The 72,089-nt window shown below is 35.5% G+C and overlaps 1 long non-coding RNA gene across 1 annotated transcript; it reads left to right on the top strand.

The window, feature by feature from the left end:
- The first annotated feature begins 21,068 nt into the window (after positions 1–21,068).
- On the top strand, positions 21,069–63,034 carry LOC132326922 (uncharacterized). Its single transcript, XR_009486369.1, has 3 exons — positions 21,069–21,184; positions 62,450–62,528; positions 62,874–63,034. It is a non-coding gene; the product is annotated as an uncharacterized LOC132326922 (long non-coding RNA).
- Positions 63,035–72,089: the final 9,055 nt, after the last annotated feature.

The following is a 72,089-nucleotide window of genomic DNA, read 5'->3' as shown; positions in this document are numbered from 1 at the left end:
GGCAGGGGAGCAGAAAAAATCTCTTTTAAATTTGAATTTTTCTGCTGCTCCGACCAAAGGGTTAAATCCACTAGAGGGAGTTAGGATTAAAAAGAGACAGGCAAGCTATTCACACTCCCTAAAATTCAGTAATAATCGAGGTCCATCAACTATACTATATATCTAAGGTAATGGAAACTGTGAACTGTCTAAGTAATCAGTGGCAATAGGTAGGCACCTCACCAGACAGTGATTTAGAGGGCTTCATTAGTTCTCTCTCTCCGTTAGCCACACAGGGAACAATAGCAGTTCCTTCTATTGGATACCCTGCTGTGAACCTTCAGGCAGTCACCTATTTCCCTTGTGCAGTGTAAGGGGAGAGGTATGTCAGAGAATATGACTCAGTTGTATGCTGAGCCAGGAAGTGCCAATGGAGTTTCCGAGATGCCTCTGCCATCTGGATTCATAGCAGTAAAACAGCTCCTTTGGTTAGAAATCCAAGCAAAGCAATTTTTTTTTTTTTTTAAATGAGAATGTGGCAGCTTCTTTAAGCTGCTGGAGCAATCCAATCAGTGGTGCCTTCTTCCCCTGGGAAGTGGAGAAAATTGATCCTAGAGCTTTCCAGAGAAAATATGCAGTAGACTAGAAAAGACACCGTTCTAAGCTGTTCCTCTTATCAGAATGCTTTTTCTTTGTGTAACATCCTTTCTTTTTCACTAGAGCTATAACTATCACCAAGGTGATAGATTTAATAATTTACATTAGCCTGGAATTACCAAATATGATTTTCAACATATGACTTCTGAACATAACCACCTCAAACGTTACGTTTTGTAATAGAATTACCTCTGGAAGGATATTCTGATCTAAGGCTGTGATCTTGCCATTATTTGTGACAGGGGCTTTTGAGATTGTGAATTTAATTTTGGCTCGTTGGAAGTGAATCTGTGTCTTAATTGTGCTATTAATAAGTTATATTCTTAAGTATTCCTTATCCATCAGCTTTTTTTGATTATTTTTATTGCAATGTTTTACTAAAAGATTCCTCTTCTTTTCTCCATCAGTGTACCTAGTAATCCAGTGAAAATGACAGTTCCTTTGTTGACACCAGATCAACAGTCCATATGCTGCTTCAAATCATATGGAGTACTTTGAAGCTAGTCATAGTCTAGCTATAGACTTGTTGTGTGACTGTTTTAAGCCAGCAGGAGGGAGACTTGCAGAGACTGCTCCAAGTGAGACTACACTCCTCACCATTTGCTGACAAATGCTGACCATGTGACCATTACAAGAAACCACATCTCTTGGAGCACTCTCCAAGATATAAACAAGACATGTAGAGGTAGTTAAACAATTCCACCTGTGTATGAGGTATAGAGAAAATGGTATCAACTCTTGATTTGTGAGCACATTCTAGAGATAATTGGCTACAGCACAAAGTTAGCTTCCTAGGAAAAGACTTGGCAAAAGAATTAGAATGTCTCCTCAGCAAGTTCACTGATGATATGAAGCTGCGAGTTTAGTTAAGTGAGGGTTTTTTGTGTTAGTAAGCAAAACTGGAGAAAGATCCAATAATATATGAATTTGTTCCGAGATGCTGACTGTAGTACACAAATGATGCATTTAAAATTTCTTTCCTAAATGTTTCTTCTATAGATCAGTATTGGAGTAGAATTGACTTAGACCCTACTTAAATTCAGAAATAAAATGTTTTGGAAAAAATTGAGGAGAAAAAAGTAACTTCATAAGTTTGTACTGAAAGCTATAAATCCTTAAAGGTTTTTATTCCCTTCCCTACTCTTGCTGCTTTTAGATGCTCAAACCTGTCAGCATAGATGCCTCTACTCATTCAGAACTGCATAATCTAATTTACAGTCATAGTTTAACTTCATTTGAAGAAACAATATGACAGCAATATGCAACTGCCTCGGGGTGGGGACAGCAGATCTTACTGATCTTACTGAAGCTGGGTATTCATGGGATAAGTACAGACAACCTTCTTGGCAATTTATGAACACTGCTCATAACTTTACTGCATTTTGAGACACAGTTCAGGGCCAGTAGTCTCCCTTGTTTTGTTGATGGATATTGGCTCTTCCCAAATTCAATAAAAGTTACTTCACTTGTCTGGAGGAGAAAAGAAAACATTTAGACCTTGCAGTAGTTTATTCAGATGGTTACGTCTTTAAGCTCTTTACGATAAAGTGTCCAGCAGTGCCTCTAGGCTATCTACATGCTAAAACAGATGAAAGGAGAAAATGGTATCTGGAGAGAGGCAGAAAAATTTTTTGTAGCCTTCTCACCTCTATTGCATTTATAAGTGCACTGCTCTGAGGTGTATTCACTTATGCAGTATGTTTTACATTAAAGATTAACAGCTCAAGGAAAAATAAAAGTTAGGAGAATATGATTCTGATGAAAAATTTACTGTATTTTCTTAGATGTTAAATGTTATACTTTAATGCCATATTAGAAAATATTTGGATAATATTCTTTCAAAAGCATAGGCAGTATTAGTGAAGCATGGACAGAAGACTCTTCAACTAATTAAAGTTGAAAAGTGGTATGTTTATTACAGCACTGGACACAAGCAGATTTATTTCCAAAAGCATGTGCAAGAAAGTCACAAACTCCTGCTCTCTATTTATCCTAAAAGGTTTTACATATTCAGATGGTTTCCAGTACAGTTTCTACAATGCTTATTACATAAACATTAGCTCTTGCCTGGTATTATAATTAGTTGAATATCCATTACAGCTGTACAATTGTTCTCTTTTGGTGGGCTTCTGGGGAGGAAGTAAGATGCCTTCTTCATGGTAAACTCTTCATCTGTGTCAAGTTGGCTGGGCTGCTTGGCTTGCAGGTCACAGTCCAAACCCCCTCCCATTCTTAGAAGTCAGTGGTATTTATGGCTCCTGTACTCTACAATACTTCATGTATCACCTGTCATTCCAAGCCTTGTTTCAGTTGTCCCTACCTGGTATCAACTGATTTCCTAGTTAGGCTCTAATTACAGTATATGGTCTTTGCTAACAACATTTCTAACTCAACTCCTTGACTCATTAGAAGTGGTTGGGGTGACATGGCTTCCGTCCGTTGAGCACCATTGTGAGCATTTTTGCATGTGAATCATTTTCTCTCTTGTAAGCTTTTGCTTTTAATATTGTTGTTTTTTGGGTTTGTTTTTTTTTTTCCTGATCTCTTTGCTGTTTCCAGTAAATTGTTATCTCAATCCATGAATGATCTTTGCCTTTTGTGCCTCCAGTTTGCCTCTCCAGCCCTCTGCAAAGTGGGAGGGGAGGGCAGGGGGAAGCAAAGGAGTAGCACATCATTTGGAATGTCTCGGTGAGAGTCCTAGATTGGAGGATACTATTCTTAAACCACAAAAGAGGACCATGGAAAAATGTTGCTCTCTCCTAGCAGATGCAATGAGCTTTTACTTATTTTTCTGACACAAATAGTGTGATTCCTAGTACCTTGCTATAAGCCTTTATCAGCTGCATGTGCCTATGCAGCACTCCATTTTAATTAGTCTGAAGATTCAAGGCTTAGAAGGAATAGCAGGGGTCTCTAATTATCTTCACAAACTAGTGATCTGCCCAGAAAATGAGGAATGAATAAGCATTAAGCAGTCAGAGGCCAGTACTTAATCACAGAGAGAAGCAGGAAGAGTGGAAGATAAAGAAATGCAATTTTTACTGATTTGGCAGGGCCCTGAAAATTACTAAAAATAATCCTTCTTTAGTAAAACACACCAATTCTAGATATAGAGATTTAGGATTTATTCTTATCAGTAATGTTTGACTAGATATTTTAGAATATTTATTTTTCTCCTTATATCTGTGCCATACTTCTGATCCTTTATTTTACATGTGTCTGTTTAGGCATCAGGAGCATTTCTTGAAGGACTCTTATGAGAATAATGTTTTCCAAGCATTGTTTGTAATTTTTCAGTCCAAGTTCCAAGGAAATAAAGACCATTCTTTCCTTCCTTTGAAAAAAAAAAAAAAGATGACATTGGGATTTAAATCATTGCTATTCACAAACTGGCCCTGACAAAAAAGGCTGAGGATTATCTCTTTAGCAACTTTCGAATCAAAGCTGCATTATTGATATGAAGCTAAAAAGGCTTTGCAATTCTTTATATAATTAAAAGCAACTGTTATTATGGAAATTTTTCAGAACAGCTGTTGTATTGGAAGAAAGGTTACACTCTTCTCTATCAGTAATCCCTTTAAATCTCTGACATGATTCATTGCTCCTCAGACAATGCCAGTGAATTAAACAAAACTGGATGTCTTCCATACATATATTTATTACTTGCAACCCTATCAGCAAGAAAGAATGGAAAACAGAACTCAAATTGGCTAATGCAAGTAATGTGAATGTCCCATTTGATGAACTTTATTTCTATTTTTGTCTTCCAAAATACTCATTTTACCCAAAAGTGATGTCCAGCTTTCTGCCTGTACCAAAGAGCTTGCAATCACTACTTTATTCTTGAGCCTTAGTCAAGGGTAACAATCTGGAAGGAAAGGATAGATCTTGCTGACTTTGGTAAAGGCTAGAGACAGTTTTGATGTAGGATAAAAAGCTTTAGCTCTTTATGAATTTCTGCCTGTCCTTGTGGAGATTCAAAAAAGATTTTTCCTCCTGGCTGGAAGGAGGCAGCATATCATTACTGAAGCTGAGGTTTTCATTTTGTTCCTGGCTTTCAAGCTGGGAAAGCAGAGAAGGGCCAGCCAAGATTTATTTTTTTTTTTTTTCCTCAAGGGGCTAGAAGGAAGCAAAAAAATAAAACAAATGTGGAGGAGAGTTGGTAAATGGCTTGCTGAGTTTCAGAGTGAATAGATGTAGTGTATTTTCTAGAGGTGGGGAAAGTCATAAGCAAAGAAGCCTGGACTTGTACAGAAGCGAGAGGATGCCTCTTTTTCCAAGTCCAGCTCCTGGAGTGGAACAACCCCACGCAACCAGTTCTGGCCGGGGCTTTGTGCGGCGGCGAAGCGGCGCGGCAGGACGGGGCTGCCGGCGGCCCGCGGGCACGGGGAAGCGCGGGACAAGGGCTCCCGCAGCGCTCCGGGAGCCGCGGGTGCTGCTGTGTCGTGTCACGGGGAACCATGGGTTCTGCTAGGTTACATCACGGGGATCGATGGGTTCTGTTTGGTTATATCACAGGGAGCCACACCTGAGCTCCAGTGCGTAGCTTTGGATTTCTCAGCACAGGAAGACTTTGACAAACTAAAGGAAATCCAGCCGAGCTCCACCAATATGTTTAGGAGCTGGCTGGCAAGAAGCTGAGAGAGCAGTGTTTGCTTAGCAGAAGAGAGCAGCAAGGCTTTCTGCACTTCTCTGATCCCTGTCTTCACCTGCTTAAGAAAAAGTCAAGTTGTTAAGGATGCAGAGGCTTTTCTCAGAGGCTCACAGCAAAAGGACAAGAGGCAATGCAACACATTCAGGAACAGAAATATTTTTCTATCTAAAGAAAAAAGAGAAATTGATGAAAAGAGTTAAAGAACTGGAGTGGGTTGTCCAGAGTGCATGTGAAATTTCCATATTAAGAGAGTACTCTTGGGTAAAACCCAATGGAAGCTGATATTACTTAGAATATTGCCTTGCTTTGAGTGGGCCTAGCTGAGCAGAGGTTTCCTCCAATCTGCTTGTTTCCTGTGGGTCTAAGATCTACATTCTTCATCAGTCAGATTGCTCTTGCTGTGGTTTTGAATTCTGTGTGAAATTCTTTGTTACTCAAACAAATTCCAAATCATATTGTGCACATACTGCCAACTCAGACTTTATTTATTTTTTCCCTTCCTGATAATGAAATATTGTATCTAAGAGCTGTTGGAAGAGGACTGTCAAAAGCAGTTGCTGATTAAACTGCTACAGCAGTAAGAGATGGGCTTCTGTGCAAAAAACTTTCTGATGTTTAGTGAAGTGGGGAGAAGGTTGCTTTGGCAACAAAGTTATTTGGATGAGTATAATGTGACAGAACTTGAGGAGGAAGAGGTTTGACAGGAGTACCAGAAAGTTCAAAAAGTGCAAAACCTTTCTTTAGGATGCACTTTTTCAGTGTGAGGGTTGGCAAAGTTGCAATACTATGAATGATTTATTCCTTTTGCTTTCTGGTATTTTGAACTCTCTCTGTATTTCAGCCTTTGGCTTTAGTTCCCTCATGCAGATTTATGGTGATAATGGTGAGATTTTTATTTAATGTGGCCCATCACAGATAAGAGGGTCGTTGATAAGTAGTTGTGGACTGTACCTGTTCTATTGCCCATTTTTAAGTCAGATCTAATGAAAAATTAAAAAAGGAGGCTGCATAAATCAGTGAATAAAAGTGCCATCACTGTAAAAGGTTTTAGACAATGGAGTAGCTAAGGGAAAAATGATGTTGGCTAATACTAAATAGAATCTGATGAAGAAAATGGAAAGAACTGCATAAAATAAAACAAAGCCTTTAACTGGACTACAGAAACACATGAATAGGATTTATATCCACAAATAACATAAATAATATCTGAATCATGAAATTACACAGTAAGAATACCAGCTGCAGTAATCTTGGGTTTAAGCAGACTGTTGTTTTAAAATGTAGAGCCCCTGGACTCTTTTGGTAATAGTGGGAAGTTTCCACAATGGCTTCCGCTGTAGAGATTATATAGCACTAACTATAGAGATTATTTATACAAATGGAATAAAAGCTGTTGAAACTCACAATGACCACTAAATGTCTTATTTTTTTTTTTTTTTTTTCAGAGGGAGAAAGATCTTGCTTTAACCATCTGTATGCTGATGTGCCAGCAAGGAAATTGACACCAGAGATTCAACCACTGAAAAGCGGTGGGTGATACCATGTAAGTAACAAGGTTACATAGATCACTACCTGGGGTGGAAAATCATCCAGAGAATTCTGCATCTGTAGAAGTCTCTTTACAAAGTAACTTAAATACAGTTAAATTTCAGCTAAATAGAATTTGCTACCAAAGATTCAAAGGAGGTTGATTTTCAGGTTAATATGCTCTGGTTTGGGAGCACTTTCATAAAATAAGTTGCTTTCTTTTAGTAGCAGATGGGTTTGAGTTTTCTTCTTTTTTTTTTTTTCTTTTTTTTTTTTTTTTTTTTTTTGTTTCTGGTTTCCTTTAACCTGGGAATAGGCATCTCTCTACGTCTATTAATTAGTAAGTCTTCTTTTCAAAAAGTAGAAATGTGATTCTATGAAGAGCATTTCCAGTGGTCTGGCTGCTGAACTGTGTCTCAGGTATCAGGAACCAAAAAGTGCAGAGATCTTTTCTAGAACCTTGTCAACACTCTTCATTTTCTGTCTTGCAGCGAGAAGCAAAGAAAGTCAGTGAATTTCTCCTCTAATTGGTGTGATATGTTCCCTGTGGATAACATATCCAAGCAGGTGGGCAGCATTCTTTTACATCAGCTATATCATCCAAGTAATCTCCAAAAAAAGGGTATGATGAATTATGTTGTGAGGAGAAATGTCTGCCAAGGCACCCTGGGAATAGTGTTAAAACTGGTTTTATTTAACGTCTTCATTAATGATCTGGAATGTTTACTCCAACAGACCATTAATTGAATTGGCAAATATTGCACAGAAATAATTCTAGGATCCTAGCTAGACTAGAAATAAAGGCAGACTAAAAACAAAGACAAGTATTAAGAAGATAAGAGCAATTTATAAAAACAGTTTGTCTGCATCCATCTTTGGGTTATTTTACAGATTGTGATTGCATATACTTTCTTATGAGCCTCACATTGAAACACTGTTTAGATGCAATGACACACTCAGCAGCTTGAGAGAAGTAACAGCTATATAAGATACATGGTTTCCTTTCTAGCAGGAGTGAGGGGCCAAGGTAGTGGAAACAGTGTGCTTTGGTTCTTCCTTGAGCAAAAGAGTAAACTACAGTACTCTTCAGAGACAAAGTCTACCCTATACATTTACCTGTCAGTATCAGTATACCTTTTATCAGTATAGTAATTTTTGACCAATTCTAAAGTGTTGAAGCAAAAGGAGATGATTAGAATTTGACAGACACCTCTACAGGCACCCCAACTTCATACTGGTAATGGCAACAACTTTTTTAGATTTTTCAGGTGGATTAATTTACTTCATATGTTTGAGTAGCTTTTAGACAAAATTGCATATAGTCTAACAATGTCACAAAACCTACTTGACGATAAGATTTTCTAGAAACAGTGGTGTGTTTTTTTAATTAAGTCTCCTTAAATTCCTTACTGAAATAGTGTTGTATCAGCAGTTTAATGATTTTGATAGGGTTCCATATTAATCTATCCATGTTACAATCACCATGATAGTTTCCTGTTTGAAAATTATTTTTAAAAGAAAAATGAATCTCATTATTTTTTATATGCCAATTTTATACAAGGTCTTGTCAAGTACACAAAAAAAAGTAGCTCTAATCACCAGCCCTAAAAATCAGGCACATCCAAACAACATAGAATGAAAATCTGCTTGGTTTTTCAGAAGCTGTGAATGTACTTCATGTGTAATGATATGTGTGGAATGTGTATAGGTAAGACATGTTCCCTTTTCCTGTCAATGAGACAGAGCTGTCTAGACCACAGTAATGTGAGCTGTATGCATTTCCCTTGGAAAAGTCCCTTGTTTCTGTAAATCATGGATAAATCTGCACGGCATGTGTTAAGTTGGAAATAAGCAGCCAAACTGTAGGACACAATGCTGCGGCTCTTGCGGTGCTTGGAGTTCTGCTTTAGTGCTATGTGAAAGCGAAGGAAGCAGGCTCCTGATCCAGCAGCGCTCTCAGGAGGAAGCTGGCAATATAGCAGAATCTGAATAAGTCAAAAACTAGAAAAGTATTACTGCAAGTGCATCTGTCAAACCAGGGGATGCAGGAGAAAATGAGGTGATGACAGGTTCGGCAGAAAGAGAAATAGCATAATATGAAGTGAGTTAATGATGCCAGCAATTTTTAGCAGTTGAGAAAGTAAGGGCTGCACAGGCAAGGTGGCACTCTATGATTTATGTGCAAGAGGTAGGCAAGGTGATATTTTTTGAGGTGTAGGTTTTAAGCTGCTAGACTAAGTTCAGATGTTTGATTTCATTGTTGCCCAGGATATAATTTTAAAAACAGTTTTACTGGAATTATTTGGTTATATGGTAATTTGTTCTCTCTTGTGTCCCAGACTAAATTAGATTACTTACTATAAAGAAAAATTTATTGGTAATCAAGGGGTTTGGTGTTTATGCCATATCTATGCTGAAAAATTTTATTTTAATTGAATTATTACTCCTGACTCACCTATGAAAAAATCTTTAATTGAATTAAAAATACTTATTATGAAGATTTTCTTTCTGTTTAAGTCATTTTTATTGGCCTGAGATGCCTGTTTCTTTCATCCCACTCAAAAAAAACTATAGCATGGGCTGTATAGCAGAAATAAGTCATGCCATTTGAGGTACCTGAGTTATTATTTATACTAACAGGATAAATATTAAAGGAAATTAAAAGCAGTAGAATACTTAAATTGAGCTGTTTTATCTTCCTTATGAAAATCAGTGAAAACTGAAAAAGTATAAAATTTGACAGAAAGCTAAAACATAATTCTTAGCATTTCTAATAATGTGAAAAACAAGGGACCTCTCACATTTCCTTGGCAAGAATTTCTTTTCAGTATCTGTTTGCTACAGCTTATTTCAAGTTATTTTGTGCATAAAAATGAGTGCACTTCACTGTACAGCGGTGTCATATGTGCAATGTATGTTATGTGAGCTGAGCAAGTTATTTTAACAATGAAGTATATATGTTACAGATATGAAAATATTATTAGTGTGACCTAGGTTTGAAGATTTCTATAAATTAAAGAAGATTAAACGAATAGAACTGGGTATTTTGTTCGGTGTTCATTTGACCCTCCATATTTCCAGGCTTGTTTAGTATCTCAAACTTATTTTCATGCTAATTACAGTCAGGGTATAAGCTGCTAAAGTTTTTTCTTTAGGTGATGAATAGCTACTCTAGAAAGGGTTTGATATCTCTAATTGATAGGTGTCTAAACAATGTCTAATGATGAAACTTCCAGCTAAAGAAAGAGGCTATCCAGATGTAATATTATTCAGTGCATTGTATGTTAGGGACATTTAAAAATAATAGCTGTTAAAAGGAGCTTTTGAACTAAGTTTGCAGTAAATAATAATAAATAATCCCAGAGGACAGCAGTTGAAATTTTAAAGAAGTATGCATGTGGTCATGTCAGCTTGTAGTACAGTAGTCACTAGTCACTGTGGGGATAGTGGGTTTTAAAATGGGAAAGGAAATGAGAGGTGTATTCATCAGTGTATGATTGATGGCCTGACAGGATCCTAATTATGCCATGAACACAGCAATGCTGTAATACAACTTCGCCATAAGGTTTTTAAGGCCATAATATATTTTATCAGCTGCTATGTAGAAGGAAAAAACTATTGCAATAATTCTTTTTTTTTTTAACGGGACTGATGAAGAGGTATTGATCATTGAATCAAGTAATGAATTTTCAAGATCATGGTAATCAGAGAGGGATAAGTATCTGTGTGATGTGGGAAACATCTGTTAAAGAATTTCTCCTGAGTCTCATCAGTAGATGGCAAGTCTCATTGCTTTAGCAATGTTTTCATTATGGTTCTGTCTATAAAATGGCATAATATGTTTTGTACTGCTGGGGTCTTCTCAGTGTAAACTAGTAACAGACTTTTTCAATTCCAACTTTTTGTTTAAAGTTGTTACAATATATTGCGTAAAACAATCTGGTGCTTTTCATCTGCATAGTCCTATACTGAAAATTTCAATTTCTGTGCTAATAGAAATCCCTGAGAATGAAAATAAACCATATGTAATTTATGAGTGACACATCTAGTTCTCTTTAGACCTAGTTACTTTTAAAATTAAGAAGTAACTTTGTCCTTAACTCTGTTAACCTAAAAGTAGATGCACCATTACGTGTGCTTCCTTTTCTTGATTCTGTACACAGAAAAGGCAGGCTTCCTAATGAGCATCTACTGAGAAGCTTATCAACGCACCTGCATTAATCTTAGAACAGCAAGCTACAGAAGTAAATAGGCTAGACTGTCACAGGAATTGGTATGCCATACCCTATTTATCTATTATTTTAAAGGAACTGATGGTGGCCAACATCAAATACTCCAGCAAAGTTGAAATAAATTGCACAGGAATGACATCCATTAAAAAAAACATCAAAAGAAAGATTTTTCAGTTAAGCTGAGCTTGAAACTAACTTTTCACATTGCCTGATATCTCTTTGTCAATTTTAGAGTACTCATACTTAAGAACTTTAACAAACTGATAATTTCTTTTTCTTTTTTTTTACTTGTGGTGACTTTGACATCATTATACCTTTAGGACATTTTAAGATAATCTACAGTTTTCAACACAAATCTCATGGAAAAAGGAGATTATTTACAGCCCAGGCTGTAAAACATAGCCTCCCAACTGGCAGTGCTTGGACTGCAGCAATCTGCTGGATGAAGGTTGGGCACACACCTATGTACACACTTAATCTTCTTTAAAAGGGACAATGCATTTTCACCAAAATAAAGGAAAAGGTTAATGTGGAAAAAATTATTTAACTAGTGTACAAAATATTTAGCTGTTCTACTTCTGTTAATCAATTCAATTTGAGCAATGTTAGAAAAAAATACTTTTTTGATGTTTAGAACCGTTGTGTATTCCACACCATGCATCACAACATTAATTTTGCCTGTCAAAGACACCGCTTTATCTCATTCATTCACTGTTTACAAGTCTTCACCAGACTACTATACACAGTAGAACTGACTGGAAAAAATCCAAGATATACACATTTTTCTTGGAAAATGAATAGGGTTGAAGCATTGGAGAGATCTAAACTAAGAGATGCATAATAAAAGTTCAAGCCTTCAGAAGCTGAGTGGTGGTGCACAATCTGTTTTGCATAACAGCTGTAATAACAGTGATGTTTGAGTAAGGGGATTTAGTATTATTTCACTTTCATTTCTGTGCCTTTTTTGCTTTGTCAAAAAATCTGATATGACTAGCACTTCTCTAATTGCTTTACATCTATGAAAATATATTTTAATATTCTGTCCAGTGTAACAACATTCGTTAAATTACATGCCTTTTCTGTTTCCTGCTTTCATTGTTATCTTCTGGTGGAGAGTTCAACACATTAATTATGTGTTTCATAAAAATATTCTCTTTTAACTTCGAGCCTGTTTTCTTGAATGAGTCCTTACTCTTAGATTATAAAAGATGATAAAGATGTGTTCCCATTTACTTCTTAAGATTCAGCTTAGATTCACTGCTTTTCAGAAGCCATTAGCGGTAGAAAAAAATTTAATCTAGAACTGAAAGATTTCAGAAAAGTGAATTTAAAATACAAGCTTGTGTATGCATTCTTGTTTCCCCTACAGCTTATTATACTTTAGGAGCACAATTCAAACTCCAATTTACCTGGTAGTTCCTCTTCTTTTAGCCCTGATCTCTACTGGTCACCATCTTCCATTTCTCAGCTTTTTTCTTTTTTTTTTTTTATGCATTAGGCTTAAGCAAATAAATGCATACTATATGGACTATTGCCATCTTTATTTGCATGTTCTATCACCTCTAACAGTCTGTTTCTTTACAATTACTTTAATCTGATTTTTGCTTCTTTCAAAAACAAGCCGCTATTGAGCATACCCAATACAAGAAATGGTTACCAGTGCTTGTCTTACTTTGTTAACAACTGTACTAAAATCAGTATTCCTAAGGTAGTGGAAAGTACCTTGACATCCAACATTTGGATTTGTGTTAACATGGGAACACTAGCTGTACCATTAAAGACATATCAACTGCTGTGAAATATCTGGAGAATTTGTTCCAAATCTGAGTTTAAAAACTTCTGGTAGAAGAAGGGAATGATGAGGATGTAGAAATTATCCATCTTATAAAAAATGAAAAAAACTTCAAAAAAAGGAAAAAAAGAGGCAGACAGATGGTGGCAGGTGTCATCTTTGGATCCAGGTTGCTTTTATAGTCATCTGACTCATGAATTTCTCTCATTTATTACTATCAAAGAGAGGATGAAACGGCTTAGCTTCAAGGCAATACCTAAGCCCTTTACATCTAACTCCAAGCACCTGGCTCACTTCAGAAAGAAAAGCTACTCATCTGTCAGTCTCCAGCTTGAAACTGGCAGTTCCCATGCACTGTTTGCCAGGTACAATTACATCAGCTGGCACAAGACATTAGACTCCCTGGTAAACCATCACTGAACTAAGTTCCCTAGTTTCAAGAGTTATTACTTTGAATTCTGTTAGATACTGAGTTTTCTGATAGGTTGTTGTCAGAAAGATTGATAACAAAGGATATAATAATGAGGTTGCAGTCTTCTAGAATCCATCCACAGCAGAAGGTCTTCCTTAAGAGAATTATTACTTTTTCAGTCTGTATTTAAATGATGTCATATATTCATCAGTGGATTCCGAGGTCCACACAGAGATGCATTGAGATAGATAGTGCTAGAATGGGAAAGCTTTTCTAGTTAGACAAGTTATAAAAACAATAAAGAACAAATGTTTTACTAAATGTCATTTTACTATACATTAGAACAAAACAGAAGTATATACATGGTAGTTACCACATCTCCATATATACACCACGTTTCAGGTGGGGTGTAGTAGTTAACAGCTGGGAAACAACTATCTCCAGTTGAGCTCTAACAGAATATTCACTAATTATTAGCTTTTCTGAAACTACAGAACATAACCTGTTTAAAAAAAAAATCTTCATTTTGTTGTCTGCAGAGTACTTAATGCAGCATAGCCGGACTCTTAAAATTAGCTCAGAAAATGAAAAAAAGGGATCAAATAAATTGCTTGCAATAAATAGCTCCCAAACATACCTCCTTTGATTTTGTTAGGCATACACTAGGGAAGAACTTGGTCTGCTCTTTCTCTGGCTAGTACTAACCTCCAGTTGCTGATGCCATTATTAAGTTAATTGTTTGGATCATCAATCTGTGTCAACAAAGCTTTCAGAGTGCTTGATGAGATATCAAGCATCAAGCTGCGATGCATTAAAAAATGATGAATTTACATCCAGGTAAAACAATGCCCTTCAGCTATAATAATGCATCACTACTTTGTTTACAAAGGGGTATTCATCATGAGACGTGGCAAGCACAGACAGTTTTGAAGGGGAAAGGCATTAGCACAGTAAATGATCTTTGCAACTAAAGCTGAATACATAGCAAAGTGAAAAAGGAGGGCATGTCAAATTATCTTTTCAGAAAGGAATTATGAATGCAGATTCACACTGGTGTTGCCTGACTCACATTAAATATTAACAAAAGATACAATTCAGTATTAAGATGTCCTTTATCGGAAGAGATGAATCAACACAATAAACTTCTTCCAAAAGTTTCATTATTGAATAGAATTTCTCAGTATACACTTTTAGATCCTAGAGTAAATTGTTATTCTTTTACTCAAAATTAAAAGCTATTTCCTCTAACAGGCAGCAGGTGCCAGTGGTCTACCTCCCACCATTCTGGCAGCCAAGGAATATTCAGCCATGTTGGCTGTCCCTCTTCATGCTGCTTCTGCCATTGGTTGGGAAGATTGATATTATTTTGCTAGGCCTGTCAGCCCAAATAACTGTGTGATCACATCACAAGTAAATTTAGTGTAATTAATCTCACAGAAGCAGTGAAGATACTACTGCACGGGCCCAGGAAGCCAGAAAACATGCAAAGAATTGCCAATTGCCTCTGATTTCCAGCAAATAGATATCAAAAGTATGACTGCCTGTCCTATAATTGCAACCAGATCATTATATGTATATTTCAAATCTAATTTATTGCTATTAAAGCTCTGGAATCATTAGTAATGTCTAGAGGATTACCTTCCAAGTGATAAAGTCTGAATTCTTATGACACATTTCTAATTGTCCAGAAACCCCACTCCATTGGTATTTTCCAGTAGGTTATTCAGCTGGGCAGCACCAACATCCAGTGCTGTGGGCACATCAACATAAACAGTTCCACAAAGCAGGAGTATAAATTAGAGACCCATTAACGCCCCAGCAGTAAACTTCTGCTGTGAAGATCTGAATAAGTTGTTTGTTGATTCCAGAAGCACGAAGCCTCTGACAATGTATTCTTTGGGAGAGGAATGTACTGTAAAAAATGTAACCATGGCAGAAATCTTTAATCATATTATTCAGGCTAGTTATCATCTTTCTTATGAATAAATTGTAAGACTCCTGAAGCAGCTTTCTTAGGCTGGCCTATATCTGAAAATTCTTAGAGTAGTCTTGGTTGACATCTTCAGCAATTAGGTTGCAATTGTCTCAACAGCATAGTTTGACAAGAAAAGAGTGCTCTGGTCAAAGTGACACATTCTGATGGAAGTTTTGACAGACAGGCAATAAGTATTTCTGCCAGATAGCAAGTGATTCTGAAGTTAAAGAAAATTTGTTCTTTCCTCAGGGTATGAGAAAAGAATTTGTGAAGTCAGTAAGCTACCAGCGCTCATTGTTCTCCTTTCTCTGTGCAAAATACTTGTCAGCCTGGCCACTGAGGAGAAGAGGAGGAAACCTCAAAATGAACAGCAAGACTTTCATGCTGTTAACACCTTAGTTGCCTTTTACATTAATCCTATCTATCTCAGAGCACATTAAATTTAAAATAAAACTGACACAAACTTCAGGACAGAAAGTAATTTTCCAACTTAAATTTGAAGTATGCTGGCAAATATTTTTTTCTAAAAGGGAACAGGGAACATTTAAAAGACGAACAGGAGATGGCTTTTTCTTATAAAACATGCAATGGCATTGAGAATCATTTTGTACAGCTTCAAGGCAGTAAGTAATGTCTGCAGCAACCATATCTTAAGAGTGCTCACTACCATCATGCATTATTGATTATTTTTCATAAAAGAACACTTTTTTCCCCCTTAGTTGCAGGATTATCTGCCAAAGTTCTGTGAAAAATTACAATTTGCTCTAAGAATTGTTTGTATAAGGCAGAAGAATGCTTGCAAAGATAGCCTGGAAATGTTGCAACAATTCCCTTTTCTGCATTACATCACTAAAGAATCACCTTTATGTTCAGAAATCTAATTTGCAAACACAAGTGTTTACAGTTCATTTGGCTGAAGCAATTATTGTTTGTGTGCCTGGTATTCATTCTCTTGGAGATTACTGCTTCTTTAGCAGGAGCAGCCACACACGAAACAAGTTCTGAACTACTGTTGTTTAGTACACAGGATATTGAAGTAATCCTAAACAGAGTCAATATAATTTGTTGTGGTGATCTGGGTGAGATAGTGAACCATCTGTGATAGTTCAGGAGTTGTTCCTGCTGTGGGAGCAGAAGCTTTCAACAGAGAGGTAGGGAAGCCAGCTGAGAATGGCAAATTCTACCGTTTTCTGACTGTAGCACTAATAATAAACTTCCGCGGATGTTTCTTATTAGAGTGGGTTAACTTACTTTCAAGTGGAAGTGTTCTTGTGATTCATCTGAAATTCCAGTCTTGTAACTTCCTAACAACTCACGTAGTATAAAAATCATACATGTTTTATCCTGTAATTCTTCTCTATTGGTATTGGGGGGAGAAAATAGTTCAGTCTATTGCTCAGAACTCTGATTGTTTTGAATAATTTTGTTGATTTGTAATAAGCATCAGTCACATTCACAGTATATTGTAAAATATATTTCAGTACAACAAAGTAATGTATCTAGAGTTGCACAGAGGGAGCTCTTGCTTTGTTTTTCCAATGCAGTAATGCAATATTTCTGGGCAATGAGACATTTTTGTTATTTGTTATAGGCTAAAGCAGTAGCACCCAAGATATTGTGTTATTTGCTGACATTCTCATATGTCTTACCTAGAATATTTTTTTTTACATGTAGATGTTTTCCCCTGCTATTTGTTTCATATAAAGATGTTAAAAGAATAAACTCTGTGAAATTGAGGCTTCATGATCTCCCATTGCTCAAAGAAGAAATTTTTCATTCTAGAGTGTATAAAATAAGAACAGGAACCCTAAAAATTATCAGTAGAAGATTTAACACTTGTGTAATTTGGTTCCTCCCTTTTTCTTGAATTTTTAACTATGTATTTGGTTCCCATCATTGTTAACCTTTTATTTAATCTGCAGTTGCAGTTCAAAACTTTTCATGTGTTCAACATGCTTGTTGTGTTTCAATTTTCCTTTTCCTGGAGTTGTTTGCTTTTCAGAGAATGTTTGAAGTTCAGCTGCTAAACAAACACTAGAAAGAATAAGGTTTCCTTCCCTATTACTTATATGGAAAGCATTCTTTTCTTTTTTCCTCACAGGGAGTCAGAGAGTACATGCTTCATACACCCTTAGGATGGTAAATAGATTTCTATGCAAGGAGAAGAGACACTTATACCAGAATCTCATGCTGCATGTACTAACAAAACAAATACTCTTATGGGTGTGATATTTTAGAAGTGGCTGACTTATGTACCTATTTTCTACATGATATTGTATTCATTTTGTAGTTGTTTACAGTCTACAAGTGAGAAAAAGTATTTTTAAAAGCTGTTAGTTACTCAGCAGTTTTTTAAGAAAATTACACCTGCCAAATAAAGCATAGCTTGTGAAATTATATGGTATAGCATCTACAAGCTTTGACATTCTTTACAATTCAGTGTGCTAGGTTTTTTGCTCAATAAACTAGAATACTTATATGAACTAGCAGACTGTCAGTCCTGAAATAAGCTGGCTGCTCAGACTTCATGCTGTAAAGTTCTGTTAGCTGTATTTTGAGGCGCAGTTGCTCTCACATCATCATTCTGCCTGTATGAGTTATTCCAATAAATCTGTATATCATGAAGAATTTAACACATATCTAGAAGAAACTGGGAAAATTCAGAAAAGTCAATGAAAATCTTGTTCATAGAGGTGAAAGAGTTCCAAAATATTTTTAAATACTTTAGAAAGCAGATTTTTTTTGACAAGTTAATGATTTAAAAATTCCTAGGAAGTAAAGCCACTACTTTGCATGTCTACTTTAGTTTAAAATAAAGGTATGTGCCCTTGCATTTTAAAAATATTTTATGGGTTTTCAAGTCAGTGTTTACTTTACTAGACACAATCTGAAACTTTAACTGATTCACCAGCATCAGAAAAACAGAGTGAGTGGAAGTAAAATCAGTGTTGTTGAAGGTCAAATACTGTTCATTGATTGGCAATAGCTGATAAGACTCTTTTCGATGGTTCTTGTCTGAATAAGTATCTTCATATTTAGGAAACAAGAGCCCAATACTCCTAGGACATCTAATTTCAGATTATCCCAGGATAAGGAGACAAGGTCGCTTCCTCTTTTTCCTCCTGTGGTTTGGAGGCTTTTTGTTGTTGTTTTGGTGTGGGAGTGTTTTTGTTAGGTTTTTTTTTTTTTTTATGAACTCCAACTGTACTGGAAAAACATTTGGATGACACTGGAAAACATTTGGAAAAAAACTTAGAAAACATTTCTTTGGAGGCTGGTTATAAGGTTCTGTTCTTCTTAAGCTCTGAAGAGGAGTATTTTGGCCTGGAAAACAGTAAAGCATATCCCTGGCTCTTAGTGTGAAAAAAATGTGTGTTTCCTGATCCCGTTTCCAAGTTCTGCTACTCTTACATAAGCTAAAAGAGGAATTTTTTCCTACATGGTCCTTGTAGGTGTCCTGCTCTACACCACTGTGTACTTAAGCTCTGTAGAGTCCAGGTTAGGGCTGTAGATTGGCTTTAAGGCACAGACTGGTACAATATGTCAGGTGATGAGGAGAGTCAGCACGTGAGACATCTGGCATTCCCTACTCTGCATGACATGGGACAGTGTGGGATGGGACAGGAAGCCCTGGTGTGTGTGATGGAGCATTCCATCAGTCCAGTCCTGTGAAGACAGACTCAGTGCACTCTACCTCATGAAGGCTGTTATCTGCCAAGATGCTAATGCAGAGGTACTACCTTGGCCCAGGATTTCCAGCACTTTGGTTATGGTGGAGTGAGGTAGAGCTCTTTACTGTACAATAAGGTTGTGATAGTTGTGTTACAAGAAGGTTGGAACTGGGACAAATCCTAGAAGGTCTGCTGTGTGAATGCAGAAAGGACACTTTATGGAGAGGTGCTTTTAAGCATACTTATACTAGAATAGCCCATGGGAAAGGTGTGGCCATAGTCTTTATCAAGAACTGAAAGGAAAAATACCAGGGACACAATTGTAATATATTCTCTATACATCATACAATCCGTGAAAAATACTGTAAAAGAATGTTACTCATGGAAGAATATGGAATTTATTTTTAAGCAAATTGGGAAAGTTGAAGGCAAAGAGAATAATACAAAATGAGAGTTTCTTGCAATTTTTCTCTTTTTTGTCACCATGAGATTTCAAGTTGGTCAAAATTTAGCAGTATTTCAGCCAATTATACAAAATTTCTGGGTTTAGCCGAGTCAAAACATGCTGTTCCCCAGATGCAGAGGGTTTGTAGTTTACATTCTCTGAATTTGCAGTAAGCTTTTGTGTTGGTTTGGGCCAAGTGATCAGTCAAAAAGCCCAATGACTACAAAAAAACCCCACCCTCTATCAAAATACCACTACAATTAAAATTAAAGAACTCTAGCCAGTGTGTTTTCTATGCCTTCTGTGATATGTGTAGATATTTGTTAACATTTCCACAGTGCCAGTACTAAAATTCTTTTCCTTTGGAAAAAAAATCCAAGTTTGTCTTTTGATTTGGTTACATATAGTAATCATATAATCTGTTCTTCATTTCTTGCTGGTGTTTGCTATAAATTGACTTTCCCTGAGTGAAGACTTTATGTATGGCCATAAAGAAATAATAGTGTGTAGATAATAGTGCTTAAACAAGAACGTTATTCCCAGAGGGAATAAGTATGTTTCCTTGAATTTGAAGATCTAAGAGATCGTATGCCTTAGCGAATTGTCATTGGTTTGCCTGGTTAAGCAATCAAGAAAATGACACTCTGTCCTACAGTAATAACCTTTCATAGTCGTGCAATCCACAGTCTTTGATCCCAGATGAAAGAAATCTCTTATTTTTCTACATACACTTACTGATAATTGTGTCTTGGATTTGCACATACAGATTTATATGTGTTACAATATTTCTGCTTTATCAGTGTAAACATTTAAATGCTTGTGTTTACAGTGCCTGTTTTTGAGATAATTACATTAGCCATTGAGTTGTGTGTATCAAGTCAAGCCTGACTGGACTTAGATTTTGTTCCAGCTTTTGAATATATAATCTAGAATTTACTAGTTGGTGTAAGGAATAAAACACAAAGTGCTGAATCTGATTATACAAATGTAAAGCTTTCCTGTTATATAAAATTCCAGTAGTTTATACAGATTATTTTGGTAAATGCTTTTATTTGGTGCATATATATTCCTCAGAGCCAACAGCAAAAGATTTGAAACAGAAATTTGTACTGGAACTGGCAAGGGAAATAAAAACAGTCCTGGGTCTAGAAAATGATGTAAAGCTTCATCCAAGAAAGATGAGAGTTTTGATGCATAACTGTTGATCAAGTTGCATTGCAACTCTGGGTCTCGTAGAGGTCACAAGTAATTGTTGTCAAATCACACTTTGACGAGAATCCTTGGCATGAAGCAAGCATTTCTTATTACTTTTGCTCTGAGGAGCCAATGAATTAGGTCATTCAAACTTGCTGCAGATAAGAGTGACAATTCAAGCTACTTTTGTATAACTAATAATAACTAGTTAACAAATTCAAATGAAAATATTGACCTTAGGCTGGGATTTAGTAAACTTTATTGTAGTAATTTTTGTTTATATGCTGAATTTAATTTTCATTTATCTACATTAGTTAATTTTGGTCAATATATAAATATATACTATATGTAAATGCTCAGTATATATATATAAATCACAAAAAAATAGGCTCATACTCACAAAGCATATTATAAAAATAATCCATTACATACCCAATGCCCTAACACTTATTCAAAACTGAACAATGACTGGAATCTATCCAAATGCAGACAAATGCTAAATACTGCCAGTATACTGCCAGTATAAAACCAGTCTCTCTTGCAAGTATGCAGTGTCCCTAAGGGAATAGTGACCCATACATGGCCGCCCATAATAGCTACTTTCCCAGGAATAGGGGGGAAGAGAATGTTTGTACAACCAACTTTGGTAAGTTGAACTGCTTTTTCTTCTATTTTATTGTGGTTTAGTGGCAATCAGTGCACTCAGAGAAAGGACTGTCTTGATAGTTGCAGTGTCAGAGACAGAAGCAGAAGAATCAGTCAGAGCAAGTGTTAACTCTCTACTCATCCATTGCTCTATCTTGCTTTCTAGTTGGCTTTTAAATTGCCTTTTCTGTCTAGCAGTGGGTTTCTTCTTGTCCTTCTGATTTTGCTATAACTTACAACTCTTTGTCAACATACTTGGAATATCATTACACAGCTCAGTTTGAAGGTGGACCTTTCAAGCAATGAAACGTAAGACCTTGCCATAACTGTACAAGAGCCAGGATGGTATAGAGGAGACAAAGAAGAATAAGAGTCCAAGAATTTTTAAATTAGGATTTTCCCCATCTCAAACAAGGCCTACCAGACAAAAATACCCCCACAATTCTTAGCAGAGGAGGATGTTTCTGATAGCAATCGTCTGATTCAGACAAATTCTTAAAAAAGGATAAGGATAAGCAACATAACTCATTAAATAAGTAGGCTTCCCCTTTGACACAAGTTTCACATTCTCTCCAGAGTTTATGACCATGGGAAAGGAAATACAAAAGTTCCTAGACTTTTATGGGCCAGGCAGACAGAATCTGAGCAATTCCAGAGGAGCCTTATCTTCCTCTTCTGTGTCACCGTTCTGTACTCTAGTTCATGAAGAGAAGGAGCTATTCAAAGCATGTCTAGAAGGATTCAAGAGTTGAAGAAAATCCCATGCACTGTAAGAACACTGTGGGTGGGAAACACCTTCTTCACAATGAGAAAATAGCAGGAAAAGATTTTTTTTGTCTTTAATCAATATACACAGCTGCACTCATTGATGGAGATGAACTGTAGGATTTTGCCTTAGCAGACTGAGAAGAATTCACTGGTGTCTCATTTTTTTCTCCCTTGTTATTTTTTTTTTTTTAAACCAGAGTACTCATGTATATTAGTAGGTGGAAAGAAAGCAGCAGAAAGCAATGTGAAAGGCAGGGCTCCCAGGAGGAGAGAAAAGTGTTGCACAGAAGGTGTTAAGTCAGACTTACATAGACTTGCAGGCTTAAATGTTCCTTAGTGAGATCTGTAGCTGAAGGCACACATCACCTCTAAGGGGGGAAGCTCATTCAGTAGAGAAAGTGTGCAGCAGGCAGTGATGATGAAGGATGAAGATGATCATGAAGACAAGTTTACACCATGCTGTTTCTTTAATGCTACATAGGTTTTGTGAAGATTTGCTCTAACACTCTCCTGGATGTTCTTGTTTCTGATGCCATCAGCAATGATTGGTAGTATGCTAAATAGATACAAATGATGCACTCTGATTGGTTGGTGTGTTATGTAATAATGTTTACTGAATACTCAAATAACTGTTATCAATTTTGCTGTGATTTTTTTTGTGTGTGCTTTGATTTTCTCTAGGCCAAATTAAAATGTACGGAACAAGATAAAGGGGACTGGGAGAAATAAGGGGTGATTCTCAAGTGGTAGTTGCTTCCTATAAAAAACCTACCACAAAGCACATTTGATGACCGTTGGACTGAATTTTCCAGTTGGGTATCCTCTGAAAGGAAGGAAATTCTCTTATCCTATTCAATAAGTAGGGCTGATGAGATTTACGTGAGCAGTGAACTACAGGTCTAAAATAAAACCTGAATGCAGATATGCCCTGTGAAGCATAGCTTGGTGGTATTACAGGGACAGGTGAAAGTCCAAAGTAGGGATCAGGTGGAGATCTGAGCATCAGGAACTGGACAATTGAAGTTGCAGGCTGTGATTTCTTTACTCCTGATAACATTCCTTGTGATCGTGTTCCTTGTTTCTCTCCACAGACATAAAGCAATGACAAATGATCTCCAAAGTAGGTTACTCCTGTCAGTGTATGCTAGTTGTGATCTTAAAAGGCCAGCTAGATCTGAATTCTGGATTTGTACAGTGCTTGTTTTCTGAATGATACCAGGTTGACACGGAAATTAGGAGTTAATCTTTAGCATATCAGCTCTGGATTTGAGCAAGAACCTGCCATATAAATGCTTTGAGCGCAGCTCAAGCACTGCAGTACTCAGGGAATACAGCACTTCGGTCTTTGGCAGCAACAGGTTTTTATTGTGACTTAGTTTTGGTTATTTCTGTGTGCTTTAATCTCTTTCTTGAGAAAGACAGAATTCAGAACTGGTGGTTATGATTAGGATTAGGGAGCTGTCCTGTTAAGCGCTATACAAAATATACTGGGGGACAGAGCTCTAAAGATAATATCAGGTAGAAGAAAGAGAGAAGTGAAATACCTTGTCTTGTTTCTCTAGTAAATCAAGGAAAAGAGTGTTTTTTTGTTAGTCTTATGGCATATTATTCCATGTTGCTGCTTCTAATAGAGCTGTTTATTTATAATTATTTGCAAAGTAGCCTATTTGTTTTCAAATATGCTTCATTTGCTTAACAGCTTCTGGCCCTTCTTGTGCTGCCCTTCTAAACAGCTATAAAGTTTGCTTTCTCTGGCCAGATTATGTAAAGTACTGAGTTCTGCTAACTCTACTATATCAAGCCTTACCTCCCTCCATGATCAAACCTTCCAAATCAAACTGCAATATAAATGATGAGTATTAAAGACTGTAATAAATGGTTGAATTATATTTCATTGACCAGTAAATCAAGTTCCAATTGTAAAAGTAATTAATAGTATAGACTTCCAAATATCTCAAATGCTGATGTCCAGTCTGCACTAATGTAAATTTGTAATCTGCTTTCGGAGATCACCTTGCCCATCTTTTGTCATATTATTATTTATTCTGTTTATTAATAAAGAAAATGTATTCTCATATATCTAACTTGAAGATTGATAAGCATGGACTGCAGGTAGTGGAAGGAGCTGCCAATACATTCTTGTAAGAAGTGGAAAACAGAGAATCACCAAGAGAAAATGTTTACACAGATGCCCAAAAAGAGCATTTAGACACAACAGCTCTATTAGCAGAGTTAATTGATAAGCATGACCCAATTCCCTTCAGTCTAATTACACCAATTCCCAAATTCCATGAAAAACCAGCAGCTGAGTAAGACGCAGCTGGAAGAAGGGCTTCAAATGCAGCTGTCTTACTCCTTTTAACAGAGGATTAAAAAGATTCAAGGCATCATCATGATAAATGGAAACCTTTTCCTCATGTAAACTGTGGGGAGATTCTGCTTGCTCTCTGCTTTCTCACGAGTGTTGAGAGATAATGAGAACATGTAAATCTTTTTCCAAAACCATATGAAAGGCAAAACCTGGCTTGTTACTGAGCATAACAAGTTTGATCCTGACTGCCATATCATTCATAGCTCAGGAAATTCGCTATTCCTCTAGTGATTGTAGCTGAAAGCAGAACCTATTATTTTGTCATATGAGAATTGTTCTTTCTTTAGACGTTTGACCTTTTTTTTTTGAAGTTACTTTTTCTGTCTCTCTTCCAAATGCTTCCTACAAATTTTTTAAATCTCTTTAAAAATAAAAAATATTTAAAATATTGCATTTTTTGGTTAAATTCTTATTTCTAAAGTACCATTTTAACTGAGATATTATATGAGGTCTAAAACAAATATCTTTGAAAATACCTTTTGTGGACTGATCTGGATTGCATGTGTGTATATATACAAATAGGGCTTCTTTTTTGTGACACATTCATTCAGTATGTCTAGCTCCTTTTCATTGACATTTCTCTTTTCTCTATAGAGATGTATATGAATATAAAAAAATGCAGTAATAATTCAAAATATATTTGTAAAATGTGGAATTCTGTTTCCAGGGAAAAAAAAAAACCATTAATCTATCTGTCAGCATTTTTTTTTTTTGTTTTGTTTTGAGGCTTTTTTTTTTTGGAGTATAAATAGTATGAGCATTGTACAGACATCCAGTACTGAAAGGGAACTGCTAGTGCTAGTATACAAAGAACTGGATTTCACTGAGCAGCAGTTCTTGTTAAGTCAAGGTGCTAATCAAAAAGTAACCTGGCCTTTAAAGCCAGTTAATCCTCAAAATAAGACATCTATAGATATGAGAAGAATATGGAAAAATCTGCCACAAGATTGCATGTCACCTTTTTAAGATGAGAAGAATTTTCAGTCCAAGCTGTCTCAGTTTGTCATCTACTTCATGTGACAGTATTTGGCAAAGAATTACAGCATCAGCTGACATACTGTGCAGAATGGATGCAACACACATGGAGGTACTCTAAAGATGGAGTTGAAGTGTCCATGCTCCTTTATGTACCTAACAATAATCCCATGTGAGAATATGCTACATGTCTTCTCTCTTTTTTTGCCTGCTCCTGCATTAGAATATGATAGCTTGAATTTAACTGTGAGAGTTTTTTTGAATCTCACTCAGTACAGAAATAGGAAACCCTGTGTCCTTTGGAAAGATGGGCAGTCTGGCCCCTACAGTCTGGAATCCCACTGCAGTTTCCTGGAAGCTGTAGAGTTAAAAATTCACCATATCTGACATGATTTTGTGCCTTTCCTTACCTTACAAGTTCTCTTGTCTGGCCTGTTCTTGTCTTCTCATATTGTACTATGATATTATACAACTTTCTTCTGGGATCCTTTCTCATATTGCACTATGATAGTATACAACTTTCTTCTGGGATCCTTTCTACATGAGGGTTCAATAATGATGTACAAAATACCGATAAGTTAATTTTTATCATATCCAAGTAATGCTCAATTTTAAATGGTATTCTTCTGTGGTTTTGATATCTTATGCACTATTCTCTTACAAACCAAACTATTTTAACTTGAGTTTCACTTAATAATGGCAAAAAAAACTACATGTTGATTCTCTTTTAATTTGATTATTTTAAAAAATCCAAAGCAAATATTTGTAGGATTTTCTTCTGTTGAGTTCAAAGAATGGACTTCAAATTTGTATGCAGAAGGCTGTACTTGTTTCAGTTCTACTGAAGGCTGTAATTGTTTCATTTAAGTGCTGACTCCCATTGTACTTGTTTAATCACATTCAAAGATCTAATATTTGTGCCTAAATTGTATTTCTCTGATCCACCCTGAGCAAGGGGATAATGAGATCTATAGAGTCTGTGAGTATGCCAGGAAATTAATCATGACTCAGAATTTCTCTTGTGGTTTCCTTTCCTGTTGTGTGGGACTGTGGGACTACTCCACTGGTCTGTATGGAGCAGATTACTCACTGTTGTTTAGATGGCTATGTGCTTTGGCTAACAAGTATCAAAACCTTACCCTCAAGCATGTCTGTGGGGAGGGAGACGAAAAAAATTATCAGTATGCAATCTGGTGGGCATATTACTAAACAGCTTATTCATGAAAAGTAATACTCATAATACTCAGCTTTTGAGGGCTAAACAATTGTCTGTAAAGTATGGTTCCTTACAAACAGCAGCAGAACCTGTCTTTGAACTGTTATTGCAGTGATTCAGTATTCCAATCAAGGTATTCTTTGAAAGAAGGAATGCAGCTCAAACATGAAAAACTTTTGACATTACTTTTTCATGCCTATGAGCTGCATGTATCGAATATGGTATCTTATGATCAACCCTGTCATATCAATTCTGGTTCTGAACAGAACAGTACTTTGTATGTCATTAAATTGAATGTGAGAACTTAACACTTTCTTACACCTCCTTAAGCATTCTCCTATTTCCATATCTCCTTACCTTAAAATTCTTCTTATCTCCATAAGCACAGTCAATAAAAAGTCATAGCAATGTATTGTTTCTCCAATAGTACAAGGGAATAAAAAAAGATCCCAGAACTAAAGTAGTAAAGGAGTACATTCTATAAAAGACAACCTTCATTTTTTTGACAGCTTTTTGTTGCCAACCCAATCTGAGCAGCAGGTTTAAAAATATCCCAGATTACTCTCTGTATTCAAAGGCCATGTTTCCAAATGAAATGAAAGTGGATAGTCCTTTTATTTGCATGTTGAAAATCATTAAGCCAATGTGAATGCCTTCAGAAACATACCTGCCTTAGTTCCTGTCACATTGTGTTGGATGTGAAAACTATGATTGATATAGAAAAATAAACACATTAAAAGAAAACAGTTGATTTTCAGCTGCTGCACTTATTAAAAGCTTATGCTAAGGGTGACCTATAAAGATTTAGCAAAATGTACATTGGCACAGGTACAAAGCTTTCCATTGTACTAATAAATATTCTGCAACTATAGCTGAGGGCTGTGTGAGTTACATGATTTTATAGGCACAATTGGGCCTTTCTAAACACATTGCAATATAAAATAGAAGGTCAGTAGTAAGATTTTCTCTTCTAGGTAAATATAATTGTTCCTATAGGAAGTAATGTTCATGCTTTAGAAGTCCAAGTATAGATTTAAACAGGTTTGTTTATCTTTTTTCATTCAGATCCAGACCTACATGTACTACTTTGCAACAGAAAGTAAGCTGATTGATTTCCATGGGAGCAAAATGCAATTTCTTTTAACAGCAAACTCTGATTTATATGGGTACTATTACCCCAAATCAATATCAGAATTAGTGAGGACAAGATCACTTTCTATGCAGTATGTGCACAAGCAAATTTGCAGATACTTCCAAATAAATTTTTTAAAATGCCAAGAAAGTACTAATTGAGAGCTGATTGCCCATTACAAGTGTTGGAGCTGGTAAACTGAGCAGCAAGTGTCACAGTGCTGGGGGTTTTAATCACCCAAAGAAATATTGACACAGGGTGATAATCAGGCCCTTCTTTCAGTGATTAAGAACAAGTGGACTTATATCTTCTGATTTCTTTGTAATAAAATGCAAAACCAGTCTGAATTAGAAAAAACTCAGGATCTAATTAACTGGCAGTTTTTAGTAAAGCTTGATTAGTTTTAGTCAGTAGAATCTTTATTGACTTTGCAAGGTCCGAGAAAGAACTTTGTCACATCCAGCAGAGTTAACATGAAGAAAGAAAGATTATTATCTCTTTGGATTGAGTTTGGTTTTGGCTTTTGCTCTTGTTTCCAAACCTTTGCTTGAAGCTCAGATGGAAGAAGAGAACAGAATTAAACTGAACAAAGGGAGGCCCATTTTAAATAGAGAGAAGTATCTGGTTGCCAATATTTTTGTACATTTGATTTTTGTAGCTCATGAAAGCATAACTGGACATCTGAGCAGCTACTCCCACAGAAGGGATACTAGTTCTGATTTTTCTTTCCATATTTCTGGTAGAGAGAGGCTCTCAGAAGAGACAACAGTTTCTCTTCCAGCTCTTCAGAGAGCCCATCGGCACACAAGGCTCCTGGCATGGAGGCTCACATCTCACCATTTCTCTTTGACAGTATGCATACTCCTGATGGAAATATTTTGATGCAAAAAAACCCTTACTTCTTGAGGTTTTCTTCTAAGAAACCTTTTTATGTTGTGGAAAAAAATAGATTTCACATTATAAAAAGCACTTAAACAGTCCGCTTTAGCTGGCCTAATAGTGTTTTATTGTACTCATGAGGACATGGGCATGTAACTGTGCAGAGTAGTTTTCACACTCTCAGCATCCACAGAGTTTTCTTCAAAGCATTATCTTTGTGGTTGAGAAATGAAATGAATAATGTAACAGCCTTCTCCTTAGCTTTCATGCCTGAGACACATTTGTATACACATACTGAATGGTTATGTGAACTGGGGCAAAATTTTCAATCAGAGGATACCTATGGATAGTTTCTAAGACTGATTCAAATTAGTGATAGATAGAACAGCTTTACCTAAAAGGGGAGAGAAAGGCAAAAGAATGGCTGAAGAGAAAGTAATAATACAAAATCTATTTATATTTCCATTTTAAAAAGTATGATAAAAAATTTTTTGCTATTGCATAAATTTTCTCAGCAAAGGATGCTATTTTGAAAGATCACAAAAAAGAACTTTTGCAGAATTGTTGCTTTCTTATTGTGATAGACATGATACATTGTGATAGATTTTAGCTGGAAATAGCTTTGTATGTTCACTTATTTAACATAACAAATTCTGGACTAAGTTCTCATACTTTTGGCATTCCAGGCATGAAAACATACGTCCTGAAAATGGAGACTGAATGCCACAGAGATTATTAAGTGTGCACAAGCACCTTCATTTAGACAATAGAGTAATAAATCTTCAGGTTTTCTTGGCCACTTCCTAGCAAACAGAGTCTTTGAATAATGTCGCCAATAAAGTTATTTTTGTTACTTGCATTCACATATATCTGCGTTTCCGTTTGAAGTGTGCCTTTATTTAAAAAAATAGGGAAGCTTTTTTTCAAAACAAATATAGTAACTCTATATATATGTATGTATAATGAAATGTATGGAAATTTAAACTCTTATTTACCATACTGTATTGAAATCAACTTATGGTATTTTTCTGTTGTTTTGTTCCACTGTTTTGATCAAAAATGATGAAGCTTTACAAACATTGAATATCATTTACACGCTGTTGGATGTGGCTTCTTTACTTAATAATGCTTGTGTATTCTCACCATTTATTCTGTGCATATTCATTTAATTGCCTTCTACCTAATAGCTTGTTCATGCAAGTCTTCATTGAAAGTGAACTTAAAAAAGTAAATTTTTGTGATTGACCAAAATTCATTCAAAAGACAAGACACTGATGAAAGAATAAGTAATCAGAAGACTACAGCAGAAATATTTTCCAATTAAAATAGATTCACCAGTGTTACTAAGTGAGAAGCTTGATGGGATTTTGAATTCCTAGATGGTCCCTTTGTTTGCATTGCAGACTTATAGCTAAGTTTTTAATATACTGCCCGTTAATTTTAATTCATGAGATATAAATTAAATAGTATGAGTATGGAGTATACAATTATTCAGACTAGTAAAGGAATAATGGGATAAGTATTAACTGGCAGAAGAACGTTCTGTCTTTTTCAGATTTAGATACCTAGGAAAATATGGTTTAAAATATTGCTTCATATCTGACTCATAAGAACCAGTTTTAATTTAGTTTCTCTTTTATATAAAATATGTTGAATAATTCTGCAATTCTGCTAAACAGGGTGTTTTTCTGTGCATGAAAACTAAGAGAAAGTGTCCTGCAGAATTCAAAACTGGTACAAAAGAGGTGTCTTTTCTTAGGTGAGATAAACAGTGTAAGAAAATGAACATTAGTATATTCAGAAGTAATAACAACTTTTATTTACTCTGACAGAGACAAGATAACTTCTAACTAGATAACTTCTGTGAGTTGCATAGTAGTGTTTTCTATACAGAGGATAGTAGCAATTCTATGCTGGCTCTGTGAATCATGAACACTTTCTGTTTCAATTTGTGAGCACAGAATAGTTGTGAACCTGCATTCAGTTACATTTGCAAATGCAATTTACTGGATGAAGGTAAATATTGAAAGAATTTTTTTTAAGTCTAATTCAAAGGAATTTATTTGTCCGTGTATCATCATCTTCGCATTAAACAGCAATAACTAGAACCTGTGATATCTGATAACAGCAGAGGTTCAATATGACTGATAAGATGTACTGCAAACATGGTTACTTATTTTCACTTCATAAATAATAATAAAAAGAAATAGGGAAAAAGATGTATCTCTGTAAATTTCTCACATCCTTGCATGTGTCACTTTGCAGGAGGCCACTTTTTTGGAAAGTCTATAAAAATCAAGTTTTTGTGATTCAGTTAAATCCAAACATAAACTTCTCAAGTCACCTCTAGTTTTTATGGTGATGTGGTTTTGCACACTGAAAAGATTTATTTAAAAGAGCTTAATAGGAATTTTTCCTATTGAAGAAGGAAGTTAATAAAACTAAAATAAATCCAGGAGAGATCAAAAGAATAGTCAAGACAAAACAGCCCATTTGAGAATTAGGTTTATACTTGCTTTGTTCCTCTCTTACTTTATTCAACCCCCCACTCCATCAAAAAAACCCAACAAAAACAAAAACAAAAAAAACCCCCACCTAAACAAATGAACAAACAAGCAAAAACCCCACAACCCACTCCTAAAATTGCTCCCTGTTTATAGCATTTGTGGGGCACATAGAAAATAGCTCAATTCAAATCTAGTTCTCCTTCCTTTAATTCTTTGGTTTTCCTTACCAACCTTTGGTTTCTGCACTGACTAGAACCTCTAAAATCCAGTTAAAGATACACAAGACCGATAAAGGCACTAGGGGGAGACATGAGCACATTGACTTAGTGTATTAATGTACTACTGTTTGTCTTGAGAGAAATGAAACGCCAGTTTTGAAGGAAGACTTCAGATGCCAACACCCTAAGGGTTTAATGTATGATTGATAATATTTTCTAGAGCACTAATGAGAATTACAGATCTCAAAATGTAAATCAAGTCGCTAACCACCAAGTGAAGTTTCCACTAATATTCCAGCAGTTAGAGGTATTATTTCAAATGTACTACAATACACTAGTTGAAAATTTTAACTCAAAAGTACAAGGTAAAGAGAACGGGTTCCAAAGTCCTGTACTAGCTCTCCTGTTTCGTTCTGCTTGTATATCTTTTTTTTTCTGTATACAGAGGTCTAGGCACTATTTGAGAAGAGAAACAGACTGATGCCAGACAAATATGTGACATCCATTGGAAGGAAAACTTTTTATTTTCATTTGCAGAGTATTTTAGAAGAGAAAGATGCAGATTTTCCAGTAGGTTTATGATTTAATATAAAAAGCCACCATCTGTTTTTATTTTTATAACCTCATTTGGTGAAAGATAATAAATACATTGTATTATTATTGTAATTACAATTATTTTTAGTTACTTGAGAGAGATCACTTTACATCAAGCTGCCTAACCTGCTAATGTGTTAGACACATGGAACATGCACAGTTTCTAAAAATCTAAGCTTTAGCTGGTAAAGCAATCAGTTAAGGTCCAGACATTTTGTGACCTGTAATGGGATATTGAAAGATCCATAAAATTTGTTTGTGCAAGCCATCTGTATAAAATCCAAATGCCCAAAGACATGTTCAAATCAGATAATCTTCTCAGACACGTTCAGCTGTTTGAGAATAAAATACTGTTTTCTGCTGCTTTGTTTGCTTTCCCTAATTCCTTCAGCAACATTGATTTGTGCATTTAGAATACAATTCAGATGAAGTCTTTTAAAAACATAATATGTTTATTTGACATCTGTAATACTTTTTTTTTTACTGTAATCATCTGGGAGTTTTATTCAGCGTAACAAAAATATATTTGTCTGGAATACTAACTATGTTAAATTTTGATATAAATCAGTATTGGTAGACAGTGCTGCCCAATGAAACAATAAGGTTTGGGAACTATGCACTTTGAAGAGAAATTTAACTTTTACTAATAACTCTGAGTCTGGCTTTGGATAATTTTTTTAATGGTCTCTCAGAGAAAATTGTCCTAATACCTAAAGCTTCATTTCCAATAAATCAATTTTTGTGTTCTCTGATCTATATATACAGTATCATAATATTAGATTGATGATTCATAATTCCCTACAAAAGGTATTTCTAATTATTCAATTAAAAAGCAAGTAGAAAAACTATGAAAGAATTCTCAGAATGCAGTAAAACCATTCAAAAAGGCATTGAAAAATGTCAGCCCAGTAGAATAAAATCATATTCTATTTTATTACAGCAGTCTACATGCCTGAGGAAAATCATCGTATAAATGTAAAGCTTTTTCAGAATTAAGTTTATTCCTGTTGTTGCCTGTAAAACACTTATAAGAGCATGATACCTTCATGGACTTAGTATATAAAGGGGGTTTTCAAAAAAATCTGCTCTTTGAACACAGAATGCAGATACTTTTGTCAGAAGAAATACAAATATAAGTAAAAATTGTATATATATATCTATATCTATATCTATCTATCTATCTATCTATCTATCTATTTATCTATCTATATATATATATATATTTAAATTATTAACAAGATGATGCAATTTTTTCAGTATCCTGGACGAACTGGGATTTATGATTACTTGTACATTCATCCAGTATCCTGATGAGTGTTTAAGTATTCATAATGTTTGACATCAGCAGCAGGAGACCCTAAGAACCTTCCTGCCTTCAGTAAATGTGCAGCCAAGCTTCTCAGCTAGGGAACTGCTTGGCATTATGTAGAATGCAGGCTTGAACCTGTTGCTCCCATCCAGATGAGTTTTCTAGTTTTTAATTTGGGGAGTCCTTCATACTTACCCTACCTACCCTACTTGGTAAAAAAAGACCTTCCTAAGCAGATGGCCAGCATTAGAAAAGAAGATTCAGGGTGTTTTTGGCAAAAACCCCAACTGATGTGAAGTAGTTATTACCAGTCAGGCTAGGTAAACTAAGCCTTACTACTCTGAAGTTTGCTACTTTTGCTACTTTTCATTCCCAAATATTTATCATTTTACCATGACTTTTTTCCTGTTCTTGATTCATATTATGCATTACACCAGGAGGTCAAATTCCAGTTCAGTGATCAGAATTTATCCTCCATGCACTTCCATTAAAACTGTACCTTGTGTCTTCCATGCTGTAAATTCAATTACCTATATTTTCATATTCAACTACCATACAAGGCATCTCAGGTAACACTAGATTGCATCTTTGTAATAATAGACACCTATTTAACAGACAAACAATAATCATTAGGATAAAAATGAACTGTGCTCAGTGGAGACAATATTTATATCTTTGGAAGAAAATATCCTCCATCTTTGAAAGGGTGCATTTCCTGTTAATCTAATGCTGTACAGATAAGAGTTCCACAAGAGCATGGTTGGGCTGCTAGGGTTTTTCGTTCATTCTTTTCTAAAGTGGCATGAGAAAATGAAAAGCTTCTTTAACAAATATATTTTGATTAAAAAAAAAAAGTTTACTGTGGTTTGTGAATTAAAAGCAATTTCTTTAATGCCAACAGTTCTCACAGTATCAGTTCTTTGCATGAAGTACATTATATTAGGATTCTAGTGTTTTCACTAGGAGGTGGATTCACACAGATACTTTATAAAGACCCTAAGACAAATATCTGTGTTGGTTTCTGCCATTATGATTACAACAGGCACTATCATAGTGTGCATCTCACTAACCTGCCCTGTCAGCTCTGGGAAATTGTAATAGTATTGTAAATATTTTGCCTAGATGCCTCTGAGCACTCACTAGATATTCAGGTGACTTGAGTTTACTCTGTGTTAAACTATTTGTACCTAATGTATTGTTTTATTAGCACTTGATTAAAAATTGCTTCATAGGAATTGGCTATTACAAGCTTGCTTTCTTCCTGAAACATAAGCTATTTATAATTTAAAATACCATTAACTAATGCTGGAAGCCTTATGCAAATATAGGCTGTTGATTTTGGTGTAATTCACCAAAATTTCCAAATTCACCAAATAAATGTGTTATTTATTTAACACAGTGGCCCTATCAACTCAGGAAATGTCAGAAGAACTTGATGCTTAATTTGCCTTACAGTATAGCTCTATGTAGGGTCAACTAAATGTCACAAAGACTGTCCCAATTAGGTAAACTCTTGGAGGGATTACATGCATATTCCAGTCAATTCTTAGCCAGAAGAAAATCACTTTGAAGTTTGAGAGCCGTAAGCTGAAGACAAGCTAAATACAAGCTTTTGTATATCTCTGACATGTTGGTAGATTAGACTTACTAAAATACTCTATATATTTATAGGGCCATTTTGGAACAGCTGTTTTAAATGCAGCTACTAATCAGCTTGGAGTTGCCTAAGCTGTTATTTGGGCAATTTAGTTTCTTTGAAAACTGGTAAAAAAATCAAGCTATGTATCACATGCAGGGAATTTCATTAATTAATCTAAGTATAACAAAAATGTGCTTCAAATGCAAAAAGGGAGTATAAGAGTTAAAAATTAATCAAATTAATCAAAGCTTTCACTGAAGTATATGCTTTCTGGTACAGAGCGGTCATAATTTTATGTCAAGGTAAATCCACAGTAACTTTTAGGAGACAAAATGAATAAAGGCCATGGTAAGGGACATTTCTCCTTATAGCATTGGAATTTCCATGGACAAAATTTTCAGGTCTTTAACGTTCTAGCTGAGAAATACCATAAGTTGAAATGTAATTTTATAGCAATAAACAGTCACAAAAACAAGTATTCAGCTTTTGAATTTGTAATTGGTTAATTCATATAGCACACCCTTGACTTATAATTTCCATCTTTGAGAATGTTAAACCAAAGTTTAGACTTTCAAAATTATGAATTCATCTTAAAAACATCTTTTGATATGCTTTTTATAGCTGATGATTTTTAACATTTTAAAATCATGGTTTAGCGATATAATAATAACTATGAGGGTTCAAAATACCATTTATTATTTTTAAGAGAGATTTTATCATTTTCTTATTGCTGTTTAGAGATATTAGTAATAAAATAATGAAGCATCTTTAAAGCTCCATAGTGAAAAACAAAAAAGACAAATGTCTTTTCTCAAAATGCTTACAATTAAAGTAAACAAAACAAAAATCAGCATAAGGAAAAATGCTTAGCAATGTAAGCTGTTGTTTTCAGGGGGTAAATTAAACAAATCAGCATGTTACACAATTCCATGCTTCCCATTTTATTCTTTGCAAAAAATTACCATGCACAGGGTACAAAACTGTTAAGGCTTCACTTCAGTAAAAGGAAACTAACAAAATTAAAGAAATTGCTTAAAAATATATAAAAGCTTTTCTTCCTACTGCCTTTTCAGGAGTCCTTTTGAAAATTGTAACACATTGGGATTAAATGTCATGAGCTTGTATTCGTGTTTTACAGCCAAATCTAACAAGTCACACATTTGTTTGAGTACCAGAAAAATCAAATGTTGAACAGAAAACTGATAGTCAAGTCCAGTTCAGTTGCTGAATCACAGGGCACTTCTGTGACTGCACCAGAGTTATATAGCAAATTAAAATTGTTTAAAAATGTGAAGAATAAGGTACTAGCTCAGATCATATATTTATATTTTAGTGATGTCCTAAAGGGACACTCTTGAAGAGGGTAACTGATAAGAACAGTTGCATTTGAAGCTAACACTCACTATCAAGGTCAGTTGCTTCATTTTTTCTGAAAATTTGGTTTTCTTTGATTTTGGTGATGAGCAATTTGTGACACTGTTTCTGTATTCAAGCCTGAAGTTAGATAAAAGGACATTATTATAACGTTCAAAGATAATATTTGCTATCTTGTCTGAGGTCATCAACCTTCTGTGATGCCAGTTTAGCTTATTGAACCAGAAGACACTTGTCTATTTAAAATATTTAAAGTGTCATTATTCCAGACAGACAAAAGAGCTTTATTTTATCTAGAAATTCTACTGGGAATTCATACTGACAGGGACAAGCCATTGGCAATAGTCTAGCTATGAATATGCTTGGCCTTCCCATTGAAAAAGAAGGTAGAGGAGAATATTTACACAGACATACTCCTTTTGTTTCTCAACAAAAAGAAGACTCTTGTCCACAAAAAAGTGTGGAATTAGAATATGAAGCAGAATGTTTAAAGTAATTTGGAATAGGATCTTGTGCCTGTAAAAAGTAGGCTTTTTTTTTCTCAATTGACAGTTGCTGTTGTTACTTTTACACTTCCATACATTGCTTCTAGATGTCCTAGAAAGGTTTTGTACATCATATGCTTTGCATGTTTCATAGTTTATCACTTGTCATGTGTTGAATTGAAAAATTAGTTGATGATACTTTCTAGTTCTTTCCCTGTCTAAGCTTTGACATTGCTTTAAAATGTGATAAATAACATCTAGACAGTATAATGTTGTTGTTTTGATCCCTGAAGAAACAGTTTCTGGAATTCATAGATTCTTGTAGTTCCTTATATTTTAACTTTACCTTTAAAATTTCTGTCACCTGGAGTTCCTTCCCTGGATCTTTGCCTCTAACTCTGGCACTAAAACCATGTCAAATCAAGGATAACCAACACATTGAGACATTTTTATCTACCAATTCAGTCAAAAAGTGTTATAAGAATTTTGCTGGATTCTGTGTAGCAGTTGAGAAAACAGAGGGATTGTTTTTTCATTTGTTCTTTTGGAATGGATAATTCTTTTAATAATGCAAGAAGTCTGTTCTATTTTCAGTTGCATTTTTCTGAGTCAAGAGCTCCTCTATTCTTTCTGTCAATGGGATTTAATCCAATGAGAAGACTACATTAAATGCATTTTTAATTCCTTCTGAATTAAACACCATACTGTGTTGTTTCATGTGCTTTCATGTCTGTCAGACATTTTGTATAAAAAGCATAGGAGGAATAAACTAGAATGTAAATGTATCCATTTAGAGTTCCACTTTGTGGCATATTGACTTGAAAGCTAGATTACCCAATGTACTACAGAAAATGTTTCTAGAACCTTGCAAGATGAGGTAATACTTAGCATTTTTGAAGAAGGAAAAACACACAGATCACCAAAATGTAAATTATTAAATTTAAGGGATCACTGCTAAAATCAAATGAATGTTGTAGTTGATAACAATTGCAGTTTCTCTATCTCCAAATATTTTAAGTTACACTAGAGGAGGAAGATGATGTTTCTTTGTTTGTTTGTTTTTCTTTTGCACTAAAGGGAAAATATTTTTGCTAGTGAATGAGGTCTGTGTTTTAGTAACTTTGCCACCAGGCATTGATTATTCTGGGTTTGGTTTTTTTTCAGTACAGATTTCTTGCATATTCTTCTTCATTATGTGACTGACCAAATGTCTAATGGAGTCTTTGATGTCTTTGGCTGATTTTGATGGATCATTAATTTTGTGTTGTGAAATAGGAACAAATACACTAATTCCTGAATTCTCTGAAGCATTTGTGTTTTAAAATTTGATCACTCTCAACATTAACAGCAAGAAACCCTTATCTGGTAATTTCTGTTAACTTCTTATAAGGCTGATCTGAAACTTACAGATGTAGAAATGTACCTCCTAGGAGAAATAACATTTCTTCAAGAATAAGAATTGGAGGCATTTCAATAAAAACTCATCACTAATGCAGCATTAAATAAGGAATAATGTAAAATAGTAAGTTTTATGTTGTCTTTCTGTATTTTTTTTCAAATAATCAAAAGTCAGATTGGTAGACTGGTATCTGACAAAAAAGTTGCAAAACTTGTTTTGCGCTGCTATTCCCCAAATCCCTGTTATTTGGTGTTAGAGGGCCATTCACATTTTTGGAAATTAAGTGAAGGCAAATAGTTGTTTCAAATTCTTATGACCTTAGCCAATAAACACATTTCATCACTATGGTTGCAAAAAACAAATACCCACTGTTGCGCTGTGTTTCATAGGCACATAAGAGTTAGTTGACATGGAAGGATTTGTTTTCTGATACTAGGTCAAAACCTGAATTCTTGAGGGAGAAAGAGTGAAAGTAGGGCAATATGATTACATGAAATCTTGGGTAGAATATTTTATTCTTAATGTGGTTTTATATTTGATCAGTTTTGATGTATGCTTTCAAGAAAAAAATGTCTGCTCAGAGCCCTACTTTGAGTGTACGAACAATGCTTGAACAATGACAGATGAGCTGTTTCATGACATCTTTTCCAGTTGCCTTAATCATTACATTATTTATGTACTTGGCCCCTAGAGGGGTAAAAAAGCATGTAAGGTAGAGTAAAAAGTCCTGATGTGGAATCCATGTGGGGGACAATAGAACCAAATAATAAGAGGGGATGGAAAAGGGCAGGAATTAATCTGAGTGTTTGAAAAACATTGCAGTAGAAATGTCAATGTTGCAAAGTCAAGAATTTTAAGATTAATATTTAGGGTCCTTGTGTAACTTCAGTGGAGCTGCACATATGTTATGATTCAGATTTTAATTTCAGAGAAATGCTAGCTTTCCTTAAAAAAAAAAAGTCCAAATAATGTTCTGTACACAAATACACAGTATTTGTTTAAATTTCATCATTTAAAGGAGCAGAGAGATTTATTTGTCAACTTTGGCCAAACCCCTTTTGAGGAAAGCAGACTACATTTCTCCATAGACTTTCAGAATACTTATTCCTTAAAATAGCTTTGGGTGCAGATTTTGCACACGCACAGCTAGTCAAGATTTCCCAGTTTCCAATGCAGACAGAATATTGATTTTCCCACCCAGGAAAGACTTAGGAAAAAATGTAATAGGACAGAAGAGACTGCACTGATCTATTCACACATGACCAGCCCTTTTTTATCTTTTTACCTTTCTTTTTCCACACTTGTTCCTCCCTAAACCATCTAAACTCCTCCCCTTTTCTCCATCTTCTTTCCCTGAACATCCTGCAAAATTCTTGTGCATTCCCAAAACACTCTTCCCCTGCATCCCATGGCATGTCCCAGGACAATGGGCCCGTGGCTGTACCTCGGCAGTCCTGGAGACGGCCCAGATAAATTGGCTGCTCCTTGGGAGTCCTTAATCTGTGCTCCGTTGGGTCATTGTGCCCCTCTACTCTCCTGGGGCTGGTGGGGATGGGCTGGTAATGGGTTGATGACTCCTGTGATGTGCCTTTGTCTCCCTGGCCTCCTTTGTCAGTGTTCAGGTGGCTCTTATCCCATGACCCAACAAAGTCCAAAGCAGATGTTTTTAGTCCTCTTCATGTCCACACTCCACCTACCTGAACTGTTTCTGCAGACAGAAAGCATTTGTCTAGCAACAGACAGCTGTGGCAAAAATGTAAAGAATGTTTCAAATATTTTCTAGCAGGACTACACAAAACTCAAGTGTATCAGTGTAGATGTGTGCCATGGGCAATCGAGAGTTTTCTAGAGACTCTGCTAGCTTGATCACAAATGAAGCATTCCAGCCATGGGCACCTTCATTGGTACATTCCTCATCCATGTCTGAACCAAACAGTGTAGGAGCACCTACCGTAACTGATACTTTCACTGTCTCTGTTTTGGGATATCATCCTTCAGGACGACTGATATTTACGGAAATGGATTTTCTATTATTTTAATAAACCAGTATTTTCTAGAGGTTGTCGTCTTTTAAACATTTTTGGAGCCATTTAATTATGCTTGAGACAAGAAGTCAAGATCCCTATATTTTTGAAACTAATACCTGATTTTTTTTTTTTTTCATAAAGACTAAACAGACATTTAGAGGACACATTAAATTTTTGTTTTAGCTGCTGGAGTAATCTTCTCTGAGCATCTGACTCTTCTTTCACCTAATGAGAATTACTATTTCTGTGGATGCTTGTTGGCCCTTGTCTTTACATAGTAGGATTTTATCTCTTCATAAAATGAAAGTTTAGACTCTTTAGTGAAAGAAGGTATGTGTCCTTTATCACATTTGAAAATTGGTTATTTTCTATACAAATATAGTTTGAACAAGGCTTCACTAGATGAAAATGGAACTAAGAAACCGAATAAACTGTATAATGAGCATGAAATACTTAATTAAATGATGACATGCTAAAAGAAACAGAGGGCATAATGCTTGCAGCATGAGTAATGCCCTCCAGAATACATAAATTTTCATATAAAATTGTGCTTCTACACTCAAAACAGGGCCAGAGCAATGGTGTTCAAAAGGCGTAATTCTCATTTTCAACATCAAGATAAAAACTTGTTTAGGCATAACAGCCTAATTCTAGAAACAAGACATGAAAATATTCCTACCAATTTGTGGCACAGGAGAATATGGCAAATGTAGTCATTCTTCCCTGTTAGGTTATGACTTTACACGTAAAAGACAAATTCCCTGCTCAACCTGCACCACAGTGGCTTTATGTTCTTATATTTTCATATCTACTCTGCTGAAAACTGTACCAGAAGATATGCAGAATAATCTACAAAGCTTAGTCAATATACAGGGGTTTTTTCTTTCTTTAATAATGTTCAAAGAGGAAAGATGTAGGTTATGACATCCGTTTGAGCACTGTATAACATTTACAGGGATATAGAGGAGACATAGGGTGGCTTAGCATTAGAATATTGTGGTTTGTGATAGCAGGACAGAATACAGATGATCAGATGGAAGAGGTCTGAGTAGCAGCTATTCTTCAGTAATAATTTACTCTATATTCATATAATTTTTAAAGTATCCTGGTAAAGTTCCAGAAGCTATTTTTCTTCACATATTCTGCTCTTCTTCATGTATTCTGATTTTTCCAATTGAAATCCACTTCATCGTTGTTTTGAATGGATGCTTTTTAGTCAAGTCTATGAACAGTCTACACAAGCCTTCAGTCTTCCTGGTTCCTGTTCTACTATTGTGATTACCTACACTACAAATCCTACAGTCTTTCAAAAATTGTTATAAGAACAGAGTATGAGCATTCTGTTTGCCTTACTGAGCAAAGTGTTAGAAACAAGCTAGTTCAAACTTGTCCATAATACCAGGGATAGAAAAAAAGATGTTGATTCAGTATGCTCTGTTGTTCTCTCTCCTCATCCCTCACCTAAACCTACAAATATTCTTGTAGTACTGCCTTATGCAATTTACACCTTCATTGACTGTAACATGTTTTTCTGAATAGTGCAATCCAAAAGGACACCAGTGAGAGCTATGACCTAGTAAATAAGCTAAGAAGAATAAAATGTATTTACAAAGTTCATGAAAAGAAATTTAATAATTTCTCAGTCTAAAAGAAAATAATGCTAAAAAGTGTAAGTTTACGTGCAATGTCTGTTAGCTGAAAAAAAGTCATTGTTGAAGAAAATATCTTCAGTGTCCAACTGCAAGGGAAAACATGTTTTAAACTTTTAGGTGACAGAATTCCCATAGCGAATTAGGAGTCTAAAATTTGGAACAAATTGTCCACTTGACTGTTTCTAATTGAAGATTATTAAATTCTGGAAATGCTTTTGCTTTTGAGATTATGACCTCTGCTGCTGGGAATTTCATGTATGAAGAAAATAACTAGATGCCCTGTTGAGGACATAGGAAAGTAAATAACCAGGCAAACATTCCTCATAAACAGTCAATAGTGGAGCATTCCTTAGAGAATCAGGCCTCAAGTGTCTGATTAAAGCAATTTGTGAAACCCCTTACCTTAGAGCTCATGGAATGCTATGGAAAAAAACCCAGAGTGTTTTACCACTATTAAGCAATGACTGCAAATCACAGATTATTACATGACTACTCCAGATAACACTTTTAATGTTGGCAACACCCAAACACATATTGAATCTGAAAGAAATCGTGTGTTTTATCTGAATTTACTCTTTTAGGAATGTAAATATTTCCCTAATGCTATATTGAAAGACATTAGCTTGGGAGTTTGATTTTTCTTTTAAATATAGGAAAGGTAACTGTAAAGAATATAAAAACATTAGGTCAATTTTTCAGTTGGAGGGGTATGGCACATGTAAACAGGCATAAACTTTTCTCAAATCCCTTAACCTAAAGGGATTGTCTCTAAGTATGAAAGTGATATTAATCGCAGCGCCTCTTCTGTTTTAATTTTGCTTTAGCAAACCAAAAGAATTCCAATTAGTTCCAAACTTTGCGAATTAGTTTCAGTTAAGACTGACCTTTTTTCGTGTGGGAAACTGCAATGTGCATATAAATTTATCAGTGAATGTCAAAGGTTTAACGAACTGCTGTCTGTCATCTCTGTTAATCCTGTTTTGCTGTTGATGTCATGTGAAAGTCAGGACCAACCCAGAGAGAATACAGCACACATAGTTTTTGCAGAAAGCGGATTTATTGTACATGCTCTTAGAAAAAGGCATGGGCATGTCCAGATTTGAATCAGAGACCAGTGCAGAGCAGAAAGACACCAGTTTCCTTTTGAGCCATGGTGTACTCCTTTGAACTTCAGATATTGCATATGCATTTTAGATGAGCTCTGCTTCATCTTAGAAAATTTGGGAACTGCCTTGAGTAAAAACAATGGTAATGCCTGGAAAAAATGCAGGAGTGTGGTGAAGAAGGCAAATAATTACTTTCTCTAAATTTTTGCTTAGAAATGACAAATTCAAGCCTATGACTATGCCATTATCTTAAAGAATGCTTAGCTGAAGTTACTGAGTCATGTGTGCAGTGCTGGCTCCCTCATCCCCTTGATTTCCAAGCATGGTTCCTGCTACAAGGTAGTAGTATTAAAAAAGACAGGAGAAAAGTAATAAGGAATGAATAGAATACATAATCAAAGTTGTGGAAAAACTGACAAAGATATGGCTTTTCTGCCTGAAAAGCAGACAAATGCAGTGTGATGTATCAGAGATTAGAAGTTGTTGGAGGCTAGAAGTGCAATTGAGAGAATGATTTTTCCCCTGTTCTTACATTCTCCTCTGGGGATCCGGCTTTAGTTAATGTCTGTGGCCTAATAGAAGTACCTGTACCTACAATGAAAACTACTCTGATATAATTTTTTCAAGAAGGAGACAGAGTATAAAGAAAAACACTAAAATTGTTGGTAAAAGAACTACAAATCTGTTTTTATGTAAGCCCATCTGTAGTAGGATTAATCCATCAAGCATTTTAGAAAAAGTGTGAGATTATAGGGTCTGCAGACAGATTTCTCCTAATCTGTAATTTATCAGAATTACAGCCCCAGTTTTGTGAATTCCCCTGTGGCACTAGCTAGTCCGTCTTTCAAGGCATGAAAGCAATAAAAGGGAAGCAAAGACATATTGCTGACCCACCTGGATTTGCTGTTTGGCTTTTAAGGGTAAATAGTGTAGTGGCCTTTCAAAAAGTGCATTTTTCTTCAGCATTTCTCAGTTCTCTGTCTTTCTGAAGCACAGAAACTCATGGATTGCGTAAGGTGCTTCAACTAAATGCAGTTAAAATCCATATTTAGCTTTGTTTGTCACAAACCTATAAAGGTAAACGATAATGTTGATATGAAAGATACTGTGGAACACTAAAAACCACTTTAGCCCAGGTAAAGTACTCAGAACAACAAAGAGTGTCAACTGGACAATTCTTCCATACTTTGCACATGTAGGCATATAATTTGAGGTTTAATAGACAGGGAATGGAAATGTTTCTATAACTGTTCCATAAATGCCTTAAAATAAGCCCATTTGCAAACAACTTAATTTTGCTTTATTTATGCAAATGTAAAGCTTAATAGTCATAGCAGTGTATTGCTTTTATGCTTTTGGTTCTTTGCCACTTAAAAAAAAATCACTCAAAATTGTTTCTTCCAAAATAATAAAGTTTATGATTAAAATTTTGTGGTCTGAAGAGATAAGGGAAAGCAAACAGAATTTTTTTTGCTATTTATGAGTAGTCTCCATTGATAAAGCAATATGCTCCTTACCTATTGATTTAAAAGATCAAATGAGGCATTCAGGTTACATTTCTGTTTTGAATGCCTCTCAACTGTGACTTGGTGTTTCCAAATGCATTTCCCTGGTCTGAATTTTCTCCCCATTTAAAAAGTTACAATCCAATCAGGTCTTAAATCTCAATGATGTTCAATTGTATGTATGTAGCATCATTAATTTCTGTATTTCTTGGCTAAATCTTGAGCTTTACTTGACACTTCTGCTTCATATTTTTTTCAAATGCAGTTGCTGTCATATGTTCTCAAATATGGGCCAAACCTATCCTTTTTTGGACTTGAATCTATATTGCTTCTGTTGAGCTCCTTAGGCATGCTCTACCATCACCAAAAATGTATTATATGTGACAGAATGTGAACCACTTCATTTTCTCTTGAGATCTCATTCACCCTCCTTCCATCATAAGGAAAAATAGCTCATACTCTCCTCTCCTGAAGCTGTCATCTCACTATTATATTTGAATATCTCTCCTCTTTTTTGCATTAACTTTTTTCACTTTTTTTGCTTTCTTTTTAAAACAGTTTTGCTATTCTGGTAAGTCTATTCCTGCTGTCAAAAGTTCTCGTTAGTGATCGTGTGAATTTTCACTGCAATATATTCCCTATTTCACCCATTGCCATGTTTTTTGAATGCCAAAATATACAAAATATTTTCAACTGTTCTGTTTTTTGAAGCTTTTTTGATTTTTTTGGCAACCTCTTTATGACAGTTCTTATTGAATATACACAACTGGTTAAATAGAAATCTACAATACTCAGCTGTAGATTGATAATAAAATATTATCTCTCCCACATTTTTTAATGCAAGGCAAAGGAACATTCCCTGTAATTTGATTCAGCTTGCTGTCCAGCCCTTGACAATGGATGCATAATCCAATTTATGAAAATGCAGCCATTTTTGTTTTCTATGTTATTCAACTTGACCGTATAAAAGTAACATTGTCCTTTGTAACTGCTGAGGTTTTTCTAATTGTGCTCTGCCTACTGCACTATACAAGCAACTGATAATTGAAGAAACTGAGCCCCAGAATATTTAATTATGCTATTGTAAATTTGTTTTGGAAAAGATGATTGATTTTTATTTTTACAGTGAGTATAGAGAAATTAAAATTTCATAATTTAGAACAAACAACCAACAAATAAACCAAAATCCACCAAACCCAAACGGTTCAATTAACCTGAAGAACAAATAAAATAACTCTTAACATCTCAGCAGAGTTGACTTGTCCAGAAATTGCAGAAGTAGTTATTTGTCTCCAGGACATAGACTTGGCAGTCAAAGTTTAACTACTCTTCTGGCTCTTTCTTAAACCATGTTGTGATCTTGGGAAATATTTTGTAATTTTTTCTTCATCTATAAAGTGAATGTAGTCATAAACTTTTTTGTAAAATGTCACATGGTGCACCGATGGAAAGCGGTGTGTTAAAGCTAGCTAACTGTTATTCAGATTATGTATAGCCTGCCACTTATTGTTTTATACTTCACCACACACTTACTTTTCTGCATTCAAGGTAGGAGCAGCATCTTCCCAGCCCACCAATCACATTGGCAGGACAGCAGAAATCTTGGTTTTGCCTAAGATTGAGATAAAAGTTCACTGCTAAAGCAACAGTACAGTCTAGAGAGCAGAGTGTGCTAGAAGCAAAGGAAATATGTTCCATGATCAGCAGTCTCCCAGCAATCCCAGGAGACCCTTGCAGAGTATAGGTCATGGAGCCCCAGTCAGATTTTACAATACAGAAAGGAAGTTGCTCTCTGCTGACAGTAATTTACATTCTTTTTTTTTTTGCTACAGGTTTGTCTGTGAGGGAAAGCTGGAGAAAGAGTGATTAATTCCAGCTCATCTTTTTCACTAGTATACCAAGAGTTCCTGGAGCATGCATTTGAACAGTGCTCTACTGTATGTCAGGATACTACTGATAGGGAGAGTCTGGACCTAGAGGGCTGGGTTGCAGCCAGCCTCACCTAAACACTAGACATGATCTAAAAGCAAAAATTTAAGCCTCTGTTAATAAAGAGTAAAACATCTTCCAACTCTCACTACTAATCTGGAAAACTGCTTTAAATGTGTGATTCAAATGCCTTCACATAAGCATTTAGTGCCCCTAGATGTACCAGGGTACCCTAGAGGCCTTCAGCTGCCACTCCAGATGGCAAAGAAAGCCCAAAACCCACAAGCCTAATCTAACAGTGCAGCAGTAGTATCTCAAATATCCTAGGGAACAGAATCAAGTCCCATCTATTTTTCTTTACCAAAATCACTTCTCATTTTCAAGGAGGAAGGAAGTGCTGTGCTAGTTCTTAACACAGTGGTATATTTGGTTTAGTATCAGTCACATTCAAAAGATACAGCAGAAACCAGAGCTCAGAGAGGCATCTTTTGACCCTCAGCATGGTTTACATTACATGGCTTCCCTGCATGGTATCTTCTCCTGAGTAGTTCTGTCTTTAAATTTGTCTCAAAATGAAGCTGTAGTTTTAATTTAAAACTGCAATGAATAATAAAAGTCTAGCAACATGAATATAATAATTTTAATGGAAAAGCACTGATGTATTTATGGTAACATGGTATAATACAATTTTTAATATAGAGAGGTGTACACTGAACCAGCAGTAAGTTCACTTATATTAGACAAAGGAATTCAATTAAATGGCAGCAAGTTGCTGTCATGTCTAGAAACTGAAGAATAGCTACTTGCCTGTCATGTCTTTGTCCTGTGCTAGAGAAATATGTGTGAATGTATCTGCATGCATTACATTTGGAACCAATGTGTATGTGTTTTTTTATGTACATGCTTTTTAAAAAACAGATCGAAATATGTTACAGAATTTTGAATTTAGAAATTTGAATTTTGAATAGGAATTTTTTTCAATTACTAAGTGTCCCACTCTGACTTAAAGTAGTTAGCATCTTAGATACTGATTAGACCTTTGAAGTCAGAACAATCAATGCTTAAAAGTTAGCAGAATATTAGATACTTTTCAATGCCATGAAATAGGTTTTTAAATAAACTTTATCTTAGTAAAAGAAATGCCCATTTCTGGCAAAACTTTTCTCCATTCATCTGTACAAAACCTGCAAAAGTACAAGTGTATGCAGGCAAAATCAGGCAAGTCAAGTATTTTCAGAATATGGTTAAAGAAATCTAAGATGCTAAAAAAAACCCTTTACAATGTCACAGCTAGTACTCTGCACTGAGGTAATAAGGCTGAATGACTAAAATTTATCAGATATGCCAAAGTGCCTGACTATTAGCATAGGATTATTTATGTTGTTTTAACTACTGTGTTTATTTGTGGTTTCTAAAAGTTAATAATTTCTTTGTTCTTTTTTATATTTTTAAAAGCTGTGTTGTGCATCAGGAAATGACATTGTGCAACAAAATCAGTTCTGAATAAACAAGTAAAGAGTTTAAACAAGTAATGACTTTGCTTTTCTGAGGTTAGTTGGCTTTTCAGCATACTCTGTTTTCTGTAGGATAAACATACATATGATTTTATGTGATGATAGATTATCAAAACAACATTTCTACTCTTGCCCTTGTGTTTCTCAGCATTTTTAGAAATGCCAAGTTAAAGAATCTATTATTCCAGTAGACTTTTAAAAAAATCATTAATAGAATAACTACTTGTTGAGAGGGAAAAAAAAAGTGATTTGCAGTTACCAAAAAAGTCTGAATGTTGAAAGACAGAGCCAAATAAAAGTGGGTGAAGTGGAATGTTAAAAAATAAAAAAAATAATTGATAAGAAATGAAAACAGTTTTCAAAGTATTATTTTCCTCCAATGTTATGCAAACATTTCAAATCCAAAACAGATGTAACTGATGCCAAATCAATTTCTGTACATCTTTTCCTTTCAGCAACTTGGAAAGTGATGTGGTTTCTGCTTAATGAAAATGAATATTGGTCCAAGAGTAGAAAAGCTATTTCATATGGCTTTAAATGACTGAGCTGTTCCTCATCTCTGACTGATTAGACAAGAATGATCTGAAAGAGCACTGACATAAAACAGTGTTTGTACAAAGAAATCTGTTAAAAATTGTAGATTATTGATAAAGAGAGCTAAGGGGAAGGTCAAAGCTCAAGTAGACCCTCTGTAGAACACAAGCAGGACTAATCTTAATATACCTTTTAGTAAATAAATTGGAATCCTTATGAAATGAATCTTGAGAAATTTACATATTCATGCTGGTCTGCTATGGGCAGTAATTATTTTATTGTTTTATTTAATCCAGTGTGAATTCTCAACTGAATAACCAAAAAAATGCAGTGTTTAGTAGTAGAAATATTTCTCAAGATTTATTCTGGTTAATCAAACCAACTATGGAGATTAATCAAGAAAAAAATGGCATTTTTTATGTATCTCACACACTCTACTTCCCTAATCAGTCAATATTTTTCTGTTCAACTCTCCTTGTAGACAAAACTGAATATTTAAATTTTTTGTTTATGAAATTCTACTTTCATGAATAAAAAGAAAAGTACATATATATAAAATAGCCTGATAATTACAAATATGATACTTCAAAATTTATCAGTTCAAACATGCACAGTGAAAAGAGATAATTGATTAACATTCCAGACAGAATTCTAAGTCACTGTAACTTTGCCATTTTTACTTTCTTTTTTCCAGTTTGATTTATTTTGATCAATTTGTTTGGCAAAATGGGATTAAAAATTCTGCCTTTTGAGTTGTAAAAACCGTTTTGTATACAGAAGAAATTGGGAAGTCTAAAAAAATGTAGAATTTACTAAAAAGAGTACTTAAATGCTTGTAGATTGTCTGTGGATATTGAATAGTGTTTCCCACAAAGAGACCATTGAGAGTCCTTTTGGAGTAAAAGTATCAGAACTGAATGTAAAGGTGGAGATTGAACTGGGACAAGTTGAGCATGTGAATATTTTCTCTCACATAAAATCAGGTAAATGACCTACATTGTGTTAGAATGGCATGCAGTTACCCCTAGATACATAAGTGTAAATTAACAAATTCTGATAATTCCAAAATTATTCTATATTTCCAAATTTACTTAATTTTAGCAAAATAGACACCAGTGTACTTCAGGTTTGAAGCACATATGTTACATACATCAAACAAATTGGATTTGCAAGTTTTATTTTTCTGTATTATCTTGCATTAGACCCTGTTGTGTGTTTCACAAATGAAGAAGATACTGTCCTCCAACATTCATATTTACTTATATACTTGCACATATATATACATATATACCTATACTTAGCCTGTCACGTGAAGCTGTTTTCATAGCCAATAACTCTTCAACATCATAGTCAACATAATCTGAAGTCTATTTCACATTAAATTGGCAGCTATATTTTGTTAGGTGCATCACACTTCAAAAGTGCCTATTTCTTTCACTGGAACACTAGAATAGATGTTGGCTGTGCTGTGCATGCCTGTGCTTCAGAGCAGTGATTCTGAGTTTTGTGAGTGGGTCTGAAGTTACGTGCAAACCTTTGACTCAGCAGAGATTCTACAAAACATTTATGACTTGGATGTTTGGTACATGTACTGTCCAAGTGGTGTGGGTATTTTCAGTGCCTCAGAACAAGCCCACAGGACTTACTGTATGCACACAGGCTATTCCCATTGCATATATCAGGTTGAAGAAATCCAAGATTCTAAAACCCCCTGATATCAGCCGGGCGCCTTGTCTGCACACGCATAGACAAGGTGTCTGGCATTTCCTGGTAAGCTGCAAATGCTCTATCACCTGAAACACTGGACTTCCCAAGTAAATGTCCATGTTGCCATGTTCTTCTCAGGCAAAATTACCAAAACGAGAACTTACAGTATCCCTGGATCACAGGATGGATAAGATTGGAAGGGACCAGTTAGCCATCTGGTCCAAATTCCCTGCTCCAGCAGGGTAATGCTAGAGGGCATTGCACAGAAGTGCATCCAGACTCTTCTTGAATTATTATGGGGAAATCTAGAACTTTGTTAGCTCTCATACATTTCCTGAAAAGCACACCAAGTACAGATATTTCACCTGCACTCCAACTTCTGGCAGTGATTTCTCACAATGCAATATAAACATAATTACATGCATATGACAAGGAAGGAAGGATTGGTCTTATGAAAAAGTAGTTAAGGTAGTCATAAGTCCTCAGAACTAATTTTTCAAATTGGTTTTATGAACCACTGGAGCTGAAAAGCCTCGGAGACCTCTTTGCAATTTCTTGGCAGAAATAATAGTTGGCTGAGCCTAATAAAACACAAGGTATCTCAACTAGGTATGAAATTGTTGTTGGTATTATTAGAAAATCACTTGCCATCTGGTTGGGCATTATGTGCAATAAGCTATAGACTACTGATGTAAAATTCAGCGTTATAAAGAATTTCTTGAAAATAGAAGAGCCAAATATAGTCTACATCATCAATATTCATAACTAGAGAAAGAAACTTTTGAGGTCTGAGCTCTGCAGTGTGAAAGCTAATAGAGGACAAATAAATGAATCTGTTTACTTGAAAGATAAACAAGCATGCAAGCAAGGTGAAATTCTCATTAAAACTCAGATACTGAGGGATAGTACAGTAGCACTTCAGGTATAATTTAAAGCACTTAGTATAAAGTGAGTGTGGGCATCATCTTGGAAGCTATGCCAAGATTATGTGAGTCAGAAAGAGCCCACTTTTCTCAAAAAGAACAAAAAGGGTACAAGAAAGACATTTCCTGTTTTCTTTTTTCACAAACTACTTTTAGAGTTTTAAGTCATCTTTGCAATTAAGGCAGATCCATAGAGCCATATAGCATCCAGGTAATGCCGAAAAAGAACTTCTCTTTATCCAATATACTATTCACATCTTTATGATAATCACTTACAAATAATGTCTGATAAATTAATGTTTGCAATTATTTCTGTGAGTTAAAAATGTGAAGTATTTGTATCATAATCTAAATTATAAGTACGCATTCCTTTTTTAAAAATATACATATTCATTTTGCTTCTAGCTGCCTTAAGTGGATTTATATACCTATGTAATGGAAATGAATAAGAAATTGCTGTTTATGTTGAAAGATCATTTGGACTTAAACAGAAATTTTGTTATAATTTTTTGTTTGATTTAAATAAGTCTATGAAGAAAGAATAATTTTAAGGAAATGGAAAGTTAGAAATTATGTGACTAAAAAGAATTGCAGTCCTGGAAAAGCTATAAAGCATTTGGATTTTCTTCAGGTCATTTTTAAGTTTGGACACAGTGGGCAGATCATTGACAATCTGAACACATGTATCCAGGAATTTCATGTTTTTCTGGGAGGGAAGCCTCTCTGGCTGTTCCTCCTGGGCCAGGCAGGAATAGTTTTCACTGTATTCAAAAGTCCTTTTCCCCCTGATTACTGTATCAGGTACCTGGCTGGATCACCCTATATCTTTTGAATACACATGCTCTAATTTTTGAGGGAAGCTGGAATATGTGTATGTCTTGGGGGAGTACAAAGGAAAAAGAATACACAGGTCTTCTTCCAGAAGCTGAGAAGGATTTTTGTGTTCCAGAGTTCTCTTTCTCTTGTAAAAAGCCAACTCTCCAAAACAAGGAGAGGATAAGATTATAATCCCGAAAAAGATAAAAGGTATTAGCTATTACTGTCATTATTTCAGAGTCAGCTCTTAGGGATAAAAGCCATCTGGGTCTCATATATGAAATCTGAAGTGAATGAATCTATTTGAGCAATTTGTTAAATGAAACTGGGGCAGTGACAACAAAAATAAAAAGAATATGCTACCTCCCTGCTGTATAATACCCGGCATGTCTAAGAGTAATTTGTCTTTTTTTCCCCTTGGGAAATCAATACTACATGAAAGGGAAATTCATAGCAACTGAAGAGCAATTTGTATGCCAGCATTTACCATATATCTTGAGATATAGGAAAGTCCTGCCAGGCATCAGCATTAAATAGCTTGTAGCAGAAAATATTTTTCAGTGTAGCAAAAGGCAGAAGGGATCTCTTTTATAATTTAAAGGGAAGGACTGTGTAAATTTTCCTTCTGAATATTGATTGCAGTTGCTTTGGGCAAAGGATGAATTCAGTAAAATATTTAGTTTGTTGCATTTGAATTTATATGAAAGTGAAGCCACATGCTGCACAAGGGATAAATAGTGAGGGAATGTAGATTTCATAAGGAAACCCAAAATTATCTGTCAATTCTCAATACTTTTCTGTCTTGCTGTATGCTCATCCTATGTTAAGGTGAAGATCTTTGAACACTGCTAAGTTTACCAGTATCCAAATCATGCAGATCGGGTTCCCATTCACAGTCATTTGTTCCTTTCATGTATATATTTAATTCTGATCAGCACACTTGTTTATTGTTATTAGGATAATGCTGAAAAGCCCAACCACTGAATGCTATGGACTACTGAATTAACTTTATGATGTCAAGAAGTCTCCTTTATATAAATAAAAGAAACTTGGAACAGGATGGTAGGGTAGGGTGGTGTGGTAATAGTTCTGTCAGATGTTCCACTCATAACTGATGCAACATATACCTACATTTCTTTACTAGTTCTGTTAATTAATGTAATATTGTAACATGGTATTGTAAACATGTTCTGCTAAACATAATATATTGTACCATGTATGTGCAGGCAATCCTACATATGCACAGACACGTACATCAATGTAACAGAAAATACGAATTTTCTGAAAATTACAATTAAATTAAAAACTTAAATTAAATATTTAAAAAGGAGAAACTAAATTAAAATCGAGGAATAAGGAATACAGAATGTTTTTAAAACATCAAAAACATAAGAAAGCCCCAGATTTTTGAGGGCGTCTCTGAAATTTTGGTTCACTAAGCACACACATGGTTGTTAAAAAATATTGCTCTAGGATAAATTTCTGTGTGTAACCTACTGACATAAAAGCATGGGGAGATATTTTAGTAATCAAAGTCAGGTTATCTTGGTCATTGATACAGACAAAAATAGCTAGATTTGAACATATTTGTAAAGGATGAGACATTTAAACCTCACAAAGATGTTTGTGTTTAGCAGGAGACACGGGGTGAAGGGCACATCCAGGATTGAAAACTAGTGAAAGTAGTTGTTCATTTGGAGTAAACAAAAAGGCATAATTTGATTTGTCATACAAATAGTGAAGAATTCATTTAGTCATGATTTCAGGAACAGTTAGAATTTTATTTTGTTTCATACAGCTGTATACAGAAATACAACAGAGATTAGTCACAAGTAGGAACTCTAAAACTTATCATATCCTACTCCTAATACTGATGGAAATATTTTTATTTGTGAGGCCTGCTGCACCACAATACACCATTGTCTTGTTCACTTATAATTTCCTGATGAGTTTTTAGAAGAATTTTGCATTATTTCACTGGAGAAGCAATGTGGTTTAAGCATTTTGTAGAGCCTACATTGCTCTACAAATTGTAGGTAGATATTTTAATAGATGAATAATTCTGCTCTCTAAGTAGCATAAACATAAAAGAAAACTGCTTAAATATCAGAGAAACAGAAAAAAAAATGTTTTTTGAACTATACACTTTACAAAAACACTTAATAATATTTCTCTAAAGGACCTAAGAAAATATTAAATAAAAGCAGGAAAATAAAAGAGAATGCTATAGTGCACCTGTTTCCTCTGTCATTCAGAATATAATATTTATAGTGTTTCCACACAACTGGAAAGAGACACAAGAAAGAGAAATGCTATAATTTGAATGTGTACAGCACTTATTATAAGTGTGTCTAAAAATTGCATTTGTTTTTCCAACACACCTAATACAACACATGGCTAATTTGTAAGTAAAGGTCCCATTACAAGTATTTGTTGATAAATGCATATTACTGCAATTATTTAATTGAGAAAATATTTTGTGTTATGTATTTCCCTAATATCTTCTTAGGAAAAGTATAAGAGTAGAAAAAAAAAAATAAAGCAGGATTCTCTAGTTTAAAAAACTCACCTTGTGCATCTTTGCTCCTGATTTATCTATCCTGAGTGCCCAGCATTGCAGTGAGTCCAACTTCACATCACCAAGTGAAGAGGTAGCATGTCTGTGTGTGCTTTTCAAAAGCCTGGTATTACCTGCCTTCTCAACACATGGAAGCCTAGGCTAGTACATATTGCAAACATGTCTCTAGTTAAGAGGAGCTTGTCATCTCTCTACCACCTCTCCCTTCCCCTTTCTCTTCCCCCACTCTCTTTAGTTCTCAGTCTTAGAACAGACCCAGAGCAGAAGCAAAGTTCACCCTCACTGAATTTCCTACATGGATGTGTCGGAGTGATACTGAGTTACAGAACCCACTATGTATGGCTGTAAGTTGTTTTAACTTAGAGTAGCAACCAGAATTCAGAGAGGATGATCTTATGGCAGAAGTGATTAAAGAAATCTAGGCTCTGCTTGTTTTTCCCATAGCAAGTAAATTACAATACGCTTCATTTCTTCCCTGGGAAGACACAGAAAATATCTTTCTCTTGTGCTTTGATATGAGAACTAAAATACAATTGTTGTAGGAGTATAGAATAGTCCATACAGAAGACTGGATAAGTGTGTGTCAGTGTGCTAGTGCCTGAACACAAATATAAGATATAGTGCTATACATAGAGTCACGAGTTTCACTTGGCATAAAAGACACTTCAAATGCTGATTGAAGTAGTCAGAATTACTTTATTCAGCAGGGTTTTAGTCAAGCTAGGTATAGTTTAGATGACCAAATGTGATTTTACTAGAAATAACACTGTTTAAATGCAGAAGCAATTTCAGCGGAGTGAAAAGTCCCTGCAGTTCTAGGGGAAAAGAAGAAGCAGAGGTTTGGAGAACAATGTCCCAGCACTATGCTACCCCAATAACAGCACAGCATATTTTGTAGAATGTACATTTATAGGAATATTTACAGTTGTGTATACAGATACCTAGGCACTTTATTTCCTCAGGCAGCAGGAGAAGAGTTATAAATTCTTTGTGCTGCCTTTTTTCCCCCACTTGCTGTGTTGCCACCAATACAGAGAGAATTAAGAAAATGTTTTACGGGCGTTTTTGATGAAAAGTGTTTTAAGGCTGCCAAGTTCATAGTCATTTGTGCCGTGAAGGCTAGATGAGAAAGATTGTCAAGGAAACACATAATAATGAGTTCCAAAAGAAAATGTTGCCTTTAGAAACTTAGGGAAACCGGAGCCAAATATCTGGCAGGCTAATCTGTAATTGTTGTGGCTTTCACAATAGGACAAAACACTGCATGGATACATGCAGGTTTTGATGTAGAAAGTTTATTTGTAAGTGCTTTAATGAATTTTCAAGGAACATTAAGATGATGGGTGTCAAAAGACAGTTTTTACATCATGGAGAAAGGACTGCAATAATTTTTTGAAATGTATTCCACTAGCTACTTGGGTCATTTCTATGCACATTAAAGAATTTTTTAAAGCAATAGTGTTATGTGAAGAACACTTTATTTTTTCAGTCCAAGCTGGAATGTGATTTGATTTTATGGAAATTTTGTGAAGGCCATGTGAATTAATTCAATAGGAAGGGATCATATGTTTTATGTACTTGTTGATTTTCCAGAAGTCTGTTAATAATACCAGAGGTAAGAGAATGGTATTATTATTATTAACCACAGAATGGTTAAAGAAGAGTCCACTTGAGTCATCTGGTCCAACCTCCCTGCTCAAGCAGGGTCATCCCAGAGCACAGGATTTTTTCCAGGTGATCATAGAATATCTCAGTGAGGGAGACTCCATAATCTCTCTGGGCAAACTGTTCTGGTGCTTGGTCACCTGCACCCTTTCCTCATGTTTTGGTGAAATTTCATGCAACAATTTCTGTCAATTGCCTCTTGTCTTGTTGCTTGGCACCACCGAGCAGAGCCTGGCTCCATCCTCTTGGCACCCTCCCTTCAGATACGGACAGGATTGATGAAGTCTCCTCTCAGTTGTCTCATCTCAAGGCTGAACAGGCCCAGCTCCCTCAGCCTTTCCTTGTGAGAGAGACGCTCCAATCTCTTAATCATCCTTATTGCCCTCTGCTGGGCGTGCTCCAGGTTCTACATGTCTCTTGTACTGGACACAGCATTCCAGATATGTCCTCATCAGAGCAGAGTAGAAGGGCAGGATCACCTCCATGCCCTGCTGCAATTCTCTTCCTGATGCACCCCAGGACACCATTGGCCTCTTGGCCACAAGGTCACACTGCTGTTCATGGACAGCTTGGTGTCCACCAGAACCCCCAGGACTTTCTCCACAGAGCAGCTTCCCAGCAGGTTGGCCCCAGCCTGTCTGATGTCTGGGGTATTTCCCTCCCCAGGTACAGGACCCTGCATTTGTCTTTGCTGGATTTCAGCTGGTTCTTCTTCGCCCCTCTCTCCAACCTGCCAAGGTCCCTCTGAAGGGCTGCACAGACTCTGGGTTATTGGCCACTCCTCCCAGCTTTGTGTTGTCAGGGAACTTGCTCAGGAGGCACTGTTTATTTACATCAGACTTTATGATGTTATTGTATTATACTTCAAGTTTGAAGTGTTTAACAGAGCAAAAAATTTAACATTGATATGAAGGAAACTTGGACATACTGCCTTCTTCTCTTTACCCAAAAATTTCCTGTTTAGAAGCATGATCTTGCTTGGCAAAGCAGTTCTAGAAGAGGATTTTTTGTTTGTTTAAGAGCTCATTGTAAGAGCTGTTGGTGGGCAATTAACCTAAAATGACCTTTCTATTTCATTGAGTCAGAATGGAACCCATGTCTTCCAACGAAATGGCTAAAATACTGTCAGGAGCATGCAAAGAAATCCAGCTGCTGTAAAAGATAAAAATAAAATCTTCATTTCCCAAATGAGTTGATTTTTTAAAAATGAAAATACTATGACTCTTCTGCTTTGTTTCATTTTGCTTTTTAATATAGATTATATATTAGCCCCCAGAGAGATTACCATTGGAAGGAAACAATTAAATGGAACCTGGCCTAGGAAGATGTAATCTGACTGAAACATACAACTTTTTTTTCAATCTATCTTTCAAATGTAACCAAGTAGTGTCTTTTTGTTAGATACCATATTTATGTTGCAAATATAGCACACAGGTTAAGCACAAGGAATAAAATCAGCTGGAAAGGCAATATTTACAAATTAAGAGAGAATTGACATATGAAGAAACAACTACATTGAATTTCTAGTTCTTAATTCAGTGTTGTATCACCCTTTCTTGCTTCTAATAAATCTGAATCAATATGCAAAATCATAATTGAGGTCCACATTAACTGGGAAGAATTTTTATACCACCTCTCTGATACAAGGGGGACCCTAGCGGTTTTCTGGAATGAATATTTGCATGTCAGCCCTGCAGGCTGGGTGTGCTGAACCAGCCACAGGAGCCTACATCTTTTTGTCATCCAAGAGACTCAAAGAAAGATGATGTAACAATTGCTGGACACTACATATATCCATACATTCAGCCAAGTCTTTTAGAGCTGCTGAACCAGCAGGCCTTACAGATTTTGGAGCCAATAAATTGGTGATTCAATGTCAGTAACTTCAGAGCTCTAATTTGTCAACTGTCTAACTCTATGAACTGCTAGTCTGAGAGCCGTGAGATATGGAAAGTTCACAGACCAGCATCTAGGCTCCAGGATTTTGGTCATGTGTGATTTCAGTTAAATAAAGGCAGTGGGAATAGCTCTGGCCTTTTAGTCTTCCACTGTATGACAGCACATATTGATTTAGTACTGAAAGGAAAGGACATAGAAAGCAGATTTTGCACTACCAGAAACTTTTGTGTCAAGTTACTCATTTTCCTCCCTTACTGCAATGGAGGTGGCATTAGGTTTGACACTGTGAGGCATATGATGGCTTTTCACTGGTTATTGCCACCTCTTTTCACTCCTCCCTTGTCACCTTGTAACATATTTAGGAGAAAGATATTCCAGATACCATCAGAATGTGAGACTAGGAGGGGAGCATGAACCCTCTGAGAACTGTTATATGGAGCAGTGGTTCTCCAAGCAGCTGCCACTTGATCACAGAGGCAGAAATGCACTTGCATCCAGCTGGACTATCATGCTAAGCTTGATCTCATCCATATTTAGGGTTGTTTTTGATGACACAGCTTTAATTCCTTGTTTTGTCCTGAGTAACCATGACTTCTCAATTGTTCTTTCACACAGAAGCTGGAATTAAGGGCTTTATGAAGTCGATGTGCTTGTGTAAGGATACTGACTTTGCTCACACTCTACCAGCCAAAAAGCTGCTTTACTTTTCTTTTTTAAAAAATAATTAATCTAGCTTAAAAATGGATTAGTGTTGACATCTCTTCTTAACAATAAGGATAGAAACTCAGAATGAACAGCTGTTTGGACAATCTTGGATGAAAGCCTTTCCCTAGGCAAACACAGTAGATGCACAGGCACATGCAAGGGCACATTGCTGCCATTATTGATGCCCATCTGTCAGACTGGCATGGTGCCCACTCAGAAGCTGAGTCTAAACAAGGTCTTAGTGACATAGGCTCTGCCTCCTCTATGACAGTACTGCCACCTGGGTGCCAAACAACTTTTCGCAACGGCTTCCATTTTTAGGTAAAAAGAAAAGCACTATTTTTAAAAGGAGGAAAAAATTAAATATAATCAAATGGAAAACTTATTTTACTTTCAAGCAAATATGGTGTAATTAATGACTTTATATATGTGTGTGCAGTGCATAAATATATATACACACACGGACGTTTATATGTAAAATCACATTGTTGTTGCCTGTTGCGACAGGGGACTAGAGTTACTTGTTTTCATGAAGAATGAGAATTTTTCATTTACCAGGCAAGTGATCTATGGATTTCTCAGAATTTTAGGGGAAGGGGGAATTCAGAATATTTCGCAATTTTACTTGGAAAGAGTTTACTTACAGAAAAGTGATTTAATTTAAGTATCTGAGGAGACTGATTCCTTCTATCCCTGGAAATTCTTCAAATGACTACATAAGAGATATTTGATTTCAAATTCTTTTGAAATGTCCATTCCTTACCTAGTGTTTCTGATGGACCCAACATCACCAAACACCTAGAGGTAATCTTTTCTAGGCAGTAAATGGAATGCCAAGTAATTCCTACTCCCATGCATAATCTTCCTCCAAGCAGTTAAAATGACCTTAACTGTTGTGTGCAGTATTATAGCAGCAGCATGTTTCATGTCCTGTGAAAATTAAGCTTATTTTTCACACAGAGTATTATATTTAATTATGTTCTCTTCAGCAGAACTATTTATTGTTGTATTTCAGTGCAGTCTGGTAAATGAGGTGTGAAGTTTTGTGCCATGTCTAATAATTCTGTAAAGATATGGGTCAGTTTATTTTCTTTTATGGCTATGACTCGAAGTATGAAAGTGATTCTGAGTTTGGGATAGTAGTCTATTGGCAATCGGCCCTGGAAATCTCACTAATGAGATTAATAAGAAACAACTTCAGGATCGTCTAGCTTTATTTTCCTATGTAATGAAGTCTGAGTATTTTGCCTTTAAATGCATACATATTTATTATTAGAATTCTGGTTAGTTGTGGAGAAGAATATCATACAAAAATTACAGAAGTCAAAATTAACAGTTTTGAAATAGAAATATTACAAAAAAATGTCACCAGGTGGCAATGTTACACAACCTCTTCCAAGTTATTTTTGGTGTGTAAGCAAACAGACTGTAGTTATGAAAGTCTCTTGCAGTAACAGCAATTCACCCTGAAGAGAAAACTTGATGAGTATCAGAACTGTTTACATCTTCTTGACTTCTGATTAGAATTCTTAACTGAGTCAAACCTGGCTGTGGATAAGCAGACAGTGTTTTCTGAGCTGTGTGAATGGCACACACTCCGTGCCCTACAGGCTGCTCAGGTTACACGGTGTAGTTCTGACACTACCACTGGCCTCCTAAATGGACTAACAGGACAACTGCTGTGAACTGGAAATCCTTAATGTGGGGTTAGTTTTAGTGTACAAAGAGCTTTCCAGAGCCCAAAGAAAAGATTCTGTCATCGTTTTTAGTTCTCTGCATTGCAAAAGAGCTACCTCACAAAAAAAAAAAAAAAAAAGGCAAGGTTGGAAAACAGGGATCAGCTTTTTCCCAGCTGCTAGTGGCAGCGACGTCTCTGAATCTGCTGTAAAAAATAATAAAGGTTAAGTTAGTGTTTCAATAGGGAGAGATGGTTCATGTGTGTACAAGTAGGAAGGACTGGTGAGAAACTGTCTGTCCTGGTTCTGTGACCGAAGATTGCCCTTTCTTGTATCTGTGCAGTGGAATTAGTGAAAATCACACTAGATTAAAAAAAAACCAAATCCAAATACAACAAGATTGGGGTATTTTAGGTAATTTTCAGCTGGGTTTTATATTTAGTCAGTTGCATTTCTAGGCGGAAGTTACATCCTTTTTTTTATTATTCAAAAGTCATAGAGTACTTGTCACAGGGAAGATAACAAACATTAGCTTGTGGCCATCATTTAAACCTCACAGACATCTGAAAATAGTAGTGCAGAAGATAATTTAATATGGTCTTGAGAAACATAGATGGAACTATACGTAGAATTCAACTCACTTCTGAGTTAACTGATTCAAATTAAACACCAAATGATATGGGAAGATAGATTATGGATTAGGGCTAATTTGCATAATAATATTATAATTTACTTTGTTGCTGTAAACTGACTTCAAGTAATATAAGCAGTGTAATGAATGCACAAAATAGATGGAGACACTTTGGGCCCAAGTCAACCCAAATGACCTAATACCTGGGTTCATATACCTGTTTATCAGGCATTTTACACTGCTTTCATTTGCCTCTAAGGTAACCGAATTTCTGTGAATTTTCAGCTGAAGTAATCCATGTGAATAGCTATTTGCTGACTGTAAGGATAAACTCTCATCTCTAGCTGATAGACTGAGACAAATAATCCAAAATTATATAATGGATTAGTTCAATTAATGAAAAGAATATTTATGTTAGAAAATATAATATTTATTATATTCTCTTATGGACTTTAAACTTCTAGAATTATACAGTCACAATTTCCCAGATGCATGTATTGCTCAAACCAGGATGACCGAAATGAGTCTGAATAGGACATTACCATAGTTACTTTTGGCAAAATTAAGAGTAGGCTCTGGAAGAAGTCCAAACTCAAAGAATATTAGCTCTGCAAATAGATGTGGGAAATCCAACTTCTTGCATCCTCCAGACATGCTAAGATGCAGTTTGTGAAATATTGCTTTGTTTGATGCATGAAATTTTAGATGTCCTGAAATAGTGTGACAGGAAATCTTTATTTACCAAAATCTTGGCCACTATTTCATTTTAATGCTTTAAATGGTTATTTCTCAGTGAGGTGCACTGGAAATAATATTTCTAAAGTTAATATTTAGAGTTTAAAAATATCCAAAGAAATTACCCTGTTTTTTTCAATAACTTGCAAAATCCGTGGTGATAGTTGTGATAAACATCTTTGCAGCCATGATTACCATTTGTTTAAACTATTGTTTCATCATATTTGTGCACTAGAATGTCCAAATGATCCTAGGGTTTATGCAAAAGAAAGAGATTTCCAGATTTATAATTTGATATTAGAGCGAACTCCTGAATTACCTTTGGTACCTCTAGCACTGATCATTTGAAGCAAAAGGGTGTTGCCACTACATGTTTATCATCTAATAGTAATTTATTATGTGACTTGCATAGAATAGACTACTGCATTGTTTACATACCTCTACAATGTGCTTTCTTTGCAATAAATTGGAAGTTTCAGTTTATTCCATTTGCAGCACAATACTAAGGCCTGCTGCCTTAGGTGATTCTCATAATTTTCTTACCACAGGTCTCTTGTTTGTATTCCTACATACACACATACCCCCTACAGTGTCATCCATCTGGAATTAACTTTTACATAAATCTGGCTTGGAGTCTGACTGTTTTAGAGACTAGCTCTATTTCTCTAGCAGCTGAAATTAATAAGAATATTATGTCTACTGAAAAATGAGACTTTTTGAAAGTAGGAACAGGGCATTTTCAGCGCATGTAATTTATATCCAATCGACATATGATATGTGGATGTTCCCTTTTCACAGAGATTGATCTGTTTGGAAAAAGACATTTGCCTTCCTCAAATAATGATTTCAGAAAACTGAGATCACGTAGAAAAAGAATGTAAGTATTGTGTTTTCAATGAAAAAAAATTATAAAAGTTCAATAGCTTTTCTATAAAACGCAGTTAACTTTGGGGCTTATTTTTGGTCATATTAGAAACTGGAGCCAAGACTCGTACAGAAGTTTTCAACATAATCCATCATTATTTTAATAGAAATCAAGGTAAACATAAATAAATCTCAGTTAAATAAACTTTTCTTTTCCAGGATGAGCATTGAAGTAATTACAGTTAAACAGCTTATGTAAAAGTTTTAGATAAAAATTAGGAAATTGCTGTACATATATATCAGAATATTCTACAATATCTATTGTCTTCTTTTATCTTGAATTCAATGTTTTTTACAGAATAAATAAGTTAAATGGAAGGAACTACTTCAAGATGAAATATATAACAATGATAAGCTTATTTAAAAGAAGAGCGCAGTAAGTGTAAAGGAAAATAAGATAGGAAATACTGTTAAACATGGAGGAAAAGACAGAATGTCTTTTATTCAGATTTTGGAGCCTGCAGATGGTGTAAGTACCTTAATAATTATTCAGAAGTCCAACATGATGGTTATTTTTCTCTTTTCTACTAATATTTAATAGAACTATATTGTATGTTTGGTTAGATTGTTTTTCTACTAGTATCTGGTGGAATCCTGTTTTTTCTTCTGGACAAATGAATGATAATTTCACTCTGGATTTTTCAAATGACTCCATGACAATGCAGGTTCTTTGATTGTATCATCTACAAATAATTAAAATACATTTTATTAATTTATTTTTAAGTTATTTGTGTGTGGGGAAAATGTATGGAATGCTAAAACACAGCAATTAATACTTTCAGAATATAGAAAAAACATCACCTCCACCACCCCTTTGGCTTGTGAATTTAAAAAGGATATGTGTGCTTTAGCTAACATATGTAGCTATAGGAACTTACTGGGTTTTTTTCAGTACAAAAAATACAGAGGCCAAATAATCTTTGTTTATCAAATATATTATCAAGAAATCAATATGTTAAAAGACAATTATATGCTTGTTCTTTGAAAGTTCTTATACTTGTTGATGATTTTCTTTCATGTTATCTGCAGTCAACTATAAATCTTGCATCACAAGAGATGAGGATCTGAACTAAATTTGGGTAGATCCTTTCAGGCCTATGCTTGCAACTTTCCAGTGAAATTATCACCTACACTCACAATAATAGATTCAATAACAGGACTGATTTTTATGAGGTTTCCTAAACACACCCATTTATTCTCAAAAATAATCATATTTTGTATGGGCTAGTGGGCAGTGTGGGAGGATACTATCGGGGAAGTCAGGAAGGGGCAATAAAACCTGGTAGTTCCCTCAGCAAGCCCTTTCCCTGTGAATTACCTTTTCAAATGACAGCATATGCATGCAACATTTATCCAGAGCTTTGTAGCACTAAATACTAGAGTTACTATGACTTGCTTATATTGAAAAGCCAAAAAATAACTGTTGTGTACAAAAAAATCAATTAGTGTCATAAACATCACTTTACAACTGAGACTAGATTGCTGCAATACATTTGATGCTGTTCTGTTATGACTAGCACCATGTGTGAAAAAGAAATGGTTTGCTTCAAAGACCATAGAATACATTCACTATAGGCCTGTTCAAAAACTGAATCATATCTTTTGGTTACAAACAAAATTTATACAAACTGCTATATCTGGTAACATTGCTAACTTGAAAAAAATAGTGTATTTCCTGTAAGTTTATTTTCCAAAATTTTTCATGGATGCCCAGCAAAGGACTGAAATGTTATTGGTTCTGAATATTTTTACTAAATCTTAAAATTGTTGTCAAAGACAGACCAACAATTAACTGTCTGTCTCTGATCTTGGCATAAGGTAGGAATTTAAATGTGTATTTATCATAATATGTAAAAAATATTGAAGTTTGAAAGCTGGTAGAAGAAAAAGTTTCTGCCTAAAAACTGATGACAGATACAGAAGAACATTGAACTTCACGAACAATTATGCAGAAGTACATGCCCCAAGGCTGAGGCACCAGATGTGAGTTCTGTAATTTGTAAGGAAAGATGTCTAATGTGACCACTGCACAGAGAGTGTAAAATAATACTTGGACTAATTACTTGTAGTTTGCATTAGAGTCTATGAAGTGATAACACTGAGTACACTTTGTTGAAAAATATTTATTCCAATCTGTGGTGGTCTGAAGTGAATAAATTTGATAGGTATCACTCTGTGCTCCTGAGAATCATACCGTAAAGATCTCCAAGACAACAGGAGAGCACAGAGCTGACTTTTCTATAATATTTTTGCATAATGCTTTTCTTTACTGTGGGGAAGCATATTTTCTGTTGGCCAAGAACCAAATGTTACTAGAATTGTGAGATAAACTATAACAGGAGGGCTGCCAAGCAGTCCATTCCCTGTGATCCTAGTTGTAGAAGAAGACAAGAAATATACAAAATTTAAGAAGTAAAAACCCAGTTTTTTAAGTATGATATCAGTATTTTGTGAAAAATTAGGGAAAAAGCAGTCAACAATTTGACTACCTTCACGTCTCTGATGTAGGTACATCTGTCTTACTTTTGTTAATCACAAAGAGTCTGTTGCTACATTGTATTTTAGGCCTTTGTAATCCACATGAAAGGAGGCAAATTATTTCACTAGCTGTCTTCTAAAGAAACTAGGTAAAAAAAATTAGTCTGCTGCCAAGAAAGAACTTTGTTCCCAACAACTTACTGAAAACCTAACTAACAGGCTCTATAACAGAAGCCTAGAAAGTATTTAATTACCATATTAAAACATTTCAGGCATTTTGCAGAGGAGGAATACATTTATGCAGAACACCAGAAGTTGAAGTTATCTTGTAGAGAACCTTTTAATGAGTTTATTATTTCTTCACATATCTACAAAATACAGAATTTTAAAAATTAATCTGAGTAGTGTTTTCAAAACTGGAAGGTACAGCTCAAAAGTCTGTTGGTAGTCAGGTTGAACAAGTATGGTTTAGAAATAAAATATTTAGAAATGCCACTAGGCATCTAGTGTCAAATGTACACAGGGACAAACTGAGGTTAGGAGGTTGCTTCTAAGGTTTTCTAACTCCATATTCCTTCACTGTACAATTTTGCACATAAATATGAACCTTGGGAGATAAAAGATCTTGGGAGTTAGAAAAAAAAGTGGTTTAGCCTCCAATGATGCAGAAATTCAATGAAGTTTGGCTTCAGAATTCATGAGTTAGAAAACTATACTGAATTCTGTTGCTCTTTAAGGATTCTTCTTCCTATTAGTTCCCATTACCTTTAGTGTTCTGTGACTCCTGTTCCTGACTTCAAGGCCTTCAAGATATTTACCTTCTTTGGTTCTTCCTTTCAGTGCCTCCAACTCTGCCATTTGAGGAAGAGATGAGATTCAGAAACACTGACTACATATGCCCACTTTTTAGTTATCAAGTGGTTCATTTGGCTCTTGATCATCTTTCTTTCCATGTAATTTTCTTCCATCTTCTTCCATATTACTAATACTTTCCAACAGCTGTACTATTCCTTCAGTTTCTTTCCCATTACAATACTTTTTTCCTCTATTTAAATTTAATAATCTAGATTGCTTCTAGATTATTCTTCTAATTTTTTAGCAGTCAATACAGTCTATCCTTAATGCCTCTTAGTCATTTGTATGTGCTTCAGCTCATTATTCATGTTCCCACCTTCTTACTTTCTTGGTATAGTTTGCCTAGCTAACCTCAAATTCCTACTCTGCTCACTGGAATATATTTCTCTTTACTGTTTCCTTCACATCTTTAAGCAACCACTTTCCTTACAATTCAGATCTTTTCTCCCAATGTTCAAACAACTTAAAGAAGATCTTTTAATGGGATAGAATTTTTTTTCTTACACCTTAAAAGTGTATGGGACTTTTGTTACTGCTTGTCGAACTTGTCAGAGTAATCTGAAAAACTTTACAAATGGAGGCAACCTTCTAAGTTTTTCAGTAACAAAAGAAATGTTGCATATGTCATACTGAAAGCTCACACATTGGGCCAAATAGAAAACCTAGACATCCTCCCCCAACAACTTAATTCCCATAGTCTGCTCTCTTTTTGACATAGCAGTGTGCCTCCCTTCCTTCTAAATAGCAGCGGTCCCATGCCACTGGAGATATTTACAATATGACAAATGTATTACAGTAAAACTGACTTATTTATTGCCAGCAGTAAAAGATCTTGTAGAGGTCAAAGAATGCTGTTAACATTGAACTCAAGCATCTGATGGTTTCAGTGATCCCCAACTCAATTCAATTTTATAGAAATGAACTAAACTTCACACAGAAAATATTTAGTAAGCAACTTAGTGCAAAATCTCAGATGCAAAATTGATGCAGCATAACAAAATGGATTTTATGTGCTGGAAAAATGTACTTGGTGTCATACGAAACTTAAAATCAGACAGTCTCCCAATTTTTGTGATACTACTTGTCAGGAATACTTTTTAATTACATTGCCACACAAATAAAATATTTACATATGCAGTGTAAGATTCATGAGTGTGCTAACCTTACTCATTTAACATAATCATACACTGCTGGAAAGCCTAGAGACAGACAATACTGTGCTGATTACAATTAGGCCATTTATTAAAGTGCTAGTGGGGCTCAAAAACACCCTTCCAATAAAAAAAAAATAGAAATCAAATATGTAAATTATTATCCTGCCCAAGACTTCTTCGCAAATGGTCTTGTACATGCCACAGTCATGCTCCATTAACAATGAATTAAGTAATTATGTGTGATTGTCAGGCAACAATAAGATTCCTAGAATTTATGGGAAACAATCTCTTCTTACAAGGGTTATACACAAACAAGGAAGTGCATGCCTTGATTTGTTTCTCTGTGCATTCTGAGATTAACTTGAGTAAAATGTAACTCAAAATATGCATCAGAGCGGTTCTGTAATTTCTCTTCTTCTCACTGAAGTGTGCAAAACCAATAATAAAAGATTCTGCCTGTAAAGATTCTACCTGTAAAGAAAAGTAATGAAAGAAAAATTATTTTGAAATTTAGTTATTGTGGGTTCTGGTAGTAGTTTCTTGCTGCCTAGTTAAGTGTTCTGACCATTACCTTGTTAGTTAAAATTTCCTTCTGTGGCCAATTTACACTATAAAGAATGCATGTCTACAATTTCATTGGAGACAGATCAGGCATCTCCAGAAATTCCACCTTCTTATTGGACCCCAGATGGGATTAAGTGGGATAAAAATGTCTAGATGTTCAGTCCCTATGTTATTGTGGACGACATTTTTGGACATAGAATTTAGATGTCAAAATCCTTTTACAGATACAGCCCTTGACATATTGCTATATGTGATTGAAATCAACTGCAGTTGATAATCCAGCAGCTAAATAAATTGTGGTCCTAATCTAAAATAACCAGACTGAATGACTAGGAAGCTTTCCTGCAGATTTCTGTGGCTAGAGCTGTCTGAAGGGTTTTGTTGTTTGTGCCAAGTGCTTTTAATTGTTCATTATCAAATGAAAGCTGCTAGTTAATATTTCTTTAGCTCTTCAGTAGGTCTTTGAGGTTCAAATTATTTTTCATTGTAGTTCATTGCATTTCACTATATTCCTCATGTGGCAAGTTAAAATTCATAAACAATCTGCTTAATTTCTTTCAAACAGTGACTAACACTGCTTTTATATATATATATGTGTGAGAAACACTATACTAATATAAACAATATTCGTGAAATATTGAAAAGCATACTTTTAACAGAAATCAAGTGAATATTAGGTTTTCTGAGTCTTCCATAATTCTGAAGCATTTCCTTCCATTCCCCACTCTTTTAAATGTGTTACTGCCCCTCACAACACTATGGATTAATCTATGTCTAATAGTCCCAAAAATTTAGACTGTATTAATAAAGCTGTTCAGTAAGTTTTTTATTACTTTTCTCTGCTTTGTTTATTCTGCATTTAAGCATAAGCAATTATTTTCAAAAAGCTTTTCTGATTTTAGATGCATGTATTTCTTTGGTACCAACTCAAATGATTTTCACTGGGCATGAATCATCTTTGGAGATGATTCAATTTACATCCAGAAACCAAAACAATCACAGTCAGATTCAAACTCTGGAAAAATCCTGGCTGATTCAGATATGTCTAACTAATGCAAGATTATTGCAGCTGTAGTAGACGTGAACATTTAGTCATGAGACTGAAAGGTGACTAACAAAATACTTGGTTTTCAAGACCAGATTGGGTGGTGCTCTGAGAAATCTAGTCTAATTGAAAATGTCCCTGCCCACAGCAGGAATGTTGGAGCCAGGTGGTCTTAAGGTTCCCCTTCCAACCCAGACCATTCTATGATTCTATGATACTTCCAAAAGGAAAATGCCTAGAAAGATTTTACTTTTCTCACTCTGATTGTTGATGTTTAGAAAAAATCTATAATAAACCACATCTTCTTGAGAAATTGTACAAGTTTGGGTAAGGTTTCACTTCTGTGATTGTCTCTGTGATTAGAGCAGCATCAGGCAGCTCCCTGGGATGTGGACCCAGTTTGGGAGGGCCCTGGTCAGTCAGGGCAGGGCTGTGGGGAGTGAGGGGCTTGCCCTGCTGTGGTGCCAGTGATGCCACTGATGGACATGGAGGGAAGAAGGTCTCAGTGGTACCCTCAGAGCCCTGGTAGCAAGTCGGGAAAGACAGAGGTGGTCACATGCACCCAAATTTACTATTAATTCTCAGCATCTCTTTGCAATGACAGGTTATCAGCAAAGGGGTATCAGGGGACAGACAGAGGTGATACAGAAGGCATGAAAAAGCACTTTATTATTAGAAATACACAGTTCTTATAGGAACAATGGTGGACCTAAGACCAGATTGGCCTTTAGGGATCTTCTCTCACCTATTGGTCAAGAAGGGACAGCTCCTTCTTGCAAACATCTTTGATGGAGATTGCCTGCCAGGTGCAGAGATTGAGATAATAATTGTTTTAATTCTTTCACTGAGCTTTTTCACAGCTTCCCAGGAAAATCCTGGGAGAGCTATCTCTCTCTCTGTTCAGAGATTACCATATCAGGTTACCTGAATTACCTGAAGCTCCATGATGACATCTCTTTGCACTTTTTGGTGCTCTTTTATCATGTCTCTCACTGCAGTCTAGTGAGAGATACTGGATGTATTGCTCCCAGTGAGAGCTAGGTTTACTAACCTCCTTTCTTTTAATAGTATTATAAGCAATTTTTCTCTTATTGTATTTGGGATTTCTACTCATGTATATCTTCCTAGAACTTATCCAAAATGGTTTTCAATGAGCCTAAATGAGTATTTCTGCTTTTAATACTGAAATAGTGGGTTTTGGTTTTTTATTATCTGTATAATACCTGAGAAACTGACATATTTGCTAGTCATTAATTCATCTCATTTCTTTTCTAGCTACTAGAAGTTTTGCCAGCAAAGCTTAGGTAATTTTTCATTACTGAGTTTGCATGTATATTAAAAGAGGGGATATCGTAATCTAACTACAGGTGGTAGCAAAAATACAGAGTTATAAATCAGATTAGGCTGGGTTTTTTGTGTTTTGTATTTCAACTTAAACTTGTTGAGGTAATCTTTGTTCATAGAATAAGATTTGTTGAATAAACAGTTATGAATCACTGGCTCTGGCACCAAGTTTAATAGAGCTGGACTGGCACTGACAACCATGACCTACACTGCTTTTCAAAACAAACTTCCAGTAGATCCTTGCTAGTGTTTCTCTAAGTCTCCTCCAATGTCAGGATGAATTAGTCAACATGTGATACTCTGAATCCCATGTAAGCCTCAAAGCTGGGTCAAAAGGAAGTAACTGGCTCAGACACAGATCTCTGTTGAGCTGCAGTAGATGCACTTCTAGTCGCACTCCAGCTAATCAGCCAGGAGATAGCACAGGTATCTCGCAGAGAACTCAGCCACACAAACTGACTGTCAAATGAGTTGGCTTGCATCTCTGAACTAATAACTGCTATAACCACATAGCAAAAGCAAATTCAGTTAAGCTTCCATTGTCAGAGATGTAAAAGTTCAAAATAATTCTGTTGTCCTTCTGTTCAACTTTTGTTGGAATACAAGTATTATTCAATCTGTTACTTAACAGTGAGGTACTTAACATTCCCATGATGAATTTGGGTAACATGACCCAGGGGTTGGGGGAGGTGAACACACACACACACACACACACACACACACACACACACACACACACACACACATAGACACAGCTCCCTGTTCCCTGATAGCTCAAACATTCTGATTGAGGCTGGCTTCAAGCTCTTCTGCTGGATTTCTTTCCACCATAATAGTGCTTCTCTGTTCAGGTTAAATACATCTAATTTAGTGTCATTCTTAATGAAATATTTCCACTTTGCTGTTCAAGCATGTGAATCTTGCAGAATTCCAACAGGTTGTCTGCTGTCTTTAAGGCTTTTGTACCTGCCTTAATACTAAAGAAAAAATGTAAGCTTACCTACTGGAGTTGCTATGACACTGGTTCAAATTTTCATCTCATGGTTTTTATATATCCTCTGTAATTTCTCAACAACAAAAGACACAATTCTGACTTCTAACATGTTGAATAGATGATTTTGGCTTACTGGTATATATAAAACTCTATCATGTATCCTAAAGAATATAATCCAGTTTAAGTAACTTTAATTTTAAAATATGGTATTTATAAACCATCAAAGGGCTGTTTCTCAGGAAATACTCTTTTTATATGATGTCTTAGTTTGCAAAATTCAAAAAATGAATACATGGTTTCTTCTCTTGTAACTCACTGATTCAACAATGATGGCTTCATATTAAGTTTGTTGTATATATTCTTGCATGTTTTAAGTTAAAGAACCACAGAATCATTTAGTTTGGAAGAGACCTTCAAGATCATGGAGTCCAAACATTAACCCAGCATTCCCAAGTCCACCACTAAACTATGTTCCTAAGCACCATGTCTACATGTGTTCTAAACACCTCTTAAAATAGGGCAAGAAGTAGGAGTTGGGGATCTACAACCTTCTGTAGGAATTGGGGACCTATAACCTTCTGAAATGAAACAACTGGTTTGGTGAGGTCAGACCAGTGAATATTGTCTGTCTTGACTTCATAAGGCTTTTGACACTGTGTCCCATAAAATCGGAGAAGCAAAGAATTGCTTAGAATGGTTTAGAAATAGGCAATCTTTAAAGTCCCTTCAAACCCCCATGTCATGGGCAGGGACATCTTCCTCTGGATCAGTGGAAGACCTCTAAGAGAGAGCTGACATTCTTCATCCTGGAGGAGAGGAGGCTCAGGGAGAAACTCAGCAATGCATAAACATATCTGATGGGAGCTAATCTCTTTTCAGGAGTGTCCAGTCACAGGACAAGGGGAACAGGCACAGACAGGAACACAGATTTGGTCTGCATGTCAGGAAGCAGAGGGTGCCTGCGTTGGCACAGATTGCCCATAAAGGCTGTGGAGTCTCCATTGTTGGAGTCATTCAAAAGGTGTCCTGGGAAACCTGTTCTAGATGGTCCTCCTTGAGCAGGAAGTTTGGACCAAGTGA

Source organism: Haemorhous mexicanus, chromosome 4 (genome assembly GCF_027477595.1).
Source record: "Haemorhous mexicanus isolate bHaeMex1 chromosome 4, bHaeMex1.pri, whole genome shotgun sequence".
NCBI classification, from domain to species: domain Eukaryota; kingdom Metazoa; phylum Chordata; class Aves; order Passeriformes; family Fringillidae; genus Haemorhous; species Haemorhous mexicanus.
This window is presented reverse-complemented; position numbering and strand designations above follow the sequence as displayed.